General features: G+C 37.8%; 5 protein-coding genes across 6 annotated transcripts; 3 read left to right on the top strand and 2 right to left on the bottom strand.

Moving 5' to 3' along the window:
• Nucleotides 1-24,013: 24,013 nt before the first annotated feature.
• Nucleotides 24,014-37,622, bottom strand: LOC129360767 (apolipoprotein A-I-like). Of its 2 annotated transcripts, none has more exons than XM_055031167.1 (8): nucleotides 37,263-37,622; nucleotides 35,626-35,780; nucleotides 34,559-34,761; nucleotides 32,433-32,520; nucleotides 31,133-31,245; nucleotides 29,704-29,856; nucleotides 29,526-29,613; nucleotides 24,014-25,593 (listed from the first exon to the last, which is right to left on the bottom strand). In XM_055031167.1, exons 1-8 carry the CDS (start codon nucleotides 37,351-37,353, stop codon nucleotides 25,555-25,557), a joined length of 930 nt encoding a protein of 309 aa, XP_054887142.1. In that variant the 5' UTR covers nucleotides 37,354-37,622; the 3' UTR covers nucleotides 24,014-25,554. The 2 variants fall into 2 exon arrangements, with proteins under 2 accessions (XP_054887142.1, XP_054887141.1); XM_055031166.1 differs by having other exon boundaries at nucleotides 35,626-35,783; nucleotides 37,263-37,621.
• A 1,977-nt stretch (nucleotides 37,623-39,599) lies between these two features.
• Nucleotides 39,600-46,961, bottom strand: LOC129360717 (leptin receptor overlapping transcript-like 1). Its single transcript, XM_055031096.1, has 4 exons — nucleotides 46,843-46,961; nucleotides 46,307-46,382; nucleotides 44,229-44,415; nucleotides 39,600-43,193 (listed from the first exon to the last, which is right to left on the bottom strand). The coding sequence occupies exons 1-4, from the start codon at nucleotides 46,856-46,858 to the stop codon at nucleotides 43,077-43,079; spliced, it is 396 nt and encodes a 131-aa protein (XP_054887071.1). The 5' UTR covers nucleotides 46,859-46,961; the 3' UTR covers nucleotides 39,600-43,076.
• A 915-nt stretch (nucleotides 46,962-47,876) lies between these two features.
• LOC129360776 (signal recognition particle subunit SRP72-like) lies at nucleotides 47,877-57,585 on the top strand. The gene is made up of 19 exons (XM_055031177.1): nucleotides 47,877-47,992; nucleotides 48,629-48,749; nucleotides 49,517-49,637; nucleotides 49,922-50,065; nucleotides 50,910-51,021; nucleotides 51,127-51,158; nucleotides 52,158-52,282; nucleotides 52,752-52,809; nucleotides 52,890-53,021; nucleotides 53,112-53,240; nucleotides 53,907-53,979; nucleotides 54,129-54,193; nucleotides 54,308-54,403; nucleotides 55,155-55,258; nucleotides 55,335-55,412; nucleotides 55,769-55,906; nucleotides 55,982-56,019; nucleotides 56,103-56,262; nucleotides 56,708-57,585. The coding sequence occupies exons 1-19, from the start codon at nucleotides 47,893-47,895 to the stop codon at nucleotides 56,889-56,891; spliced, it is 2,010 nt and encodes a 669-aa protein (XP_054887152.1). The 5' UTR covers nucleotides 47,877-47,892; the 3' UTR covers nucleotides 56,892-57,585.
• Nucleotides 57,586-58,357: 772 nt separating this feature from the next.
• LOC129360677 (snRNA-activating protein complex subunit 1-like) lies at nucleotides 58,358-59,431 on the top strand. The gene has a single exon (XM_055031007.1). The coding sequence runs from the start codon at nucleotides 58,358-58,360 to the stop codon at nucleotides 59,429-59,431; it is 1,074 nt and encodes a 357-aa protein (XP_054886982.1).
• Nucleotides 59,432-59,905: 474 nt separating this feature from the next.
• Nucleotides 59,906-64,583, top strand: LOC129360531 (ADP-ribosylation factor-like protein 9). The gene is made up of 4 exons (XM_055030834.1): nucleotides 59,906-60,364; nucleotides 62,164-62,341; nucleotides 62,466-62,641; nucleotides 63,654-64,583. The coding sequence occupies exons 1-4, from the start codon at nucleotides 60,134-60,136 to the stop codon at nucleotides 63,825-63,827; spliced, it is 759 nt and encodes a 252-aa protein (XP_054886809.1). The 5' UTR covers nucleotides 59,906-60,133; the 3' UTR covers nucleotides 63,828-64,583.
• Nucleotides 64,584-70,801: the final 6,218 nt, after the last annotated feature.

Genomic DNA, 70,801 nt, shown 5'->3' with positions numbered 1-70,801 from the left:
CATATTTTCCTTCATTAAGTTTTCTTTTCTTTCTGTGATGCATTTACTGTCTTGTTATGAAAATGTAACCATCGACCGCTGTTTGGAGAGAAACACAAGTGTAAAAGTTGAAGGAAACCAGGACCAGATCTGAAAATAGTCTCAGTGGGATCTGCTTGTAAATGAAGATTTCTAAAGCTATTTAAAATAAAACAGCCTATTATGCCTTTTGTTCTTTGGCGCTGGAAGAACTTAGGTGTCAGTAGTCAGTAATTATTGTTTTGGTTGTTGAATTGTTTCCACACTGCCACAATGAATTATTTACTTGCATATTTCTGTAAACTTATTGCATTTTCTTACTCTCGTAGATGTTTTTCTATTTTTAGGGTTGATAACCCAAAGCTAAGATTTCATTTGACGACATAATCATTTGATTCCATCAATTTTTCTATAATACTAAGGAAACTTAATTCTTTACCTTTTTTTCTTTTATTGGTTTAATAACAAACTAAAGCTACAGGAGTTTTATTAAATGAATTTAATAGTCTGTGATCTGTAAATGATTGTAAGAGAAGCATACACATTTATCTGGATTGGTTGTTTTTTGGTCTGGACGAATATTTTAGCAACAAGAAAAAGAAGTTGCTCTTTCTTCTGGTGTGGTTGTTGTATTAATCCGTGGGCAATAACAGCTAATTCTGCTTTTGAGCAAATGTTTATGCTTTTTTTTACTACAAAAGAAAGCAGAAATCATGAAACTGCAATAAATGATGAATACATTTTGTTGTACCTCTAACATGGAAGAAAATGTGTTCTAATGGATGAACACGCCTGACTTGACATGAAACCCAAATGTCCAATAAAAGCAAATTTATCTAGATTTCATTAAAAAAATTGTTTTTTTCCTGAAGTTAGGTGTATTGCTGCCTAACATATTATTGAATAACATGAAATAACATAAAATCTTACAAAGATTTTTATGCATGTTATCTTTTAACTTGAGAAAACATTAATTGAAGTTACAGCACATAAATTAGCAATCCATCAGAGGTGAAGGGAAAGATGAATTCCTTTAAACACCTACATCTCACGGTGAGGGAAACATTTAGCTCTGGTTATGAATGTGTTGGAATTTCAATCTGGATCAACTCACACAGAGAAAAATAAGCAGTTAGGAGATTTTAATGAACAAATCTTTGGCGCTCGAACCGGCGGAAGACTAGTGAGCGTAGATCGCCGGGGGAAGATGCTGAGTCCGGCGAAGCTCACTAGTCTTACCCCCCCGGTCCGAATACTGATGATGGAGCAGAGCCTTGGATGGAGGAGCGCGTAAGGCGCCTGGAGAATGGTCATCGGGCTGAAGGTGGAGATGGGGAGGAGGTGGGCGAAGCACAGCTGACGAGCAGGCAGATCCCCGGAAGCTCGTCTTCTTGAATGGACCAGCTTGACGTTGATTGGCTGGGACGCGCAAGGGCGCCGATCCTGATTGGCCGCAGCAGGGTGTGACGTGATTGAAGAGGATCAGCTGTGATGTGGATCAGCTGTGTTCTGTCTCCCAGCTTAAATTTACGCCTTAGCTCCATTTCAATCTGGATCAACTCACACAGAGAAAAATAAGCAGTTAGGAGATTTTAATGAAAAATCTTTGGCGCTCGAACCGGCGGAAGACTAGTGAGCGTAGATCGCCGGGGGGAAGATGCTGAGTCCGGCGAAGCTCACTAGTCTTACCCCCCAAAAAGAGGGTGCCGGCCGAGGCCTAGCTGCCTGCAGTCCGATGGACTGAATGCAGGCTCTGAAGCGGGGCCTGCAGTCTGATAGACTTGTTAGGCGCGAGCCGCATCGTTGGCGGGGGCCACTAGGCACGAGCCGCATCGTTGGCGGGGGCCACTAGGCACGAGCCGCATCGTTGGCGGGGGCCACTAGGCACGAGCCGCATCGTTGGCGGCGGCCACTAGGCACGAGCCGCATCGTTGGCGGGGGCAGCTAGGCACGAGCCGCATCGTTGGCGGGGGCCACTAGGCACGAGCCGCATCGTTGGCGGGGGCCGCTAGGCACGAGCCGCATCGTTGGCGGGGGCCACTAGGCACGAGCCGCATCGTTGGCGGGGGCCACTAGGCACGAGCCGCATCGTTGGCGGGGGCCTGCAGTCTGAAAGACTTGATAAGCGCGAGCCGCATCGTTGGCGGGGGCCTGCAGTCTGATAGACTTGTTAGGCACGAGCCGCATCGTTGGCGGGGGCCACTGGGCAGGAGCCGCATCGTTGGCGGGGGCCACTGGGCAGGAGCCGCATCGTTGGCGGGGGCCACTGGGCAGGAGCCGCATCGTTGGCGGGGGCCACTAGGCAGGAGTCGCATCGTTGGCGGGGGCCTGCAGTCTGATAGACTTGATAAGCGCGAGCCGCATCGTTGGCGGGGGCCACTAGGCACGAGCCGCATCGTTGGCGGGGACTGACAGACGTATTCAGGCCTGATGAGCACGATGTGCTATGAGGAGCGGAGAGGGGACTGGTTGCTGCCGGGCTGAAGGCTGAGGATCTCTGGTCTGGCCGGTTCCCCTTGAAATTTAATGGTTAAAAATGGCCCAAAAGAAAAAAAACTACATCGCCATGCTGACTGCTCACCTGATGACCTGGAGCGTTGGGCTTCGAGCACGGTTTCGAGATTGGGGCTGATGTAGGAAGTGAAGGCCGAAGATGACCTGCGGCCAAGCTGGAGGAGGGAAGCGATGGGGACGCCTTGAGCTGGGGCGGACGTAGCAGCACCTATTCTAAATGGATGTCCTGAATAATGATCGGGGAGAAGGCCGCCTTCTCGTAAAATAGGGCGGAGGTGGCGGATAAACCAGTCTGCGGTCGTGGGGAAGCCTACGGGAGCTATATAAACCGGGGTTTAGCTTCCTGATAAATTTGATGCCTTTTGCACACGAATTTGAGTGTGGCACGGAAGGGGCAAGATGGACCGTCTATGCGTGCGATAGAAAACTTTAATTTTGGAGTGCGTGATAAGGAGAGGTGTAATGGTCGGGGAAGAACTTGATATTGGAGATTGATAAATCTTTTGAAGGGTTGAAGACTGGAGAAGCTGAGGCGAACTCGCCCGACCTGAGGAAACGATACAATGCTTGGAGAAGAGCGCAGGAGAGGAGCGCTTTAACATAGGGGGAGAAAGTACAAGCTCGGAGCATGGTGATGAGCTTTATGAGTAGAGGGAGAGTGATAGGCTTCAGCGGTTGGGATACCTGGTGGAATGCTTAGAGGTCAAAGAGTAGAAGTTTCGCGGCTGGGTTCGAAAGGAGACTGGGTGCTGTGCTTGGTTGCGAAAGTTTTGCGTGAAGATTGATTCCTGCGAACGACAGAATATAGGGGATTTGACTGACGAAGGTTGACAGTGGGTGATGAAGGCGAGGACGTTGGACACGGTGACAGAGTATGAGGTAGAATTAATATCTCCTGGCTGAGGATCGCCGAGTAGGTGGTTGGTACGGCGAAGCTTAGGCAAGAGGGCTTGGTCGACCTAGCTGACCTGTTGTCTGCAATATTGAGGCGCAGCAATATTGCGGGGCGATGTTGTACAAGTACTACACTCTGGTGAAAGAATAGGGACCTCTCCGAAAAGTGACTTTTGTAGAGTCGAAGTCACTGACCGAATGTTACTTGGGTTAAATTCTTAAAGTATCTGAAATGCCCTGTACTTCGAAACACTTAAGTAGTGAAGTATATAAATACTTATTTTTATTTTTTTTTTTTTATTATTATTATTATTAATACAACGCTGCTGTAGCGGGGCCCTTCAAGGGGCGCGAGCCACATTGTTGGAGGGTGCCCTCCGAGGGGCTGGAGGGGGCCCTCCGAGGGGCGCGAGCCGCGTCGTTGGCGGGGGCCCTCCGAGGGGCGCGAGCCGCGTTTTGAGCTGTGAATGATGTGTCAGCGCTAACTAAAGGCCGAAGGCCGCTGGTCTGCCGGATTACTAGGTAAGAATGTGTTAAAGACTGTCAGTGCTCCATCGCCAGGCATTTGAAAGATACTCACGTTGCAGATAAGAACGTTGAGCTTCACGCACAGCTGAAGTTCAGTCCGACATGAAATGGAAGGCTGAGGATGGCCGATGGCCGAGCGATAGATAGAAGCTGTAGGAACACTTGGACAATGGTTATGCTGAACCGGCTGTGGGTGCAGAATAGATAGTAGTGCCTTTCGTTTGGGAAGCTTATGAGGAGGTTGTAGTGGTCAGGGAAGGATTGGGAACGGACTAAGAAATTTGAAGGATGCTAGGAAGGAAGCGCGTGATAGGGCGCTTGGTGAAAGAAGACCCTTTGTAACGGAGATACCTTGACTAAGGATCGAGGAGAGACTAGATGATGTGCTAGATCGCTGAAGCGCTACACGGAAAATAATTCCGACAGGCAGAACTGGACGTGACAAGTTTGGATCAACAATCATCAAGACGGTGAGTGATGAAGGTGAGAACTGGACGTCTTAAAGTATCTGAGAGAACTGGAGGAGTAAGGGAGACGGATTCATAACTGAGCAGGACTTGGTGACTGATTGCCGGACGACGTAAACGAGGAAGGAGTAGAAGGGCAAAACCCGATTTTGTGCCATTACGTGCTGAACACAGGAAGGGATATAGAGTGTCATTTAGTCGAGCGTTGGTTCTAAGAAGGATGGATCAGCTCAGGGAGAGTAATGGCCGTGAGTGACAGGCAGCAAAGACCTGGCTTCTTTCATAGGCTGAGCGAGTTTACGGGGAATGCAGAAGAGGAAATGAATGAAAGGTATAAATCTTGGTTGACATGAGCGTCACTTCTAAATTTGTCCAGCAGATGGTAGCAGGAGACCATGAGAAAGCCATGAACTGCGTTATCATGAGCTTGAGACTTAAATTCCCATAATACATTCGAATTGCACGAATATACAAAAACTACTGAAATACTGGTGAGACTTATATTAATTTTCGGACTAGGCGATTATGCTAAATGCTTGTTTAGCGATGAGCGTGGGCTCTTAACGCCAGAGGTTGTTGGCAACTTGAGTTTAAGACAAACCGGTTCGCGCTGAATTCGGGAAGTAGAATAGCAGATGCGTACCCGACGCCTTAGAAAACATGTATTGCCTTAAGCGCCGCTCTCTGGTGGCCAGCGAGAGCCGCACAAGAGATCGACCAACTACGCGTATTTAAATGAAAAATAGGCAGAATTACGGGAGCTAAACAAGATACTCAGACAGCACAACCCCTAAATATAAAAGAAGCAACAAAGAAACAAACCCTTATCGAACCAGACTTAACACCCGGACTCGTCCGTGACTTTAAAGAATCACATCCTGTTTAAATAAGCTGAAGCTGTGGCAGACAGCCTGCGGGCCTCTGGGATTAGAGGGCAGGGTGTGCGAGGAGCGACTGGGCTCCTGGCGGAATGGAGCGATCTAAGCCAGCAACTGAGGCGAGGGCTTCGGGGCCCGGGCGGGGAATGCCAGAACGAAATGCTGAATTGAGAGCCGATTAGGCTGAGATGAGGTGAACCCAGCTCGCTGACTGCACTAAGCGTTCGGTTGTCCCTGAGACGTACAGATTGACCCGCCCAGGGGCGACATGAACATGCATTGAAGTGCTGGTGCACTGACTGAGAGCTGAGCGAACGGCTGATGAACGGACAGGAGCGGGTACGTCTTACCTGGCAACGCCCTCGATGGGCGGGAGAGGTTATGGTATGATGAGACTGAAGAGCCGGCTGGGAGCCGAGACACGGAAGTGAGCGCAGTGGTCCGGAGGCAGCGTACGCCCGGAGATGAACAGGAGACCGTCCAGCTAATGGAGCCAGTTCATGATGAGACAGCAGAAACAGCAGGAGGAACCAAAGCAGGTCTTGGGGACAACCTGCGCACGACTGCGGGCAGCGTCGGAGAGCCGCAGCAATTGAACGATCGTGAGCCGGAGCAGGGAACCAGGCGGATGACGGAATGTGACCACGACATGAAAAGGGAAGATGTCCCGCTTCGACGCCGCCGATGGAGGCCGAAGGAAGGCTAGGAGCGGCAGTAGGATCTGTGAGGAGCCACTGGAAGATTAACGAAGTGCAGCCGGCGGCCAAGGGATGATTCCTGGACCTGAGCGGTGAAAGAAGGGAAGGACATCTACGGTGCTCTGCAGACCAAAGACGAAGCACAGCTGACGAGCAGGCAGATCCCCGGAAGCTCGTCTTCTTGAATGGACCAGCTTGACGTTGATTGGCTGGGACGCGCAAGGGCGCCGATCCTGATTGGCCGCAGCAGGGTGTGACGTGATTGAAGAGGATCAGCTGTGATGTGGATCAGCTGTGTTCTGTCTCCCAGCTTGAATTTACGCCTTAGCTCCATTACATCCACTTGCAAGTATTTTCTTTGTTTCTTCATTCAGTCTATTCATTCATAGCTTTAACAGGAACAGGAAGCATCAGAGTGTGAAAATCCTCTATAATCAAAATTTAATTTGAGCATCTTTTAGGAAAGCTATTTACAAAACTTAAAACAGATTGGTGAGCAATCGGTGCCTGTATCAAACTACAGTTTTTATTTTTTAAATCAAACTTGTTGAAAGCTGGGGCTTTTTTTAATGTTCTCTTCGTTATGGTCTTTACTGCATGACTTCTTTATGGTTTGGAAGCTTTTACGTGGCAATTTAGTCAATAATAGTTGTGGAATTCATCTGCTTTCTTGTTCAGATCCAGAGGTCATAAAATGTTTGGAAAGTTTTCTGCTGGTTTCACACATTGTCTCTGATGGAAACTGTTAAAGAGGGAAGAAAACGGCCACCATGGATGACTTCTTCCTCTTTTTCTCCTGAATACATACCATAGCTTGCTTTATCCTGCATATAGCTTTGACACTTTATGCCAGAAAAACAGTAGAGGTTATGTTCACCACAGCAATTACACTCACCAGCAGGTTTACAGCACAGCTGAGTGAGTCCCTGGGTTAGATACTGAGCTGCTTTTCTCATTAGGACGTTCTGGCTCTGTTCATTTCATTGTTTCATGACTTCGGCTTTTTGCCCAGAGAATGTTCTGTAAGTAGTTTTGCATTTGTATCACTTATGTTTTTAATTGCACACCTTTGCAGAAACATTAAATATGTTAAATAGGTTAAGGTTTTGCTAAAGCCTTGATCTTTATTTATTCAGTTTGAGCTAACGTAGATGAATACATGCGGGTTTTATACTGTAACATGAAGGACCTAAAACATTGTTTTGAAGAAAGAATAATTATTGTTGCAATATTTTTATATATGTATTGTGTGTTTTCTTAGTATTTACTTTTAAACTGAATACTTTGTTTCCATTTTTTGGGAATCCATTTGCAAGTTTCTCACAGTAGTTTGCTGGAATCAGGAATTCACGTGACTGTAGCTACCTGACTTTGGTTTTAAAAATAAAATATCTGGATGCAACTTGAACTTCGCTGAACATTTTAAAAACCTCTCAGCACCAGTTTCTGTCTATTTCAATCACCAAAAATGGAGACTTTGCCAAAAAGATTGGTTTCATCATGCTAAGTCTTTGAAAACGTCTTTCTTCACTTGTTGGCTGTGGAGCCATGAAAAGTTGATCAACCAATAGAAAACAGAAGTTGTTGTGTGTAAAGTAAACTTCCCAAGCTGCATTTTCTTTCAAATATTTTGGCTGTGTGCTACAAAAACATGTGAATGATTTGGAGTATGATTTCACAGGGAAATCTGGTGTTCAAATGCAAGCCCATTTTTCAGATTTATATTGTGAAAAATTTTGAAAACTCATGATCATTTCCACTTCTTAGCAGCATACAAAAATGTGTTTTTCATAAAATACCATTAAAATAAACTTAAGGTTGTGACTGAAAACTACTCTGAAAATGATTAGATCCAAATACTTTTATCAGCTCTTAAACTCTTGTGTTGATTTTTTTAAAGGTATTTTTGTCTTTAGTGGTCTTCATTTGAAAGTGCTAGGACAGGAAAGCAGGTAATGAGAGAAAGGGAAGACATGCAGCAAAGATCATGAGGCCGGAAATCAAATCTGTGACAGGCATGGCAAGGACGAACTTCTCCTTACATGGGTTGTGCTTAAACCCCTGCACCATCACAGCACCACAAGTCTTGTGTTAATTTATAACACAAGACTTGTGTTATAAATGAAAATGCACTGGATGCATTTTCATGCATCCAGTGCAAGCAGACTAGAAAAATTAAAACTTGCTGTGTGTCAGCCAGTTTCCCCTGAAAAATAAGTCAATAATTTCTGTTAAAGCAAGCAAAACAAAGAGGGGAGTAAAATGCATATCTATTTATTTCAAAATGTAACATTGTATATGACATCCAGCTGGAATTTCCTGATTCCTCCCGTAACCCTATATCTGCTTTTGAATGTGTTCCCATATTAAAACATACACGTCCCACTCACTTTCTGGCTCATTCTTTAAAAGTTTGCATTTCAGTTCCTTTGTTACAAAAAACTGTCTTCTGAAATTTGGAAGGTGATCATTTTAAATATTTCTTCTGGTTCTGTGTTACTTTACAACTTTGGAACAATGCGCTCTATAGATCATTGTAAGTTGTTTTGGAGAAAAGAGGCTAAAAAAGTGACGACGTTATAATAAATCACTTAGCAGTCATGCTTATTGTCCATTATCATCTCACATGTTTTTACTTCAAAAACAAATATTAATCTTTTTTCTTTATTTATTTTTTTGTTGAGGTTTGAGTTCATTACTTATTCAAAATTAGCAGATTTTATACATTTCCTGTGAAAATACATGGTAGAAAAACCAGGAGAGGCAATGAAGAGCGCTGTCACACACACTGATTGATGTAGGTGCCAATATACATGTTTGATTACTCATGCCCTACTTTTGTCAACATTCCGCTTAATATATTTAATGAATGTGTTTGACATATTTAGTCTGTCTGACCCTCCAGAAATGCATGATGAAAATACACAGGCTAAGGCAGAAAGTACTGCGCTCCACTGATATATATATGAAAGATACAGAAGATGTCAAGTCACTTGCTGCTTGTGCAGGAGATTTCACTTCTGCTTTTTAAAGTTGTATAATTGTTCATCTTTTTGCAGCTATTTTCAGGAACCAGTGTAAATGTTGAGTTTCGGGACGTGGCTAGTTAAAGCTTATTTGGATTTAAAGTGAAAAGATGCCCTGAAACAGTTCATTCTGAAACAAACTCAAAATAGGCAGAAGTGAGCAAACTAAAATCATCTAAAATTATCTTAGAATGATTTTGTGCAAAAAATGTGATAGAGCTATCCTAACCTGTTCAATGAAGCATAACAGGACATGAGAGATGGACTATTGTTTATCCTGCTATCATATTGAACAGTATGGAACTGACTGACATAATTAAAGGCCTTTAAAACAATAAATGCTTCAGTTTATGTCAAAATTGAAACATAAGTGTGCGATGCAGAAAAGACAGAAGTGAAATTCAGAAAAATAAAAGCTGAAAAGTGGAAGATGGAGGGAAACAAAATAAAAGCAAATTTGGAGAATATAAAATGGATTGCTAAGGGCCTTTTATTTTGTGTTTTATATATTTGTACATGAATGAGTTGAGAACTCTAACACATATCACTGCTTTGCACCTGCAACATGGTGACTTCAACTTTTCTAGCTAATTTATGTGGGTCAAACTTTTGTCCTTTCAAAGTAAAATAAAAATGATCTTATGACTTTCCAGCTACTTATTTACCTTGACCTTGACATCCAAAAAGCTCTTCAAACAGCTTCTGGTTGAAATACAGATCTAAGATTCCCTTTTCCTAGTGAAATAATCAGCATGGGGCGCATTTGGGTACTTCCAAGAGCAGATTAAAAACCCGTTTCGGGCGAGTTCATTATAGAGGTCACATCATAAGTTAGGCAGGCGGCCATGTTTCATCAAAGCAGCGACCTCTACACCTCACCAGTGTGCTGCATGAACTGGCATCTGTTCAAGCCTCTCCTTTTGCCCCACAGGCTCAGTTGTGATGGTCATTTGGTTCTCGGATAACGAAGCACATGACTATGTTTGGTGTGCCTAAAAATGCACCACATGCCCCCCAGACAGAGGAACAACTGGAGATTAGAGATGGCTAAAGAGATTGGGGAAATTACATTCTGTCCACATGCTTTTGGAATCTGATTTCCGTTCATGTTTTCTCAGCAAAATATGCTTTTGAAGAGTTTTGGAAAGAGTTCAAATATGAGGCATTTAGACTTTAGGGCTGAAACTGGATTCCCCTGCATTTAGCTTCATCAACAGTCCCTCTATCTGTGTCTCTAATGAAGAAAAAGATTGCCACAGCATGATACTGCTACCACCGTGCTTAATCATTAAGATAAATGATAGATTTCTTCTTTTTGACACATTTAAATGTTCAAGATTATCAAAGAAATGTTAACATTAAACAAATATAACCTGATTAAATATGAAATCCTACTATGGAGTCGTACTAGTATAACAATCCTCATTTACCGCAGTTGTAAGACTATTATCTTGGACTTTCATAAACTTAAATTTATTCTGGTAAATTTATGTGACCTCACTCTTACATTCTTACAACTTTATTCTGGTAATATATCTTTATTTCCATATACATTTATTATCGCAATATTATTACTTTATTCTCATATTATTTGACCCTATTCTCATACTATTATGATTTTATTCTCCTGTGATTGTGTTCTTGATAAGTTTATTCACACACTATACAAACTTTTTCTCCCAATATTATGACCTTTTTTGTAATTTTGTTTTTCTCATCTTGGGTCTAGCACTCCGTTGTAAAATCCAATTATAAAATAATGATTAAATTTATTCATGCTAAAAAGGAATCCAAAATATGTGACACATGTTTTGAGCAATGGGAACGTTTGACTTCTTCTCTGGTCTCCTTATTCATTGCTCCACAACTTTTCCCCAACCTGTTCATGAGTCTCCTACTTTATAATGTTCGTTTTAAACTCTGCATATGTCTATGTCTGTTGTGTTTAAATGCAGCCTGCAGCTCCCCCATTAGATGACAAACTGAAGATTAGAGATGGCTGAAGAGATTTGGGAAATTATATTCTCTGCACACAGCTTTGTAATCTGATTTCAGTTCATGTTTTCTCAACAAAAATTTTCATGAAGTTTTGGACAGAGTCCAACTGTGGTACAGTCAGACTTCATGTCTGAAAGTAGCTTTTTTTCTTTTCTTGTACATTTCTCTCAGGAATTTAAGATAAAGAAAAGGTTTTAATGTTTGCATCTTGATGTTTTGTGTAACCCCACAAGCATCAAAGTGGAACCATTTGCGACAATTATGGGCAAACTGGTTTCCAAAAGTACAGAAAAGAGGACAAAATCCTTTGATTTATTTTATAAAAACCAACTTCATGCATGGTAAAGCTTAACCTCCAGATTTCCAGCTGCCACCTTCACACCCAGAAGCCTCTTCTTCTGTTTTCCAGCCAGGCATTTTCCAACTTGTCTGGGGATCACGAGTCAATTGCCACTCCTTGACACCAATCCATGAGGGTAAATCGACAATGGAAACACCTGGAGGAAAAATATCTACTTTTAAAAGTTGAGACCATGTCGGATTAATGAAAAGGGAGGAAAAAAGCAGCGAGCGTGACACCAGAAATGTCTTGGCATGCAGATGAATAGATATTCCTTCTCTCAGGGCTGTTTTTCTTCGAGGCGCTTGCGGTCCTGAAGTGCTTTGGACCAGAGCTTGAAGGCAATTTAATGGATACACAGCAGCCATGCTAAAAAATATTAAAATATGTTCCTTATGTTTGGAAATTCATGCTTGAGCCGTCAGCGGCCGATCACTTGCCTGCGGCAGGGACACGTGGATCGACGTTTTGTGGCCACGGCGAAGGCGCGACAGCGTCCAAGCACTTTCAATCGCTTAGGAACATCTTGTAGCCAGGAAACATTTCAGCAGATTTATTATGGTGTAGCTACGCTTGCTGCCTGGTTCTGAAAATGTTCTTCATTCCTGCATTAACGTTTTGTGTCAAGCGTTACCACACTGAAGATTCATCTTATGGAATAAATTTACAGCCCGATTACAAAGCAAAGACACACACAGAGAATGTTGTTTACGAGACAGTTGGATGCTCATGTCCTCATCCAGGCCACTTACTTCTGGGGGGATGAATAAATAAAATCTAAACATGCATCCTGGAGCTTATAATATGTAGCATTTAGCTTTTGTCTTCATTTAGTCAGACAGATGAAGAATTAGCACCAGGCTAGGAACAAAAAATTATAAATCGATAAAGTAAATAAGATAAATATTACAACTTTTTTCTTATATTATTTGGACTTCATTCTAGTAATATTTCAACTTTTTTCTCATATTATTTTGACTTTATTCTCATAATGCTATGAATTTAAATCTCTTATTATTATGATTTTTTTCTCCTATTATTCCAACTTTATACTTTTACGACGTCTCATAATATAATAACTTTATTTTCATAATATTGTGCCTTCATTCTCATATTATTCCCACTTCTTGTATAACTTCTCTTAATATAATTACTTTATTGTCATAATACTATGATTTTTATGCTCTCATTATTATTTCCTCTTTATTCTTTTAAGACTTTTCATAATATAATGAGTTTATTTTGATAATATTTCAACTTTTTTTCTTTTTTCGACTTGTACATTTTTATTCTCATATTATGACTATTCTCGTAATTTTATAATTTTTCTTGGTATGGGCCGAAACTGTCACACAAACCAGCACTAAATAACTCATAGCTACCATATAATTATGACGAAGCATCATGACAATGTTTAGATGTAAACTGTAATAGATGCTGTCCAGCACCATGCAGGTTTTTCTTACCATAACAATCCCTCATACATTCGTTTCTCGGTCGCTGTATTCAGGGGTTTACTCACAGCTGCTTGTTTTGACAGCCTTGCATCAACTGTTTTCACAGCATCTCCGCTTCCCTGAACTCTGCTGTCCCGCTTTTCTTTTCCTGTGCTCTGTTCATCCAGCTGCAGCAGCTTGTGGGTTGTTTCTCATCTTTTTGTGCCAATAATAAAAGATAAGTTCAGCTTATTTAGAGGCTTCAGTGTTCAAAGTAAAAAAAATAAAAATAAAAAAAAACTGAAGACAGTTGCATTCTGAACTGCCAGCAGGACTTTTGCTCACTTCGTTGTGTTTTAATGGGATTTTATGTGTTAAGTAGTGCACACTTTTGAAGAGGAAAGAAGAGGATGCAGTGTTTAGGATGAATTTTTATTAAATCCTGCTGAGTCAATAACATTTAGACCCACTCTCTGCCAGGGTTACAGCTTTCAGGCTTAGTCTCAATTAGCTTTGCACATCTATATAGCAACTTAAAAGTTTTCTTATTCTGCAGAGATGAATGCACAAATACCTAATTTCAATTAATTTAAAACATCTCCCTGACCAGTCTGCTGTTACTCTGAATCTTTATGAAGCTTTTTGTTCGTCAATGTTCTCTGAAACCTCTGAGGTATTCACAGAATATCTTTATCTATACTTTATTTTGCTAAATGCTTAACTTAAAGAATTATTTGTTCTGGATTTTGTTAAGTGGGTATCAAAGTAATAGGAGTTTAATCCAAATGCACACCACACCTTTCAGATTTTTATTTGTAAATGATTCAGAAAATCATATTTCACAGCTGCATACTAGTTTTTGTTGGAGTATCATATTAAATTTGCAATGAAAACCATTTAAATCTATAGTGTGAGGTGGAAAAGGTTTTTCCAATGACATCTAATGGAGAAATGTGTCAGTAAATATCATCGTAAAGGATCAAAACTTGTATTATTACCAGGAATCAACATGTTTCAGGTCTACGATGAAGAGTTTTTGCTCTGCTGACAAAGAAAGGAATATTTAAATCCTTTTTGTCCCTCTATGCTCATGCAAATCACTGCTGCTGAAACAATGACATGATTTTTCTCAATTTTATGGCCTTTATCTCATCTCACTCATCATTTCTCCTAGTTATTGTGAGCCTGCTGTGTTTCTGACAGTCATGACACGGAGAACACAGGTCAGACCTGCCATTCAGCCTTTGGTGGAGTTATGTTTTCTCTGGTCAGCTCTTGCCAGTTTGTGATTCAGTGAAAGGAGGTTAAATGGGCAGCTTGGAGAAAGTCTCGCATCTGCCTCGTCTCATGTCACTCTTGTTTTTTTTCCGGGTCCTTCGTTCTTTTGTACTGCGGTTGCCATTCGTTTTGGAACGCCTCGGGATCTTCTTTTCCAATCCCAAGCAGCTGGAGTGAGTTACTGGCTGCTTGACGATCGGTCCAGCGGGAGAAAAGAAGCAGATGGTTCAATTCCCATGTCACCCTGTCTGCTTGGCAGAGATGTCAGGGAGCAAGTGGAAAAGGATTTACTCACACACAATGAAAATATATTGCATATACATGCACATGCAGATGCATTCACAACTGGGATCGAGTGCACACACAGTCACGCATATAAATGCAGGAAGCTTCAACACAGATTTTTTCCATTTACATTGGAGGCCTTCAGTTGGCGCTCCTGTCCAGAAACATCTGAGTACGGCAGGAAAACAAGCTTCAGCGCAGCAACCCAAAATAAGGAATGAAGAAAACATCAGCCAGAGAGTCCATGCAGAGAAACATCTAGAGATGCACCAATCTACGTTTTTCACTTCCGATACCTACACCCATATCTGTAGTGTTGGACAATACAGAAAAACAGTGCTGAATTGACTTAAAACATTTCTGTTTTTAAACATACACTGCAAAAATACAAAGTCTTACCAACTAATTTTGGTCTAGTTTCTTAGTACACTTGAAATAATACAAAACTAACTTACAAGTAACTTTTAAGTAAGATATGGGCAGTTGTTCCAAATCAATAATTCCTTGCTACTGGTGAAAAAGTTTTTTTACAAGTGAAATAACTTGCCAGTGTACTTTTTCGTTACTGTTAAAGAATTATTGAGTTAAAGCAAACTCTTATATCTTGCTTAAAAGTTATTTGTATGTTAGTTTCATCTTATTTCAAGTGAACTGAGATATTTGAAGTAGAAAGTAAACCAAAAATACTTGGTAAGATTTTGTGTTTTTACAGTGCAGACACACAAATGTATTAAATTAATAATGTATTTGATAACTCTGCACAAGTACAGGGCTTCACATGATCAAACATGTAAAAGCATCTTGAATCGGTTCTGTCACTGCAATCAGAAAACGTTAAATAATTAATAGAGAACAATAGGCCGACTATTTTGGTCAAACTTGTCCAAAATAAACTGCGACAAATCTTCTCTCAGAAAGTACAATTAGGAATTCTAAATAAAGCATGACTCCGTTTCACAACACCAAGCATAGAATTAGACTGACTAGATCTTTCATTACCCAGAATGCTTGGTGCTTTAGACAGCTTCCTGCTTTTGGAGAAGTATATGTGGATTTTTATCGGGGGAAACTCCAAATTATTCACAGAAAATTAGCATATTTTCACATTTTTCATAGCGCATGTCTAAAATGATAAAAAGAAAATTTAGCTTGGTAAGCTGATATGCGACGCTACACTGAAGGGAAATAAACTTACAATGGATGCAGTTGTAAAATCATGCATGTTTTAATCAGGCAGACCACAGGCTTCCACAAGTAGTTAAAACTTTAAGCTGGTGTTTTTGCAAGACTCCCAACACGAGAAATAGGCACAGAACAAGAAAATAACTGATTGGCTGCTTTATGTGATAATTAAAGTTTGAAATGAAATTAAGCCTATTTAAAATGAATGTCTTTTGCATTTTTTTAAACATATGTATAAAAAGTTTCTTTTCACACTTTTTTTTGTTCCCTGTAAAACTAATAAGTCTTTGATCTTTTTAAAAGATTTGTTGAAGATAAATTGAGAAACAACAAGAATAATTAGAATAGCAATAATGGCAATAATAACCTAAATAATAAAAAATTATATTCGGCGCAATTAGCCTGCATCTTATTTAATGGGGGACGGTAAAGAATCTGGCCCACAAATGGTTTAAAAACACTAATTTGGTCCATTAAAATAACAGAGGAATGTTATTATTCTGCTGTTATTACACTTGTTTAAAAATGTACTCCAGTTGTTTAATTGATCAATTTTCGGCTTGCATCAACTTTTTCACTGCCTCAGTGTCTGTAGTGATCTCTAGTTTAATCATTTGCTTGTTTGAACCTTTAGCTATTGTGGTAAATCCAATGTCAATTTTATTTTTTAAACTACAAAGATGTTCTATGGCTTGAAAGTGTATTTAACACACATTTTCCCAGCCAGCTTGCATTATTATTTGCTGAAAGTCGTAAGGTTTGTCTGCTTTCCTGCGCTGCATGACTCGGTCATCATGCTCCTGATCATGGAGGCCCCTGCTACCGTTTCTGTGTGTGTATGGGGGGGGGGGGGGGGGGGGGGGGGGGGGGGGGGGGGGGGGGTGGGGGGTGGGGGGGGGGGGGGGGGGGGGAGTGGGGGTGTGTGTGTGTGTGTGTGTGTGTGTGCGCGCTAACAGAGGACACATGGCAGTGGGAGTAGCTATAGTAGAAACACCCTGCTGACAGCTGCAGACAGGTGGGAAACTTTACAATAACATTGCATTGGAGTTCAGGAAGGAGGTGTGTAAGATGGGAAGAGTGTGTTCCTGTTGCTTGTGCATTTATAAGTTCAGTGTATCACAGCCAGCATACCATGTCGGTACAGATAACTATGTTTTCATAAAACAAACATAGTTGTGTGTTTGTGGTTTTTTTGATGTACTCCCTGTTCTTTATTTTTGGCTAATAAGCTCTTGTTTGGTTTCCATTGTAGGCTGTCTTCAAATTTTTGTTGCTTAGCTTCTCATTTTGTTTTCCAGTGTTTGTTCTTCATTCAGGTTTAATATGTTTTGTTACCTGGATTCAGTTTTTTTTTTCTTTGACCTTTAACTCTATTTTGTTCATTGTTGTTTGTTTCTGCTTTTTCAGCACTTTTTTTAACTCTCCTGGTTGTTATTCTGATTTCAGTAGGTATGTTTATAATGTTATTCACACATCAAAAACATTCTTGGACTGTTGCTTTGATTCTTTCATGCATGTGCCAAGCTCCTCCTCTGAGCTGCAGTTTACAAGTTTCTGAGCTTCCACATTCCTGCGACTCCCCCCTTCAGCACCTTCAGACTAGCAAGCAGAAATTAGCAAACACCTGGTGGAACTGCTCATCTGCTGAGTCGCAATAGGAGCTTCTTCTTTGTACATCGCTGGTAAAAATATTGTTAAAGGGTCAACAGAGGAGAGATGTGATGATAACTTCCTGAAGGCAGAGTTTCAGAAAACCTGGACTTTTTAAAGAGACATGGTGTTAAAGCAAAATGTAAAATTTCTTGAAGAAGAAATTGAAAAAAGATTATACACTAAACCTAAATAAGCCAGAGGTATTGCATTTGATCTGAAAACTTCAGATTCTTGCAAATATTATACTTTACATGGTGCTTAACTTCAGGATGCATTATGTAACTCTTCAATACCAAACTGGTCAGTAAGTGACATGTTATTTGCTCCCTGCTGCTGTAAAATCTTCACCTGCCCACTTTCCTCCAAGATAGCTGCCTGTGTATCTACTACAGCATTGAAACAAGAAACTTCCCTTGCAAAACTGCTCAATCAAACCCCAATGATTCACATCCAAACTAAAGTGAAAACTGAAACGCATATCTCATTAGTGGCCTTTTTTGCTATCTCTAACTTTGAATCTGCTCAGCAAATGTGAGCGGGACGTATACAACCCGGCACTGTCGCTCACTGGGGGTTTTATGGCGAGATAAAAGAAAAACCAAGGAGGTTATCTTCCATTCAGCTGACATTCCAAGTCAGACTATGGTGTTGACTGCAGCCCACTAATTGAAGACACATTTGAAAGACGTACCACTGCGTGCCAAATGGGCTTTCACCGACCGCCAATCCTGGTGCAAGAGAGACCTCCAGTGGCAGGGTGTTCTTCAGAAATACAGGCAGGAAAGAGAAATAAAAAGCACAAGACTTAGCAGAAATATTAGATTTGGAAATTCTTTGGCCGAAACCTGAAAGTTTCAGATTTATCAAGCTCCCTAATTTGAGCATTTCACATAATTTTGGAGGATTGCAGAGCAATTGCTTATGTATACAAAGTTTTTAGTAAACATAAGGAGAAAATTAAACCACAAATTGGCTTCCTTGGTTCAGTGAAGTTTAATTCTGAGACTATTAAACGTGGATTCACATGGTGACATGATCACATGCAGGCAGTCACAGTTTAGCTGCTGCTTTAAAGATTAATCCAGGGAAAACTGAAGAAAGGTACTAATGATGTCTGAAAAAAACCTCAGAAATTCTTCCTGGGATCCTCTGTGGCCTGTCTTCTCTTACCTTTCAAGTTGCCAAATAAAAAGCTGGATGCCTGACACAGAGGAAGTTAACATTAAAAAAAGAAGCAGAGATGGAAAATGGAGGAAAAAAAAACACCTTGGCACAGAAAAGGCATTTCAGGTCTGAGAGAAAATAGATTGCAGCTGCTCCAGACAAAACCTGAAGAGGAAATGTTTACAACCCTGTACACCCTGCATAGTCAGCTGGTGCCAGCAGCACAACCTGAAATCTTACTGGTTTTTATAACTAGGGAAAATATAACTTTGACCATGACAAATGCAATCAGAAACAATTGCAAACTGAAACAAAACAAACTGTCATAATATCGGATCTGAATCTCCTTCGTCAGTGTGAGAGGAATATTTAGGAAATGTACTTTTATGTAAAAATAAAAGTTGTTTTTAATGGAAGACTGTTGGGGTTTTAAACAATGACTGGAAATGCAATGATCTGATTCAGAGACTCTCAGTTACTCCAAGTGACTAACATTCAGAAACCGCAAGATGAAAAGGAAAACAGAAAACAGAACTTTATATCACTCGATTAGTTTTTAATGAAACAAGAAGAAAAAGTACATAACTCATCCATTTATCGCCAATTTTTCCATCCTTCCTTCCATTAATCTATTTATTTATCAAATCGTCCATCAGTCCATCCATCCATCTTTTTTATTGTCTGTTTTCAGGTTTTCTATTTATAATCTGGTTGCTGCAGAAACTAACTAACAGAGAAGTTTTGTTGGGTTTTTTTGTTTCATTTTTGTTTTTTTGTTTTTTTTTTACCAATCAGCTTAAAAAGGACTGATACCTGAGAAAGTTGGTTCTGGAGCAACTTTTAAAATGTGTTGGTTCCTCAAAATTACACACACCTGATATAATTATATTTATATTTTTTACCAACATGTTTTGAAACACTTTTCCGGGTTCTTGGAGAAGACGAAAAACACTGAAATGACTTTTCTGATGAGAAATGTCATATTTTGGTGAGAGGGAAACATTGAGTTATGATTTTCTAATTTTATATTTGTCTGTTTAATTCATCAGATATCTGGAAGAAAATGAATATAAATAGGAAAAGCTGAAAGGACCTGGACTTGCCACATCTACTGTCAGAGAAGTTATAGATTTATATTGAAAATAAGATATTTTGAATTGAACCTCAATTAAACTGGATGTTAAATTGTTGCCTTCAACATTGCATGAATAACAGGTTTTCACAGAAATCTGAAACTGTTGCGGTTCCTCTGGGTTTGCACCTAATGGGAATCCTTCAATCATCACCTGGACTGAAAAGCTGAACTTTTATCCTTGTTTTTGTAATTTATGATATGGTTGAAAGAAGAAAAAAGCTAATCTCAAAGACTCCTTTTAAAAGCTGAAACCAAATTACAGCTTTCACCCGAATCCATCAGGTCAGTTATTTCTCAAAATTTAGCATGAAAACTGGCAAAGCTGTGTAAGTAAAAAAAAAGGGAACTGTCCGCCTTGATGTCACTCAACATAGCCGTCCAGTGTAAACACTGAAAGTGGGAAGAATATTGCTCAGTGTAAAACACATCTGTCTTTCAGGCTGTTGGTATCAGGCTTCACGCAGCAGTAAAAACAGGCTGTTTTCAGATGCACAAACGACCTGGTCTCTGCGCTTCACCTGTGCGCTTGACGGTCCGAGCGGCTTCAGTAGCCGTCTGGGACTCATCCCTCCTACCACACACCATGAATCACCCCTCAGTGACCCCCGCGGGCTGTAAAATAAGCTGCCACCACATGCCAGGCAGGGGTCAGCCATGTGTCAGCGTCTTGCCTCCGTCAGGACTCAAATACACACTTGTTTGCATTTCTGAACCACTGTCAGACCAGTTTCCTTCCAGCTCTATGTGCTGAACCGCATCTTTTGCAGTGCCTGTCAAAATTATTCACACTCCTTGAACTTCTCCAGATTTTTTCACATTGCAACCACAAAGTTTAATGTATTTCTTTTAGGATTTTAAGTGATACGGCAATACAAAGCAGTGCAAAACAGCAACTAATTTTAAAGGTGACCTATAATTCTTCTTTGAACAGGTCTATGTTCTAAACAAAACGTTCATTACCCTTTTTGCAAAAAATCAGTCTTAGGTATTTGCGTATATTGAGTTTCTTTCAGAGTTAGTTGCTTTATGGCCTCTTGTTACTTTAAATCCAAATAAGTTGCTGCTAGTCGCATCCCCTAGCTCATTAACAACATATTTAAAAATGGTTGTGAACAGATGTGCAATTATAAAGCCGTTTAAAATCTTTGAATAGCAAAAGTGGAGTCTCCTGAACAACCAACAAGAATGCAGCAAGTGATTTTGGAAAGGTAACCACTTGTCTTTTCCATCTGCGATTGTGCAGCACATGGAGCGGTAAAATTAACTGGCCAAATGTGCTGGAGCTCAGCTCTTCACATATTAAACATGAATATTTATTGTCACAATAGAAAGAGCAAAGAGGAGATGTTAAACCAGCAGCAAAAATATATATATATTTATTGAAAAGGGTGCCTCAAAATCAATACTTTTAGGCCATAACAATAACAAAAAAACATTACAACATCCTGGAGGGAATGCTAGATGCTTCAAAAGACTTGAGATAGGATGGATAAACGTAGGGAATGCCTTTACAAGGCCCTAAACCACATGAAGCTAAACCCAAGTCCAAAACCATAAAAGGCTCTTGAGGAGTCAAACAGAGGCTGGAGCTGCTGCTGTTATGAGTCTGCTGAGAGATGCTACAAATAAGAAGCAAATATATTTACAAACTATTGGTTGATAAAGAAACTAAAGTGTAGCTGGAGTTTGACATGTTTTTTGCTATGGTTATTTGTCAATAATGCTGTTAAGCTGCTGATTAATTATTTAAAATCTCTTTGTTTAATGAATAAAGTCTTACTGAGTGAAAAATCAATTTTTTTCCCAAAAATGACAGGAATATTTGTTTCCTTTCTAGCAAAATGAAACCGAATGAGAAATGATATCAGATTTTAAAACAGCACTGTTAGCAACAGCACGGAGAAATAGAAACACATTGCTCCAAAACATTTCTAATAATTTATTCAACAACTTTTCTGTGCAGCTGCCTTTTGCTTTGTTGATTATTTTTTTAAGCACATTACAAAACTGACTTTCACACTTCATTTTAGAAACTTTGACTTTAGTTTGTGTTTAATAAATGTATATTTCAGATACTCATTCATGGTGTGTGTGTGTGTGTGTGTGTGTTGTGGTGTGTGTGTGGTGTGTGTGTGTGTGTGTGTGTGTGTGTGTGTGTGTGTGTAGGGGTGTGTGTGTGTGTGTGTGTGTGTGTGTGTGTGTAGCTGGGTTACATTAGCAACACCCAGTATAAAAACTATAATCCCTTTATGGGTTCAGTGAGGGAATTTCTGCTCCCCATCCCAGTCACAATATTTTCAGTCATACACATGATTTCATTCAACATTAATTGACGGCCACACCTAATGGCTTTATTTCCTGGGATTTTATTCTCCTACATATTTAGCTAGGAAGGTCACAATAAGATATAGATGGATTTTTTTTCTTTCTAGTGAGTTTATTGAGTCAAGATGAGGACATGGATGCAGGTGGGAGAAAATTTTGATATTTATTTTCAGTACATAAATCTGGTAAAATGTGCAATACATGATGAAGAATAAGCATTGCTGGTTTCTCACTAATGAAAACCCATTAAATCTGGCCTGACAGATGAGTTATTGCCAAACAACAATAGCTTGCTAAAAGTAGCTTCTTTTTTTCAGAATATTCTGGGCTAAAATGTGTATATAGATAAAATGTAAACTAATCTCCCTGAGATTACGTCCAGTTTTATGTTGTGAGGATATTTGCAGTTTCTTTTGAGTGTCCACAGTTCAGAACCTCTTCCTTCTAAACTTCAACACCTAACTCTTGGGTTTACTCACGACACTGTTAAACATGTGTACACCGATCCAAACAGTCTCAAAGGGAAAACTGAATCCTGTCCTGTTGTTTTGCAAAATCATTTAGCCAAGTAGTTTACCTTTTTGAGTAGCAGAGATTAAAGAAAATGATAAATCTGAATCAAACTGATGTACACAGAAATGACATGAAATAAGCACGTTTTAACTGAACTGGATTGGTGTTTCATCTCTGTGAACATTTAGTCTGTTGATTCAACCTCCAAGCAAACAACTTTTGTAAAAGAGAAGGAGATTTTTTCTAAATGTTCACACAAATGTTTCATAAACAGTTTTTATTCGCAGTAAGTGAAACCTTGACAAACTCATTTGGTGCTCTTACAGTGAGTATACAGTAATATCTGGAGTGCCTAAACTGGCACCACATAATCCATGTTTATACAAGCAAGTGCACAGATGTGTCTGCTAGTCTCCACTTTAACAAGTCTCACTTTTTAATGGGTATATCCTGGTGTTAAATGTCGGTAACGTGTTTTCCCTGGCTGTGACGAAGCCGGGATATAAACATGCTATTCTGGCTGTACCTATAATCGTTCTATTAATAACACCTATAACGTCTGAGTCTCGTTCTGCGGCAGAAGGGTGAAAGAGTATTTACTGTGTGCAAATACAAACCGTTTCCAGCCACCACACGTTGTTAATCTCCTACTACACCTCAGACCTTCACAGCCCATTTGGGTCAGACTGTTTTAGCGCTTCGCAGTCAGAGGGCACGCTGCTGCCGGTGCCACCGGTGTCCCCTGTGGTCCGGGGCGCCACCGCATATCCGGGGACACACCTTTCTGACCAGACGAACTGTAAAGTCTGCCAACCGTGAGCACCAATGTGCAGACTCCTGTTTTCTTTTCTTCAGTGCTATCAAGCCCTAAAGCCCCTTAAAGCTGATGTTGATTTTTAGGGATATTTATTCTCCTGATGATGCACAATATGCTGCCAGAAGTTGACAGTTACAGTAGCTGTGATTCCACTAGCCATAAAATAGCACAAATTGAAATTATGAAAATAAATTTGCTTGAAGGAAAAACACCAGTTCTGAAAAAAACTCAAGTTTTTTGATGAAATGTTGTTGCTGTTGCTTGAGATGGTTTTTTGGCCGTATCCAAATGGGTGTATTTGGAAAAACTGCAATAGAAAAATTTTTTTGCATCACAAGTCAGGTGACCAACAACCGGATGTTGCTTCTGGCGAAAACGACACAATATGACAGGAAGTGGTATGAGGACGATGGTTAGTTTTGGGGGTTTTTTAGATAACGTGCAGCTCACAACATCCCACAGTTCATAAAAAGTTGTGTGTCATTGGAAAGTGTTGAATCCACAGCTCTTCTGTAAAATCACAATTACAATTTCCCCAAAACATTGCATACATAGCCGCTCCCACGTATTAGGGTCTTGTCACTCCAATGCCTGAATAAGTCAAAAACAATTTTGCATATGTGGTGCCTCCATTAAATAAGGAATGAAATTAAAGTTGTGTCTTAATACGTTTGTCCACACAAGTCATTAAAAATAATGCTGCCCCATCCTACCATTTCCTGTTGTCTTCTTCATGGTCTGCGCCAGTGGAAACATTTAGTTGTGGATCATTGGACCAGTGGTCCAATTTTGATATGGACAAAAAAAAAATCTCATCCCAGTGCCAAATCTTTTATAAAAAAAACTAGAATCCTTTCAAAATGACCATGTTTCCATAAAGCAAATTTATTTTTGAAAATGTCAGGTTATTTTGTGTTCAAAGTCAGAGGTCATGCTTAGTGGAAACATACAATTTGATGTTTAATATGGTCAATAATTGTGCTAAATGTAGCATAGCTGGATTCCAAAAATGTGCAAATACAGAAGTTTCATTTCATTCAATCCATTTTGACTGTGGCAATAAAATCAGTAAGCTTTGATACATTTTTAAATCTTCATAGAAACAGAGAACAAGGTGAACTCTCTGTTCCAGGCAGATTATATTTTCTTTATAGTCCAGGTTTCAAAACATCTTTCATATTTGACCTTTTCCACAGAATATATTTTTAAAAACTGTCTTGACAGCCTTTATTCTGCTAAAAGTTGTGAAATAAAATATATTTGATGGAGAAACAGGGCACCAAAATAGATAGTTGGCTTTGCTTGAATAAATAGATTATTAGCCTTATTAATAGTAAATTAGTTCCTATCGGTATCTTCAGATTGTTTTTTTCTCTAAATTCTTTGGTAATGTATTACCCAGGGGTCAATATAGTTGATTGACCCCTGAGATTTTTAATGTATAGAAAATTATAGATTAATGGACAAACAAAAGATATTTAGATTGTTGACTTAACCATTCAAATATAAAGTAGACAGTTATGATTTCACCTTTTTCAAAAACAGCAAAAAATAAATATTTGTTTAATTTTAACTTCAGTCATCTTAATCTTGTCAACCGTAGATGACGTTTTAGTTCATATTTATAAAAAAATGTCAAAAATCAACAGACGTTCAGAGAACCATGCGAAGGACTTGATGACTTTCTCTATGATGAATCAGAAATATTGTTTTTCTCTTGCCCAGTTTTATTGTTCCTTTTCAACAATGTGAAAAGGAACAATAAAAGCCTCCTGCGCAGCCAACATGAAGGCAGCAAGTGGTTTCTGGATGGTAAATCAACAACAAAAAACTTCTCTTTTCCAGCAGCCATTGTACAGCAGTAAAATAAGCTGATTAAATGTGCTGGAGCGCAGCTTTGGTTGCTAGGCGATGGGCTGTGCTTCACTTGGGTTGCTGCTGATCCGAACCAAATTACAATACAGATATTTTGATAATTGCTCACAAGGGAAAGCGAGTGACAAGGAAACAGAAACCCAGTGATGGCGCTTTGTTTCGGTAAAAAAAGTGTGTTTGTTTGTGTCCTCTGTGCGCCAGCTGAGGATTTACGAGCCAAACAACAAAAGAGAACATTCTCAGGTGCTCCTATTAGCAGTGTTGATTACAAGGTTTTGAAAAATGGACAATTACTGGAAAAATGTGACCTAACAAATTTAAGCACATATGATGCACATATGGGACAGGAGTAAGTACAAAAGGGGGGAAGGGACCAGAGCTTAATGAATGGGTTTTAATGAACAATACTGGAAGGAAAACAATGCAGGTTTGGTTTCTGTAAAACAAAGACTGGAAGGCAATCCACACACATCTAGTAGTTAAAACCTCTGAGTTGAGAAAAATGGGAGAAGATGGGATGGCTTTAGTCTTCAAGGAGGTTCCTGGTATCTGCTGATAGGACTCCCCGCCTACAGGCAGAAAAATAAACTCTGAGTTAGGATGAGAGCAGAAGACTTTCCTCCACAGATAAAAATCCTCCAGGAAAAATGTTTGGGCTAGATAAATCCACTAAAATGATGTATGCAGTGTCAGTGTTTGAACTGGAAATTAAGACAAATGTAATTCGTTTTAATCTGGTGTTTAAAGTGATATCTCAGAAAGACTGCATAGATGTAGATAAATGGAAGTGAAAATGGTGGACATGAATGTTTTGGGTCATATGAACTGGTGATGCAACAGAAACTCCCAATAAATAATAATTATTTAAGAAAATTGATTAATTGTGGGTTATCCATTGAAAGCACCCCATAAAATTCACATTAAACAGCAACAACTTTCAAAATATTCTACATTTTGACACATGACTACAAACTACAATGTATTTTATGGAGATTTTATGAGACAGTCAATTTTTTCCGCATAATTATGTAGAAGTAAAATAATGAGTTATTTTAATTTTTAACTAATATAAATCTGGACAATGTTGCATGCATTATAGTCTCCTGATTCATTTGGCTGCAAACAGATGCACATTTATGCAATTGTACATTTTTGAAAAGGAGAAGTAGAGCCTCCTGCGCAGCCAACATGAAGGCAGCAAGTGGTTTCTGGATGGTAAATCAACAACAAAAAACTTCTCTTTTCCAGCAGCCATTGTACAGCAGTAAAATAAGCTGATTAAATGTGCTGGAGCGCAGCTTTGGTTGCTAGGCGATGGGCTGTGCTTCACTTGGGTTGCTAGGTAATGGGGCTGGGCTCAGGTGAGGTTGCTAGGTAACAGGACAGTGACATAACAATTCTCAACGCCAGAAAACATAATAAAACCAATTAGTTTGGGTGGGTTTTTAAGTACCTGAGCTGGTTTTAGACACAGTAAAAACCCAAATGGAAGAGTAAAAATGTCCAAAATGTGATGTTTGCATAATAGTTCCTCTTTAAGGCTCTTCTCAAGGAGGAAGGGGGTCTGCAAATGAGTATGTGCTTTCAAAGAACATGTCTCGACTGCACCTCTTAACCTTAAAATATATATTAAGCTAAATCTGAGGCTGTTCTTGGAAAAGTGACTCAGTCTAATCCAAACAGCACAGTTACTACTAAAAACAAATCTGTCTGCCTGACAATTCTCAGACACAGTTGAGCTCCATGCATGCCAGACCAGGACTTATTGTGACAGTGGACCTCAAAGATAGCATTGCACAATCTGGCACTGGTAACCAAAACCATCAGGACTCACATAACTGTCACAGTCAGAGTCAGCAAAATTCTTCAGCCTGGTTGGAGTTTTTAAAAATATTCACTTTCAGGAGCCAAAAAAGTGTGATTGCATGTGGAGGACATCTTATGGAAAAGCACCAGAGGGTAATTCAAACATGACCCCAACAAGTTCAGTTTAATATAAAGCAGCAAATGTCTGAAAGGAGCTTCTGTCATGTCCAGACAATGTGAATCTGCGGTTTCCATAAATCATGTCGGAGCTGGTAATGTGTTTTATCGAGGCTGTTTCCTCCGTGTTTCTGTCAGTCGCTGCTCCTCCAGAGAAATTTCCGCCCTCGCTCAGCTCTGCAGGAATCGAAAGGGGGGAAAAACAGTCTGCATCATCTGCTCTCGATCAGAATAATTATCCTAAGAAATGCTATACAGAGTCTGAGCGAGGTGAGGGGAATGAAGCACAGAGGCTCTTGGCGAGCGCCTCCTCCAGTCATTATTAGTCATTTCTTTGCTGTTTTGGAAGTGGATTGGGCAGCGCATCCAGCAGTGCATCCAGCAGTGCATCCAGCAGTGCATCCAGCAGTGCATCCAGCAGACAGACAAGGAAAAAGCACGATGAGACTGTGATGCTAAGAGAAGATCAGCCATCTCTGACGTCTCTGGAAGCCATGAGCATTAGCGTTATGTGTTATGTTATGTTAACATTAGCATTATGTGAGGGACCATTTGCTGGAGACTTTAGATCAAAGTACCCTGCTCCCCTCCCCCCACTCCATTAAAATATGATTCTATTCTCTTTCCTATGAATATTTTATTTTGCTTTGTTATTAAAAATCACTGTATTTCATTGTCCATGTTAAGCTGGACATTGATATATATGTTGGTAACTATTCTGGCTGAGAATGAAATGAATTTAGTAAGGGTTCGGTTACTAAACAGGCACTTAGGTGCAACACGCCTGTAACTCAAAATAACCGAATAAGCTATGTAACTTGGACCGCCCCAAGGAAATAAAAAGAAAAGGTGCAGCAGAGCGTGCTTTAGAACAGGTAGGAGATTGTAACTAAAGCGCGCTCCTGTCCGTTAGTAAATCTAAAAACTCACTTGTCTCTCTCTTCTTTTTGTAGGTGCTTGGGTTCTTTGAACCTGACATATTGTAACTTTAGTTTCAGATTATTTTTAACTTTTTTTCATATTTTCAAAATATAGATTTTATTCTCATATTGTTATGACTTTATTCCTCATTATTTTTGTCTTTATTTAATTTTCTTTTGGATCACTAAAGTATTTTTGCATTAGTTTTTTTATTTCATATGACTTTATTCTCGTATGATTTTATTTGTGTAATTTTATCACTTTATTTTATAATACGCCGTCATAAGGAAGATATGAAGGCTTTTCCCATCGCGGTCAGAAAACTCCTTTGAACATCAAACCCTGCAGGGGGATGAAGTGCTGAGATCCTGTCAGGATTTGTGGAAACTTCCTGCAAGAATTTCTTGGACTTTATTTTTTCCAGCTAAATTGCAAAACAGCTTTTAAGCTGAACCCTCAAATATTTTACAGTGAATAACAGACAAATAAAAAACTGAAACAATTATGTGACTCTGTTATCCATTAAGTTTTCATTTTAAGAGCACTTTGGCAGAAATACAAGTCCACAGGGGACTGGAAGTCACCCTGAGTGAAAAATGATGTTCTGAATTTTTGGTTCAACCCTGAAATTTCAACCAATCTGAAAGATCTGGAACAATTAGACTGGCCTGTGTACAATAGCTGCTGCAAATTCTCCATACACATTGATAGTTGGAAATGATGTGGAAATATGATGCGTTTTAGTTTGTTTTTACATAAAGGTCATTCAAGTTCAGTTTGCTCACTTTTAGAATAACTAAAACATCTGTCAGAATGAACTCACTATTCTGATGGTTGAGTTTATTGATTTGATTTAAATCATCTTTTGAGAACTTGGTTCACACCAGGTTATTCTAATTAGGTCCAGATATGACAAACTACCATCAGTCCAAAGTTAAATGAGGTCATAGGCTGAATTTGTTTTTAATCGAATTCAAACATGACTGCAACTGTTAACCAGAAGTTAAGGAGCAAAGTTGAAGCAACCACAGAAAAAAGGCTAATACTCAATTTATTACTTGAATATTACTCAATGTATTTACAGGTACAACATGCTTTAACTATTTTATAAGCTCAGAAAATGATTCAAATAAGTAAATTAGCTTCAACTTGTGTCTCTGTTAAGATAACATTTAAGCTAGGAAAACATGTTATCGTTTTCTGACCGTTTGTGATAAAAAATAAACTAGTAAAGTAAATATTACATTATGAATACGTCAGCTTCATTGTATTTGTTTCAGTGGTAAATATGACTTATTCCATTTTATCAGTGAACTTCACAGGCTGTAATTGAGAGAAGAAAGATACAACATTGTCTATATAAACTGTTGTGTCAGCTATTCATTTCTTCCTCAAATTCTGGCTTTTTGAAGATGATTTTACTTTAACTCTAAAAAAATCCATGAAACTGCAGCTGAGTTCTGTTTTGTGTCACTTAAGAAAAATTGTTTAGCTTATGAAAAGAATAAAAATCTCTCCCAAAAAATAACAACACTTTAACTGAACAAGATCAGTCCCTGAAATGATATAGAGAAACACTGTATGATCTTCAGGTCACCTGTGTAATGAGCTCCTCATACATCATGTTCGAGTTTCCCGCCTGGGAATCCAGATCTGTCACCGCGTCTGTATCCAATGATGTTACACTGCATACAAAAACGGGTTTTAGATGTGGCTAAAGGGAAACAAATGACTGCATTTTTTCTTAACAGCTTAGTGGATTTATATCCACCCACCTGCCAGGTCTCTCTGCTTCCTCTAGAGGGCGCAGGAGACTCTGTGCTGGACTGCCATCATCTGAGCTCTTCTTCTGTTCCCCAATTTTCTTCTCCAAAGTGCTGAGCTGATGCAGGAGAGTTTGTCTCTCATCCATCAGATAGTCTTTGAATCTGTGGAAGACAAAAAATAAATAAATCCACCAATCTTTGATCACTGACCAGATTAATTGTATTTGCACATACTTTCCAGAAAGTAAAAGGTCAATTTTCTCGAATGCATAGATAACTTTTTTTATTTATTTATTTCCATGTAGATTTGCTTTTGGTGAAACAAGCAGTGATGTGCAGTCAAGGGAGATGAGGCACCTGTAATCCTGATAAGTAAAAATAAGACCATTCAAAAACAGATGCCAGCAATGATGAGACATAAAAGTAACATCACACACAATTTTAAATTTTAATCAGAAAAGTGAGAAATCTGCCAAAAGTAACATTAAAATGTGACCTTATTTAATATTATTTTATATTTTCTTGCTGATATAATTAGTTATGGTTAAAATGTAGCTTCTATATTGAATTTTGGATTTGAACATCCGACTTTGGTGGAGTCTGTGCCTCACCAGTTATGCACGTCACCGTATGTTACTGGAAACAAGTCACTCAATGGAGTACCAGTAAAGTAGGATATTATAAGTCAATTCATAATAAAGCCCAATCCTTCAGATTTTATCTGGAATTTTCTACAAAATTCTAGAAAAATGTTCTGTAAGTTCTGCAAAGTTATATGTACCAGGAAAGTTTTGAGAAGCAAAATTTGAAAGAGCGCTTTTAGTCCCATGAAAGTTCTAGCGTTCTTGTTTTTCTCTAACTTGCAATAAACCAAAGATTGTATCGTGTCACAGAAATTTATGGGAGCTCTTAATATTTATGAAACATGTTTGACAAATTACATGAAAAGCTTTATCTGTGCTTCACATATTCCAATTTTTTAAATGTGCCTTTAAAGCCCAGGAACTTGACTTTGTTTCTCTCCGGCTCCTTCATTGTTGCGGTTTGCCCTCTCCGCTGTCATTAATTTTGTTTACAGGCAGCAGGTTTCTGCTTTTATTAGCCAGGAGAGCGCTGCCCAACTCCCAGCTCAGAGGAATGGATTTATTTTCAGAGGTTTGGGAAAGTTAAGAAGGAACACAGTGAAATTAATAACAATCTGAAGGAAATAGGAGGATTTAGTCAGTAATGTTTCTCTAAATCTGCACATTGTTAGCATGTGTTTTTGCAGCATAATGTGTTGTCAAGACCTTTAGTCTTTAAACAAACTAAACCATGTGTTTGCCCAACAGATGTTTTTTACTTTATATACAAATAATATAACGTGTGAACTGATATTGGAAATAATCATGTTTTAACTGTGTTGCCTTGTTTGTTTTATTCATGTAAACAATCCCACCTTTTCACACAACGCATCCAGTACTTCTGTTGCTGACAGAGCCACTCGAACTGCTCTGCCGTCTCCTGCAACTTACTCAGGCTCCCTTTATTCTCCTGCTGCAGTTCCTTCACCTTTAAAATACATTTTAAATAAATAAATGTGATCATTTTTATTTCCCCCTGATACCAGCATGTGATAAAAACAATAAACTCAGGAAGCAGTGATTATTGCAAACTGCAAATATAGATTAGAATAACGACTTGTCATGCAGAAAAATGAGTGAGAGCGGCAGAGTCTGACATAATCTCCAATTCCCAGGGCTTTTGCAATATTTCCCTCTCTGGATCCCTTGCTAATAAATGATCTCATTAAGTTTTCACTGACTCTGCGGTCTGCTCCGCTGTTCTCCTGGCCATCTGCAGATGTCTCAAAGAAAGTTAATTACATAACCGGATTGTTTGCTGCTTGATGGACTGGTGGAAACCGAGGCCAACACGGGGGCCGGTCTTTGAAGCTCACAGTAAATAAGAAAAACCATAAATCTCTGTGATCCACAAATGTACAGATGCGCTAGAACAAACCCAACACCAGTAAAGTCTGGTAAGTTGACATAAAAAATATATATTTATGTCTGTGGTATAAATTTGAGTCCTAAGCATACAGGTTTCATTATAATTACTTCCTCCATAAAAAAGTCTAAATAAACTGTAAAACTGTTAAAGTTCTGCTAATTACTGATTGTTTCATGTTGAACAACGTGTCCCTATTGTGACATCTGGTGGACAAGAATGGCATTGCAACTCTTTTTTCACAAAAAGTGGTTTTGTTCATACAGTAAACTATTGAATCTCAATGCACTGCAAAAATACAAAATCTTAGTTTAGTTTACTGTTTAGTTTCTAGTGAGAATATTGGTGCACTTGAAGACAAAACTAAATTGCAAGTGACTTTTAAGATACATCAGGTAGTTTTAAGTTAAAAATTTCTTAGTATTAATTTTTAAAAGTATTTGTTCCATTGACAGATCATTTCACTTATGACATGGGGAAAATCTTGTTATAAGTGAAATATTTGACAGTTTTAAGAAATTGTTAACTTTGTCACTTGTAAACTAGTTTAGTCCTATTTCAAGTGTATTAAAATGTCTGCACTAGAAATTATATTAAAAATACTTGGTAGGATTTCATGGTTTTGCGGTGTGTAAAGACTCCTAGTCTTCCTCTAAGAATCATTTCTTCAGATTTTGTTGTCAAAGACAAAGACTTGTTTGGGGGGAAGCTTCACTGTTATTTAGAAAGATGTGCAGAAAGGATCTCACCTCCTCCAGATGAGTTTTACGGAGATCCTTCAGCTCTTCTGTCAGACCGTTGTTGGTTTCCTGCATTTCTTTCAGCTGCACCAGCTTACTGTTCATAGCAACCACAAAACACAGATACGTTTGTTTTTCAGCTGTGGTACCCACGCTTCTTGTTTTCATTTGAATACAAAGAAAAAATAAATTACATTTAACATGCACATGTAAATGTTTTTCTTAGGGCTGGATAATTTGGCTGCAAAACGTATTATAATAAAATTGTCTCATATCAGTCGACATTGATAATTATTTATTTGCTTTTTGTTTGAAATATCTGAAATACTGTGAAACGTATTTGGTGTAACCTCTTCTGATTCATCCAGAGTTTTCATTCCATGCCGTTGGTTTTTTTAGTTTTTAAGCAGGTATGAGGCGCATGTTACTCAACAGGTTATTGACCAGGTATTGCAGCTACAGCCTGTCCTCTGCCAACATCTCCCAGAATGCTGTGCAATTCTTGATCACTGTTCATTGAAATAATTGAATATAATATGAAATGTGTTACTTTTTGATATCGATCACATATATACTGTGACTTATGTAGTTGTTGATTTATTTTCCAAAGTATCAGTATAAGCAAAGAAGCTGCAATCAGAGCAACATGAGGTCGAATTAAAAAAAAAGAAAACAAAAAACCCTGAAGTCGAAATAAAGCCTCAACATCTTGACATCAATCAAGGTTTTTAATTAATGTTTTGTTGTGTTTTTAATCAAATTACTTGTACATTAAATTCTTAACCAGAACTTCGTGGCAGGAGAGATACTGCACCTCAACTTTTCTGGTTAAATAAAATTAAAAAAAAGGCAAAAAAGACAAGTCAGAAACTGCAAAGTGTTACAAACACATTTCTGACAGTGCACCTGTAACACACACAGTCTGGGAATAACACGCTCCAGCTAGGGATTTAAGAATCACAATGCATAATTAAAAGCAAAAATAAATCTAAACATTAAACCTTTTGCAGATGATAGTGTCTCTTTCATCTGTAATCCCAAAAATATCATGCTATTAAAAAAATGTGATACAAACTGCAGGATTTAATTAGACAAAGCAAATGACAGCTATGTTTTCTTACATTTCTTACATTTTATAGTTTGTTTTAATTCATTTGAAAATTAAAGAGTGTTTTGAAGCCTGTCGTTTTTCAGGGTAGCTGATTTACAGCTTGATTCAGTTTCAGTTTTCACTAAACTGATGTTTTTTTTTCTCCAGCTGTTTGATCTTGTTTAGTTAAAACAGCTGGAGAGACACACAGGAATGTGCTGGAATCGAGCTGTAGAATTTCAATATTTGGATGAACAGTAATGAAATGATTGAAGTACTGTAGAATATATAAAAGAGGGCCAAATGTACTTTTCTAAAAACAAAATAGCAGCTTTCTCTATCTTAGCTCTCCTGTAATAAACTCTGGTGTAAAAGTGATTATAAATTAGAACAAAGGTGATTAAGGGTGTTTTCATCATCCCTTAATCCAGAAGACTCGGTTCAACTGGGGACGTTTGAACCAGATGCTGTGGTTCACTTTCACACTGCACTGTCAAACCAACCAAACCCCTTGAAAAACCTGTTCATCTCCTCGCCTGTGGGGGCGCTGCACCAACAACCTCTGAAGGAAACAACACATAAACATCAGAAGGAGACATGAGAATGTCTTCTTTCTTTGTGAAATGTAAATGGAGTAGTGTCAGATTATAGAGACTGTAGGATTTCTCTGTTGTCTTTGGCAGAAGACCACTAGTCATTACTCTCGACTTGGTTGTATTTACACAGAATGCCCTGCGATGTGTCCATTTCCTGCTTTTGGAGAGGTCTCCAGCCTGATTGGTGTTCACACATGAATTTGAACCGCACCAGATTTTACTTCAACATAGAACATAGAGCTCAGTTTTTAGGCGGACCAAAGTTCGCTTTTTTAGTCCTCATCAGAGTTTGGTTGTGCGTTGACACTTCCCCAAACAATCTGGTATTTCTAAACAAAGGAACCAGAGTTTGGTTAAAGCAGACTAAACAAGCCTGGTGTGAATGCACCCTAAGTTTATCTGTGCTTACAATCAAATTTCAGAAGCAAATGGAGCTGAAATGCATCTACCTGCACAACTCTGCATGCAGTCTGTCTGTCAGAGCTGCTCGACGCTGGGCCTCAGCATGCAGCTCCTCCACCAGGCCCTCCAGCTGCACCTCGGAGCTTTGCAGACACACCAACTCTGAGTTGACCTGCTGCAGCAGCTCCACATCCCGACGACTCTCCTCTGCAAGCAATTCCATCCGTTGCTGCAGGACGTCCACCAAGTTCTGCAGGAGACACTGAAGGACATGAGCAACACTCATTCCTGCTGCGTATTCAGCAGATTTAATTCTGATTCAGTGGAGACTGAGATTTGACTAAAATATCATCACAACCAATCAAATAAGTGGCATAAAAGAGCCTTAAAGTCTAACTGAATGGGACAAGCCTCAACCTGATGTAGAGTTTGTTTAGAAGGTTATAGTCACTTGTCAAGGTACAAGGTTCGAAAAGTTTTGTATTCAGTGCAAACTTTGATGCTTGGTAGAATGTTACTGATATTTGAAATAACGAGACCGAAATTGTAAGATCTTACTGCATGAACATTCTAATCTATTGTGATAAAATGAAATAGAAATTTCATAAAATTCAAAGAAAGATTTATGCTTAAACAGTGAGAAATTTTCTTTCAAAGGAACTTTTAATTAACTTTGTAGTTAATTTCATTGAAAAACAGCAGATTTCTTCAGTTTCATCTTTTTTTTGTCATACTTATATGTTTTAGATCATAAGATTATCTTTAATATGAGACACAAATAACCTAATTGAACTCAAAAGGAAGTTTTCAGATGATCTATTCACATATTGAAGAAAAACAGCAACGTGGTTCTTTAATTTCTTACCAGGGATGCCAACAAGTGTGAAGGGGACTAAATATCTCTGCAACCACATGTAGAGTGAATGTTTTTCTCAAAGTTTTTCTTAGTTCATCTAGACTTTTATTGTATCTTGGTCACACGTTTGAGTTTCAATAACAGAAAAGACCTCCCAAACAAACCTAAAAAACAGGGCAATATTCGGTATGAAGTTTTAAAATGAATGCTGTATCATCTAATAATGATTCTCCATCAGGGAGAACTTCATGAGTCCACCTGCTGCTGACGGATCCTGCAGATGAGCCTGTCCTGGTTTATCCTGAGCTCCAGGTTCAGCTGCTCTTGCTGCAGGAGACGAGAGGTCACAGCTTCCAGTTCATTCTGCAGCTTCCTCTCCTTCTCTCTGGACACCAGAAATTCTCTTTCCAGCACTGCTGCAGCCAACGAAAGACAACACCACAGTCAGTTTAACACACTGAAAGGTCGTGCAAGTAAGCAGCTCTATTGTTCTTAAAAAGGAGCTCAAGACAAGACCCGGCAAGTTTGTTTTCAAGGCATTTTACAAAGACACTGACATTTTATGATGATAAAATGAGATGTTGATGTAAATGTGAAAAAATAAGGTGCTTGCCTCACTGTTGCCACATTCTTATTGAGGAAGAGGGATTCCCTGAAAAGTTAGCAATTTCTTTAGACTGATGACTTTTTTTACAATTTGCATTGAATTGAATTTGCCACCATAATTTTTCACCTTGTTTGGATCGGTTAAATGCTAAATGGATTAATTTTAGCTAACTGTTATGGTCCATTTATGTGGCACCATGACGGTGTGAAACAGTGTCAAAGGCAAAACAATGGGTCAATTACATGATATTGGAATAAATGTAACTTCATTTGAATCTTTCTGTATAACAGGATTGAATTAATTATATATTTCTGAATTTAAACTATTTTTTCTCTTGTGAAGTGTGTTGAGAGGACATTTGTTGTGAAATGGCACTAAATGAATCAACTAAATGAAACTGAATTTGACACATAAGTAACTTATTGATTGCTTTCCCAATGTTAAGAATGAAAAAAAAAGTTTTGTCAATGATTTAGATGTAAAAGGGAATTTGAACATGGAGTGATTGAAAGCTATAAAGGGGCTTGAATATTTAAAATCTGATTAAAACTTTTGTGATGGCAATTTACCTACTTCTGTGTTTTGTTTGGATTTAATTGCTGATTTTCTGTGTTTTGTTAATATTTGCTATACTATAGCTATAAAAAGTGGAAATGTTTTATTTTTGTAAAGGTAGACACTTATAAGATTAATAACTCACACACCTAATAGTTTAGAAAAATAAGCACTGCAAAAAACACAAAATATTACCAGATATTTTTGTCCCGTTTCTAGAGTAAATATATTAGTACACTTGAATTCAGACAGAAAAACTTTTTACAGGTAAACATTTCATTTAAAACTGTTTTGTAATTTGTTTTAAAATTCTTAATTTGTGTAATCAGGTTATAGTGTGTTGCAAATTTCGGAAAATGAGATCTGGACCTCAGCGGGGGTTTACTTGGTTTAAATAAAGAAAAGGAAAAACCAGCTTCTCAGCTATATATATGTTTTAAGTAAATAATCTCTTACTATTGATGACAAAGTACAGATTATCTCGCTTTGTCAAAAAAAATGTACAAATGTTTTCCCACCAATATTAAGAAATTATTGAGTTCAAACACTCAATAATTTGCTGCTGAAAGTTACTTGTAAGTTTGTGTGATTTATTTCAAGTGTACTAAGATATTTGCAATAGAAACTCGACCAAAAATACTTGGTAAGATTTTGTATTTTTGCAGTTTACACTTTACATCCAGTAAACTAAGCAGGCAGTTTTCATCTGAAAGTCCCAACCTGCATGACTTACCCCTTTCATGAGCCAGGCGGGTGCATTTGGCGGTCAGGTACTGGATCTGACTGTAGTCCTCGTCCCTCTGGGCTCTGAAAAACCTCTTCATTGCTTGTCTGTCCGTTCCCGACTGCTCCAGATCTAAAACTCTCCCATTCTGATCCTTTCGGGTTGCAAGATGTGGGTGTGCCGCGTGGTAAGGAAGGACATGGTGTGCACATTTCCAGCAGTGTTTAGCTCCCTCACAGCGATGAGCTCAAAGGTAACTCATACATGCAATGGGAGAGTTGCTGCAAACGCTGTGTTTTGTCTCCGTTAATGCTGGAATCATAAGAAAGCCACACCGTCACTTGTTCCAATCTTACAATTATAGATGTGATTTGAAGCTATATGCAAATCTGTGGAGAAACTGTTGCCCCGGGCTGAGAAAGGGCTGAAAGAGTGGGGCAAGTTGTGACTAGCAGCAGGTTTGAAAGCTGCAGCCTCAGGTCAGAGCTTCATATGGGATTGAACAAAAAAAAACTAAACCTATCCTTAAAAAAAGATTAAAAATGTATCATTGTTGTGTAACATTGTAGAAAAACTTGAGATTTGGTTATTTTTTTCACCATTTTAGCAGCAGATGTTTTGCTATATTTCAAGCCCTGATGTAAATATTTCATACCTTACTGCCACTAAAATATGTCTCCGTTACAAAAATTCATGTTATCTGCAGTCGGGGAGAACATTTCTTGGAATGGTTTAACCTTCTGGCACTTACTCACTTCAATACCTGGTCTTTACAATGAGAAAATGTGGAGATTTTGGATTTTTCTGAGAAAACATAGAGAAAATCCTGATCAGTCAATTAATAAATAAGTTCAAAATGAGAGAAATGTTTCATTTTTCTATACTTTTTTGTAGTCTATGGACAAAAAATTCATTTTTATTCAGGATTAATGGTCGTCATTTGACTGAATACTGAATCGCATTGAAAACTATTTTTCTCAGTAATTAAGAGAAACTCATAAATCACAAAGAATAATTGCATCCTCATAGTTAAATTCTCAAAGTGGTTATTTATGTTCATTTTGATGATTTATTGCTTAAGGATAAGAAAAACTTAACATTTAAATTTCCTGAAAAATGTAACATAATATAAAAGCAATAAATTAAACCTGCAATAAAGTAATGCCTCCATGCATAATTATTTAAAGGTGTATTATTTTTTATAAAACATAATTTTGAGGGGAAACAGAAAATATTAATAAAACAAATACTGAAATAATGCATGATTTTAACATAAGAAGATCACATATTACATATACTTTTTACATCCAGGTGTTTAACAGATTATGGACATATTTATAGATTTTTTTTTATTTATTTCAACATTTTAACATAAAACATAAATATTTATTAGAAAACTTATTTATTTGTTTGAATGTGATGCTTTAGGTCCCTACATTTCTTAATTTTCTTTTGTGAAGTTCACAAACTTTGCAATATATTTATCTATATTTATTGATAAAGCTACATAACTGAATCTCTGCATATAGGCTGTGGCATATTCACAGAAAAACTACATTTACCAGCATAAAAAGTTCATTATTTCAATTTACATGAGTAGTTAGGTTTTAGATTTGTAGTCATAATTTAGTTTTGGTTTGATAAAGTTTAACAAATTCATGAAATCACAATAACTTAAAATTTAAAGTGTCTGGAAAGGATTTGACGCTGAATGCCTTGTGTAATTCCTACTTTCTGCAGGCAGAGGAAGACAAAACTCATTCAATGAGAAACTTAACTTCATTACTATTGCTTACGTTTCACTGTCATGTACCTTTTTGGGTGAAATTAATAGGCTTTTTAATATAATTGCCACTTGACTCTTGCAATGTAAAGTTTAATATCACTCATCTAAAGGCTCCAACACACCTGTCTCAAATGTGAATGGGTGCCTCAGCTGCAAAGTATCTGTAGCGATTTAGAAATTATTTTTGATGACAAGCTTTGAAACAATAAGAAATCTAAAATCTATCCCTCTAAACGAAGTAATGAACTTTGGTAAAATATGGCAAGCAGTCTGTGGTTAGAGCATGAAAACTAGGCAGCTATCCAGTTTCTGTGTCTATATCAGTAAACTAATGACTTTTTCCTTTAAGATTCCATTAAAGAATGAGCAAATCAAAATTGTTGATCAGTCTTTTCCTAAATCCTTTCAGAAAATGCTTATAGCCTTCTGTGTCACAAAATGTGATTGAATGTAGCGCATCTGAAATCTTGTGTGATGGAGGGTATATTTAGTCGGATTTTCAGATTTCTTAGTAATAAATGCTGCAAAGTTGGACGCATTATTAGTCATTCAACAGAACGGATGTTCAAAAATGGCATTTATTAAAAATAAAAAAGGAGAAAAGGAAATCACCATGCTGACCGTCGTTCTTTCAACACAAGCGTTGTAGATAAAAAAAAGGAACCAAACGTTGACTCGACAAAATAAATAAATACAATATCCTCTCATCATTATGAGCAACAGAAACAAACAGAGAAACACAGAAACCCATCCCAGAACTTCACACCAGCCTCTGTCACATCAAAGGGCTTTCACAGCAGACTATGAAACAAAATAAACTTGAGAACATTTAACTTATTGAGCTTAAAACTGGAAACACACAGATGTTCACACCTCTGGAGGTCGCCCAGCAGATGGACTTGCATACAACCAAACATTGTTATAGTCACATAAAAGTCAGTAGCAGCTTTTTTTTTTTATTGAATGTTTTTAAGAGAAACTATTAAGATTGTGTGAAGTGAAGCTTTTAATATGACCAATTCCTTTGAAAAAAGCAATACATTTTAATTAGCAGTTCTGAAAATGAAGCCTAAATGTTTTTGGTCAATCATATTTTGATTTCTGTAAAAACTAGTTTTGACTGAAACTGGTTGATTCATCCTGGCCTTCTTCACTGAATGAATCAAAAATCCCAATTTTATGGATCTGTAAATGCATCAGTGAACATTGATGCGCTTTGTTTTTAATTTAGTCAAAAGTTTATCAATGAAAGCTTTTCATTATAAAATAAAAACTTACACATTTGAGGTTTTACAGTACAAAAATTTGAATTGGCAGTTTGGAACAAAAGAAAACAAAAACTGTTATCAGTCAATAAAATCCTGATCAGTGCATTTCTGATAAAAAAAAATTAAGAAAAAAACTATGTAAAACAAACTCATGTTCTCCTTAATTTGATCTGAGAAAAGTGGATTGGTTGCTAAAATTTACTTTAACTCAATGATTAAAGATTTAACCTCAAGGAAAATTTTAACCCTGTTGTTTTAGAACGCAAATAAAACCCCGAAGAGAGAGACAGTGGAACGATGCAGCAACAGTTTTTTATCTACTGACAAGAAGAGACGATCTAAAAACCAATACATTCTCTGCAAGAATAGAGGAATTTGTTATTTTACTTGAGGCTGAAAGAATAGGAATAAAGATATTTTATACTTCTGCAGCACATCCATCTCATATTTTTCAGACAGTATGCATAAAAAAACATTCTGCACAGAATAAGAAACAAAAGCTATAATTTTATTCCCTCAGCCTACTGAGGAAGGCATTGGCCTTAAGAATTAAATGACAGAAGTCCGAATGTTTGGTGAATTTGTGATTATTGGAGGTTGACTTTTAGGGAGTCATCTTTAAAACTTTCAGTCAACATTTTAATATATTTTAATGACAGCCAATTAAAAATTAGACAGTTTTCCTGTGATAGATTTTCTATGTAAAACTAAGAACTTTGACCATTTTTGTTAAATAAATGCATCAATCACCACCATGAAATTTGATGCAGTTATCTTACTTTAAGAAATAAAAAAAAAAACATCAGATGAATGTTAGGAACATACGATTCAATCCACAACCAGAAATTACTTTGAAAACATCAACTATGATGTTTTCAAAATGATTATCGACCAAACTGCAGCACACCTTTTCTCTTTGATGTGTTTTAGGAAACAAAATCTGAATTGACAGATTCGAGCTCAAAGAACAATTAACACTGATATTTATCTTTACAGTTTTTAGATTTTGTGCTGTTTTAACTAGTTCTATATAAATCTCTAAGTCTGATAACTATTTCAGAATTTCTGATCGTTTAGAATTTTTAGAAAGAATAATTAAAATCTGCTGACAGATCTATTATGTTGGCGACCACTAAAATCATTCAGCACATTTTAAATCTATTTAATCTGAACACACTTTATGAAGTGTCAAGTTGGGGTCAGAGGAATTAAAAATTTTATTATTTAACAGAAACTCCTCCATACATTGTCTGACTTTTGTGGTAATTTTGTGATTTTGAGTTGCTACGAAGAACATTGTGTACATTTTTAGAAAAAATTGTATTAAGTCTGAAGCACAATCTGTGATTGTGAGACAAAAAGTCTGGGAATCTGCCAGAGGAAGAGGCATCATCAGGGCTCGACACAAAATGAGGAACGGTAAATAATCGATGCAACTTGAAGATCTAAACCTTCCCCTCAGAGAAAAGCTGTGTTCAGGCTGCAGCTTAACTCCATGTTTAGATCCGAAAGCAGTTTAACAGCCGCAAGCTGCATGCTAGAGCAAAATGTCATAAACCTCAGAGACAACCTTCAGAGTTAAAGCAGTGAATGTGCTGGAGTTTTTATCATGGAAACGAAGCAAATATACTAAATTAACACATATGCTGGTTCATTGATACGATCAAGGAGTCGGATTGCAAAGTTTAAAGACTGTTGGTCTTTCTAACAGTGCTGCTGTCCTGAAGCCAAGCTAGCTGCTGAAAAAGCAAGCCTTTCTTGCTTTCTGGGCATTACAGTGCAGATGTCCCACACAGAGTATAATCAGAGCAAATTGATGCTAAGATGGTAATAAAATCTGATGTCTGGGTGCATGCCAGCCTGCTGTTCTTTCTCCTGGTGCTATTTGCTAATCAAAAAAGGTTTAAATGTCATATGTCGTCATGTTTTAGAGGCAGAATAAATTAATATCTAAAAAGTATGAAATGTAAAATTTCTGTTGACTTTCAAAACATGTGGCAGATTTCAAAAGTAATGAGTGTGTTTGCGAGCATAATGTTCAGCAGGTAGGGAAATGAATTGTTAGTCATTATTTTATCTTTAATGCCATTACTGAATATCTGCTGATTCCTGCATATTGCATTAAAACAATCCTCTGAAATGTTTTTCCATGACAATTAGAAAAAAGAGTATTGTTTTCTTTTTCCTTGGTGTCTGAGCCAAATGAAGGAGAGAACATTTGTGCAGATACAAGCCTGAACCCAAGAGAAAAGGATAAGCAACATATAACTTCTTCAAAAGACGCTGATTATTAATTCCTGCCCTGACAGTCAGGTTCTCACCAAGTGTCGAAGCGTAATGTAGGTCACTTTACATTTACAGAAGATGTCAAAATCTGCGCTATTTTAGCAAAATGTCACCCATTAATACCAATGGCAATACCAATGGCAACTTGCCATGTTGCTCTTTATGACTCAAGCAGTAGGTCAAATAACGACATGAAGAAATCTTGTCGTTATTTGAGAGCAAAATCTAAAAAAAAAATTTTATAAATAAAATCATAGTACAAGTCAGTATTTTCCATCTTCTTGTGTCAGTTCAACATAGAGCAGGTAGTTTAAAAAAAAAGTATTGCACTGGTCTGGTGTAAGTCTATGGATGGGTGGTCATCATATGAATAACAACAACAACCAAACAGTAATACTTTAATAATAATAATAATTGTAATACTAATAAAAACAGTTCAGACTAAGGTCCCCCTTCCCTGCCGCTCTCCTTCATTTGGCCGTTTTACCACTGCTGCCAACTGAAGTCGTCGTTGGAGCCGAAGACCAGGAAGAAGCCCAGGATGGTCCCGAAGATGACTACATTACCTGTTGACACGAGCGCGCACGCCCCCCAGGCGATCTGCAAAAAACCAGCGCATTCACAATTCAGGACATACCAGCAGAGCATCTAAACAGAAGTATCAACAAAAACATTTTAGGGATTTACGATGCAAAATTCACCCTTTGAACATTTTTGTACTTCCAATACTTTAATGTGAGGAGTGCCTACCTGAACTAAATGCAAATTTGACATTTTGGAGAGTTTATGGTTCCATTTGGTTTCCACTGCTTCTATAAACATTTCAAGAACTTAAATGACACCCAGATGGTTTTTGTTTTTGGCAATAAGTTGCTGTTTTTTGGTGTCTGGAAAATGAGCCGTGTAAAAAACCTTCAGAATGTAAGGTCACAAATCAGCAGGTACTGCACAGTTACTCAGAAGCCTCATCAAAGCCCAGTGGGTTACCTTGAAACCCAAGGTGAGCTCCAGCACATTTGGTCAGCTACTTTAACCGCTGTATGGTCTGTACAACCAAGTGATTTGTTGTTGACTTACCATGCAAAAACAACTTGTTGCGTTCATATTGGTTGCGCAGGAGGCTCTACTTCTGCTTTTCTACTTCTGCATGGTTGTATAATTGCATATCTGCTAGGATCCATTTTTATGTGCAAGTGTAAATGTTGAGTTGGGGGCGTGGCCAGCAGCAGCTTATTGGATTTCAAAGTGACAAGATGCCATTTATAGATCCTTCTGAAAGGAACTAGAACTGATTTAATCATTAAAATTAATGAACATGCTTTTATAGCCCATAGACTAATCCTAACCTGTTTAAGAAAGCATAATAGGTCATCTTTAAAATTATGTTGAGAACCATTTTCTTTCCACTTTACTATTTGTACTTTGTATCGCTGTATCAACTAAAATCCTTAAAAAATAGACAGAAGTGAACAGACAAAAATCTCACTGTCAAAGACTTATTTTGTACAAAAAATGTAATGAACATGTTTTGTGTAGCCCATTATCAAATAAGCACAACAGGTCACCTGTAAGGTTTATCTCTGGAAGAAAACCAACATAAAAACATTTAGTAACAACTAAGTCTTCATGACTTACCACTTCAGCTCTAGCAAAAACAATGGGCAGGCCAAAGGCTGAGATGACGATGCCCGTCGTGAGGAAGATGGCCAGCTCTTTGCAGGCGTTGCTGGCAGAGTCTGTGTCATCAACCACCCGCCGCGAGATGCAGTAAGGGATGGGCGAGAGGATGTAGAAGAAGAGGAGGAACAAAGGCCAGTATTTGCTGCATAAAAAAAGGAAGCGGGACAAATGAAGGAGACATAAATACACACGTTGTGGTGATGCAGGTCAGAGATTGAATTACCAGGATTTTGCCCTCATTAGTATATTTTAACTTCCTCTGTTAAGAAATGGAGTGTTGATAAGAGTTTCATCAGTACATGTTTTGTGTAACTATTTCTCAGAATCAGACGTCAAGTTTGGTTTGCTATCCAGATCATGTCGGGACAGCTTGCTGAAAATCCTCAAGTCGGGGTGTGCTGTGGTGGCGCAGGGGGTTAGCACTTCCCACGCTTGGAGGCCCCTGTCTTCGACGCGGACATTGCGGGTTCAACTCCCGGTGCTGGTGACCCTTGCTGCATGTCTTCCCCCTCTCCTCGCCCTCTTTCCTGTCTGCCTTCTATCAAAAATACGACCCACTAGCACCGCAAAAACTCTTCAGAAAAAAAAAAAAAGAAAATCCTCAAGTCCACCCTTCTACTACTGCTAGATGAAAAGAGAAAGGCTTTTTCTTATTATTCTCTAGCAAACAGCAAACAGATTGAATTACTGAGATGTGCGTCTATTTATAATATTGCACAGATCTGCAGTAAATGCTTTATTGCAGGAACATCTTTAAAAATGTGTTCTGTGATCTGTCCTTGGAACTGCAACCTCCAGGGCTTCTGCCCATTTTTCCTGTAAACTCAATTTTCGAGACTTTTTAGTCCTTTATGATCACTTTAAAATATGAAATACCAACATTCATAATTAGTTTGTGGCACATGTTTTCAGAGTGTGCAGATTTTGCATATAGCACAGCAAAAACCAGAATGAAAGAAGAGATGATTAGCAAAAAAGACAAAAGGAAGGGAAGGACTGATAGACAGAAGGAAGGAAATATAAAAGGACAGAAAAAAGGGAAGCAGAACAAGAAAGGATAAAGGTAGAAACAATGGAAAAACAAATATCAGAACAAAGAGAATCAGAAAGGAGAAAGAAATTAAGGAAAGAATGAAGAACACAAGTAAGATATGGAAAAGACAAAAAAGAAACAACGGCAGACAGGATAGAAGAGAGATTGAAAGAATGTACAAAGGAAAGAAAGAAGAAAGACTGAAAACTAATGGAAAAACAAAAGGAGGGACAGAAGCAAAGCGATGAGGAAGAGAGACAGGAAAGAGAAAATGCAATGAGGGAGTGAAGAACAGAGACATGAGAAAGGAAGAATTAAGAGGACACAAAGAAGGAAGAAAGGTAGGATTATAGGAAGGAAACAAAGAAGGCTTTAATGGAGGAAGAATTGCATAAAGGAAGGACAAAACTTTTAGACAATGGAATAGTGAATAGTCTGGACATAAATATATTTGTCCATTCAGACATGGAAAATGTGAAATCAAAATTTTGAGACTAAATGTCCTCTAAATGCATCCGGAGGACATTTCCACAAAAACTATAAAACAATTGCGTGAGAGTTCATCTATTGAACTGATTGATTGACTGTGTGATATCATATTATTACAGATAATTTTTTGTGCGTAAATTTTGTTGCGTATGACTGAAAAAGTTACCTATTGTTACATATTACTTTTCTAATGCATTATTTCTATTATCATTTATATCAAGATATCTTATAGTGATTTTTTGACTTGTGAAATGTATTTAAGTATTTTTTCTAACCACATACAGAAGGAACACTTTAAATATGCAACAATCAAAAGTCTAATTAAGTAAACAGAGTAGGATTGAAGTGTTTTCAGGACTGTTGCTACTTCACTTGGAAATCAAAATCTGGTCACCCTAACAAAATCAATACTTTTCCAGGCTGCGTATGAACCCTGACCCTCGTTAAAGGCTGCACTGGGATCACACATTGATTTCAATGCATCCTAACAGTGTGTGATGGTTGTACTCACTCATATACTGGTAGGGCACATCCAAGCATGAGGAACATGAGGCCGATGGCCCCTCCGAAAGAGAGGCTGATGAGAGCTGTAAGAGAGGCAGAGAATTTCAGACTCAGTTAGCGTCACAGTACCACCACAGAACCGGCTGAGGACCGAGGCTTATCATGTGATGGTCCGGCTGATTTCACGTGGAGCGGCTTGCCTTGCTATTAGGAGCTGCTGGCTAACAACAGCCGTTAATCCGAGCAACGAAATTAGCAACAAGAGCAGCTCAGGGAAAAACACGGGGCTAACAAGAGCGACATTAACTGCGATGTTACACGTTATTTACTATATATTAACAACCATGGAAGCTGAAAAACAGACGCTTAAAAGCACTGCGGGTGATTCAGCTAGATTCAGTGAACGGCGGGACCGTTGCTAATATTCACCCTCTGTTAGCTGGATGGCTGTTTTAAACGCATCACTCTTCTCCTGCGCATTTTAAAGCCGCTTCCATTTAAATAAAAAAGAATCGTCAAGGAAAGCTGGGACGTTTTTTATACCTTTGATCCCGGCCATTTCTCCTGGACAAAAGCTCGACACACTGCCCTGACGGATGACAACAGTACCCCCTCTTCTTCACCTCCCTCTCCTCCCCTCCTCTACGGATGAGGAGTTCCGAATATGGGGCTTTCGCGTGTTACTGTTACAATCGGAATTTTCCATTTTCACATAATTTTATTTTCACTCTAGCGGATCGACCTCTTCATTCGTAAATGTAACTACACTTTTTAAAGAAATATTCAGTCTAACAAGGTCCAGTAGCACACTTAAGTCCACAATTACACATTTGTCTTATGTATCTCACGCATATTAAATTTAATTTAAATACAAATATATTATTACACATAGGTAGTAACTTTGGGGAGAAAATACTTGTAGCAGTAGTTAAACTGCACTGTACTTTTTTAATTTTGCTTGAGTAGCTTCACTGAGTTACTGTAATTTTTTAAAGTAATTTAAAAGTGCAAACACCTGCACCTGACTGGAATTCACTAATTATACAATGTGTTGAAAAACTATTTACCTTTTGTTCTTATTCATATATTTTTTCTACATTGTGACTACAAACTTTAATGTGATATGATATGCCAGCTCTACGTAGTTAGCTTTTGTTGTGAATAAGACTGTCATGACACAGTGTAATGTTATCTCATGTTTATGACAGTGTTTAAACTCAAAGGCTCGTTGTTTAAACAAGCCTTTTTGTTCTGCCTCTTGAGTCAAGAGCTGAACATTAAAAGTTCACATTTGGAACTCCCTGTTTGAAAGACAGCTCGGCCTGCTGTCTGTTTTCACATTCTGAAATGTGTAATCCCATTTTAATCGGTGGCTATGAAGGCGTCAGGTGACTGCGACAATTTCAAATAAAAAATGTTGAAGAAAAATGCTATTTGCTTCACCAAAATGAACCTGCTTCAAATATCAGGGATGTATTATGTTCGTTCTTTAATGTGTAAATGTAATTTTATTTATTTTTTTTAAATACTTGCTTTCTAGCCCGGAAGCAACACATTATACTTCCGCCTACCTTGTCGGTCCATTCAGCAAAGATGGCGAGTGGAGGGGTGTCCGTGGCTTCGCTGTGGACCGAAGTGAACCGCTGCGGACAGAATGGCGACTACACGCGAGCTCTGAAGGCGCTTTCTAAGAGTAAGTGTCGATTCCTGACAGGGCCGTCTTTAAAACCCGAGCCGCGGTCGCTGTTAGCGACATACTGTACTGGGGATCATTGTTCCTTATTAGCATGTTGCTAAGCTAAATCTGTCAACTCTGTAAAGAGAGACACAGCTTTTTATTTTTTGTTGTTTGATAACCTCAGTGTGTTAGTTTATAAAACAGACGAGGAAGGTGTGTTGTGTATCATGTCAGGTCACTGGTGAGTTCAATTTTCTCACTAGATTTTGCACCGGTGTATTCTGACCAATGACGTGTCCCTACCCTGACCTGCTGTGGAGCTAAGAGTTCATTACCACGTCAACTTTGATTTCAAGTCAAAGTCGGATCTGTAAAAACTAAAATAATAAACACACATATGCATATTCAACACTGACATTTTGTTGTTTTGAATAAGTAGCAAAAAACAAGTGATACTGCATTGCATCAATATAATACATACTTCTTATATCACGTAATAGTAAATAAATTGAAAAATAGAAAGATTAGTGCACTTATAATTATTAATCAGGTCTTCAGAATAGTAATATTATGTTGTTGTGATGTAATGTTCGTAGCTGTCCATCACTAGTTATTTAATAACTTATTTTCTTTTCTCTGCCTCTGCTATAGTTCTGCATGAGAACAGGGACGATGTGACAGCCCTTCACTGTAAAATTGTTTGCCTTGTTCAGAATGGGAGCTTCAAGGAGGCTCTGAACGTCATGAACACTCACACCAAAGTGCTTGGGAGGTAAACAACTAACAAAATATTAAATTGTTTTTGTTTCACATGGGGCTGCAACTAACAATTGTTTTAGTGTTCTATTGATTTAAAAATGTATTGGCACATCCTGCAGATTTTTCATCTAAACACTTAAGCCTGTTTTATACAATATTAGAAATACAATAAAAAATGCAAATAAATATTATATTAATTTAAACGGAATAAAAATTTGTTTTTTTCCACACTTGTCCTTTTATAGCTCCAGTTAAAAATACTTCAACATGAAACGCTCATCCCACTGTTCTCAACATCAGTACAGTGTAGGACTAATCTGTGGAATATATTTTCAATTAACTGATTAATAATTTGATAGCAAAAGGTACTTAATCTGAGATCTTTCTCATGCATAATTTGAACCATGTCACTTGAGGAGCATAATATATTTACAGACAGGGTTTGTTTTATATCTTAAGAGCAAAATATAAATATATTTTGTACAGTTTTGGCTTAATTATTGCTCTGATAATGTAATTTCAGCAAATTTACTTTTCTGAGTCTGGGTGCTCCATTTAATGATTAATTAATTACTGCATTTGTTGGCGATTATTTCAATAATCGGTTCATAGCAATTAATAAAAAGAATTGTTTTGTGATACTTAAAAAAAATAATCACTAAAACCTTCAGTTTGTGGAACAAAAAAAGAAACTGTTTGATTAAAATGGGTATTTAAATTGAGATTTTGAATCTGGGAAGTGTAATTGTCTCCCTTTTTTCTTTTTCTTTTATATATCAGTGAGGTTGTATTTGAGAAGGCGTACTGTGAGTATCGGCTGAACAGAGTGGAAAGTGCATTGAAGACCATTGAAAATGCTCCTGACCAGACAGACAAGCTGAAGGAACTTTATGGTCAAGTGGTGAGACTGTTTAATATTTCTACTGTTGTCTTTTTAGGAGAAAATTGTACTTATTATTGTTCATGTAGTTTGTATTTCTGATATGCATCATTATAAATACACAAAATTACACTCACTAATGTTCTGGTTTGACTTTCTACTAAATCTCAGTAATGGTGTCCTGGAGACAGAGAGTAAGCTTTTATTGTTGAGTGTAATGACTTTTCCTGGTACACTGTGGCTTCATTTTTCCTGTTCAGATGCTATTAGTGTGTCAGATGATCTGAGCTCTTCTCTTTGTGTAGCTGTACAGACTGGAGCGCTACGATGAGTGCAAGACTATCTACACAAACCTGATCAGAAACTCTCAGGATGAATATGAGGAGGAGAGAAAGACCAACCTGGCTGCAGTCGTGGCTGCGATGAGTCAGTGGGAGAAGGCGCCGATGGTAATGCTCAAACACATACAAAGATCACATTTTTGATGGGTTCAATATTTTTAGAAACTTTTTTTCATATTTGATTAGTTCAGCTTTCTTTTCTCAGTTTATATTTTATTTATGTTTTATTGTGTTTGTGACACAAGACAAAGCTATGAGAATGCTATATAAAGTGAATAATGGAGAACATATCTGTTGTTTATTCAATCAAATATCTTGAAACTAAGAGATTTGGTTAAAGAGATTGTTGCCAATTCATTTACAGAAGTTATTTGTCTTAAACTCAAATGACAGAAATAAGAGGAGGTATGATTTGAAAAATAAAACTGTGTGTACTACCTTAAAACAATTATGTAGTGGAGTGAAATTATGGAATAGTTTGAATGAGAAGTTGAACAAATGCTGTACTATGAGCCAATTCAAAACACTTTATAAGAAAAAATAATAAGGTCTTATAAACTTTTGAGTCAACAATGGAGGGAATGATATACGGTTTGCAACTTATATTGTTAACTTAATGTGAAATTTTATTTTGTAAATATTGAGAAAGGGCTCATGCAAAACTTTTCTTTTTTCTGCTCACTGGAGCATTGTTGTAAGATAGTGAATTTGTAAATTATTTATGAAATTTGTAAAATTGAGTGAATAAACTTATTATTTGTTTTATATTCATTTATCTGTGATAAAAGCTGAACACTAAATGCTCATCAATGGTCAGAACTAAATTAAACACCCAAAAATTCACAATAAACTGAGTGTTGTTGCTGAGATCAGAACTTTAAATTGCATGAGTGTGATTTTTATTATTGTTCTTTTTAAAAAACTGATCTAGTCAATCTTTTTTTCTTTGTAGGAGGATCTGGGACTTTCTGAGTCGACATATGAGCTCTGTTACAACACTGCCTGCACTCTGATTGGTCAAGGACAGCTGACGGAGGCCTTCAACACACTACGGCAAGCAGAAGGTCAGCATGTTTATCATTACTCACCTTGTCGAACTTCTACGTTTTCATTCATCTTTAAATCAAGTGTTTGATATTAACACGTTAATATTTTTCTGATTTTGGCAGAACTTTGTAGGGTCTCATTGGCAGAGGATTCTGTAAGTTATTGCTTTTATTTTGTTTACAAAAAAAATAATTCTAGATGCTATAAATGCCTGTTATCCTGTAAGTTTGTAAAGTTGTGAATTATTGAGAAAATAACAGGTTTGAGAAGGTTATGAGCGCTATTGCTCATTTTTCTGGAAGAGTTTATTATACCAAAAGTACATAAGAGGGCATATCATGTATTGTAAATTAATAATGTTTGTTTTTGCAAATATATAAAATATTTTTCAGATAATTGCACAGAGAAACTATTTGCTCAAATAAAAGATGTCCAGACTTTAATTCCTTATTGGAGATTTTTACCCAATTAATTCCTTTCAGTACAGATCATGTGACCAAACATTTGATTTTGATATAGAAATTTATCAAAACAAAAGCAAATGTCAATCGTTGCAAACAATATTTCCATTAATTAGAAATCATTTGCCAATGTGGACAAATTTGCTTCAACCAGCTTTATTCCTTCATTTCTGTTATTAATTCATTGTTTCATGTAATTTTAAATCAGATTCCTCCAAGAAGCTCATTCATATATATTTGTATATATTTTCTTACACTGAAGTTTTGTATTTATTCCACAATCACAAAATAAGTTGCACACAAAGATTTGTTCTATCAAACTATAAATTAATTATATTTAAAGTGTTCCATATCCAACAGGACAGAAATAAGTAAAATAAAATTAAGCTTTTTTTTACAGGTGTTTAGAATGTGAAACGCGAGTTTAAACTGGAAGTTAATAAAATAAACCTCTCTCTAATCATTTTACAGCCTCAGAATGTTATAACTAAAACTTTTTGAGCTAACTTTAAAACCTTGTTCTGTTTAATAACTGTACAATCAGGACTACTACAATATTTATATTATTTGTAAAATTTAGAATTCATTTGATCATTTGCTTTCGAGGCATTTGACTTAAAATCAGCTATTGTTTTTGTGTTTAGATCATTTAATTTGCCAACGGACAGCTGTCATTTGTCTGTCTATTTCAGGACGTGACTGAGGAAGACATCGAGTCAGAGCTGGCGGTAATCCATTCTCAGATGGCATACATCATGCAGCTGCAGGGACGAACAGATGAGGCTTTGCAGCTCTACAACCAGGTCATCAAGCTCAAGTGAGTCCAGACTTTGCTCAAGACATGTTAAGGAAATGATAACAGGGTGAAAAATATTTTAACTTGGGATATTTATTTGATTAAATTTAGTTCCAGTCAATTATACCTTATTTCAGTGTTGTAGTTTGGCCGCCATCCAGCAGAGGGCACCGCTGGTCATCCTTAAGCGGCCCCAGAAACAAGGTGGCATCCCCAACAGAATGAAAGAGAAATGGTCAAAACGGAGTCTGATGTGGGTTTAAAAACTCACTTTATGCGGTTCTGTTTAGAAACATAAAAGCTCAACAGCTAATTAAGTTTTATCCTAATGGCGTTCATTCAGCCGACCTGAATCAGCAACTTGTCAATAAAAATGACTAATATGAAGATGATTTTTCAGAACATGACCACTTCAGATCAGCTCATTTTAAAGTATTTCTCGTTTTAACTTCTTGAATGGCTGATCCGCGGTAATCTGATCTGGTTCCAGACCTTCTGATGTCGGGCTTCTGGCTGTGACGGCCAACAACATCATCACAATCAATAAGGTAGGGATAGTGCTCGCCTCCTAAAGTGAAACCTCCTCAACTAAAAACGCCTGATAATGACTCCCTTTCTGTTCTTTCAGGACCAAAACGTGTTCGACTCAAAGAAAAAAGTGAAGCTCACAAACGCAGAAGGTGTGGAATACAAATTGGCAAAGAAGCAGCTGCAGGCCATCGAGTTCAACAAAGCGCTGCTGGCCATGTACACTAATCAGGTGAGAAAAATGCTCTGATTTTATCCATTTCTTCTGCATTTTATGGATCTGTTGTAATCCGGTTTGGCTTTGTGGTCTGGATGCAAACAGGCCGACCAGTGCAGGAAACTCTCATCCAGTCTTCAGTCTCAGAACCCAGGCCACCCTCGACCCGTCCTCATCCAGGCGGCTCAGCTGTGTAGGGAGAAGCAGCACAGCAGGGCGGTGGAGCTCTTGCAGGTGAGCATCCTGATTCACATCCGTCACGTCTGGATGAAATGTTGCAACATGAAATGCTGCCTACTATTCTGATCAATGGTAAGCCTGAAACGATTAATGATGAATCAGTTATTGAAATAATTGTAAACTAATTTAGTATATAGACTCAAAGAAGGAAGTTTGCTGAAAAAACACCACTGTCAGAGCAGAAATTAAGTCAAAACAAGATAAAATATGTATTTTTATATTTAAGATAATGAAAAAAACTTCTTTGTTTGTAAATATGTTCAACCCCAAACGGCATAAAAATACTCGTTTCCACTGTTTTCTCTGGACAGGTTGATGCAACAAAGTATCATTTAACAGATCATTAGTTGATGAAAATCCTGTATAATAATGAATTGAATACATGTCTGATAATTCATTATTCAGATCCCACTAAAATCAAGCAACTACAGACATTTCATAAAACTACTTTTTTTTTTGCCTTCATTAATGATGAGTATAAATCTTATTTATTTTTGCTAAATGTGGAAATAATTTAGCACTAGAACATGTGATAATCTCATGTGGAAACATTAAGATGACTGCAATTCTTTTTCTACTTTTTCTACTGTTCCTGGAAATATCTACTCTGGTTTGAGGATCACTGATTTAAATCTTTATTGTTTGTTTGTTTTTTTGCAGCAATTCTCAGAGCAAAACCCAGAAAGCGCATCTGGCATTAAACTAACAATGGCACAACTGTATTTAGTACAAGGTACTGACCCGCTCCAGACAAAATTTCCTTTTATTTTACATTTATGAGTTAAACAAAGGTATGGTAGTCATTCAGCTTTAATGTATTTAACTCACAGCAAGAACACAAACCACCAAAGTAAACCCGTTTTTAATGTTTTTACTGTTCAGGTCACGTTACAAAAGCCTGTGACGTCCTCAGATCCATTGAAGAGTTCAAGCACAAAGCAGGAATGGTGAGAATATTAAATACTTACTCTTTTTGGGGCTGCTAGATTATTAAAGGTTTCTGTAAAATCAAAGTGATCTGGTAGTTTTGTATTTTACTTGAAATGTGTTTATTGTTGTAGGTTTCAGCTCTTGTAACCATGTACTCCCATGAAGAGGATATCGACAGCGCTATCGACGTTTTCAAGCAAGCTATAGAGTATTATCAAGCTGAACAGGTTAGTAGGGCTTTTAGCTTTGTTTCCTTAATGTTGCCTGGAAACAACACCAAAAACACAACCTTACTAAGTATTTTCATCTAGTCTCTAATACAGATACCCTACTACTCTTTAAATGGGAAAAAATTACATTTCAGCAACATATAGGAGCTTGTTTTAAGTAATTAATAATTCCTTAATATTGATTAAAAAAGTATGATAAGAAGATATATCCCTCATGTTGTAAGTGGAAAAATTTCCCAGTGGAACTAATACTTTTTTTAATCAAAACACTGTTAAGTATGAACAGTAGGAGTACCACTAATAATGGTGTCTTTGGTATTTCTAAAACATTTATTCCATAAAATTTGAATTTATTCAATGTAAAAAATATTAAAGGTTGAATTTCTGTCCTGTTTTCAGGGTGATTTTATGCCTCTGCAATACACAATAAAATTGTTTGAGGCTTTTCCACATTTTTCCCAGTATTTTTCTCCCTTAATGTCCCAGTTGTTTCTGTGTGTTACCACTATACTTTTTATATTTTGAGATATATTTATTTATAGTTATTTTATTCAATTATTTAATTTGCCTTTGAGAGTTGCTGTTTTTTAAATTTCACGGTACTTTCCTTCGTGCCCAATGTAATAAAATAAATTCTGATTGTGAGCCGATAATGTTGAAGGAGGCTGTAGATATTTGATGTTTGAGTTGGTTTACAGTAAAGTGGCTTTATAGAAGTCTCAGCAGACTTTCTTCTTCTTCTTCGCAGCCCGGATCTGCTGCACATCTGGCTCTGGTGCGAGAAGCTGCAAACTTCAAACTGAAGCACGGACGTAAAAAAGAAGCCATCAGTGACCTGGAGCAACTGTGGAAGTGAGTCCTGCAGAAACACTTCCAGATGTAAGTTTTTTACAGCTACAAAACTTACAGTTTCTTCTTTTCAACACAGGCAAAACACAAACGACGTTCACACGCTGGCACAACTGATCTCTGCTTATTCTCTGGTGGATACGGACAAAGCCAAATCGTATCCTTTGAAAGTTATTTCACTCGTGTTTACTGATGTTGTAAACAACAAAAATCAAGCATTCATGGGTTTTTGCTGCTTAAGATAATAATTTTCTGTTTTTTCTGTCAGTACTAAATTTTTTCTAGCTGTAGAGAAGTATAAAGAAACAAGTTATTAAAACATTGGAATGATGATTACAGTAGAAGATTTGTACCAGTGCTTGAAATCCTTGAAATTAAACTCGCCATTTTCAAGTTTTGGAAAGTGCTTGAATTTTACTGGTTACAAGTCAAACAAGCTGAAGGTTTTTGTTGAGGTTTGCAGTGAGCCACTGCAGCACAGGTTTGTTGAGCGTCTTTAACGTTTGTCTCCAGTCTGAGCAAGCACCTGCCATCTGCAGACACCATGTCCTTCAACGTGGACGTGGACGAACTGGAGAACTCTCACGGCGCCACTTACGTCAGGAAAAAAGCTGGCAAAGTGGTCGGAGAAAGCCTTCCCAAGGAAATTGGGTAAAGTTTTTACATCAAAGAGTAATTCTTGATTTGTAATAATCTGTAAATACTGATCATTTATTTTTCTTTCAGCCAAGGTGAGGTCAAAAAGAAGAAGAAAAAGAAGAAAGGTATGCTGATATCCATGTTTCCCACTTCTTTTGAAGACAGAACCGATCCCACATTATTTTTTTTTGTTTTTGTTTTCTTTTAGGCAAACTTCCAAAAAATTACGATCCCAAAGCGACGGCAGACCCGGAGAGGTGGCTTCCGATGAGGGAGCGCTCCTACTACAGAGGCAAGAAGAAGGGGAAGAAGAAGGAGGCGATAGGAAAAGGCACACAGGGAACGACAGCAGCAGCTTCAGCCGAGCTGTGAGTGAATGAACCTGCATACCGTTTTATAAAACAGAAGCAGAACTCCTGGAGGTTCTGTCTGCTGTTTAGACCTTTTATAATGTAGCTCTGGTCTGAATCTTCTTACACTAAATAAGAAATTATCATTAAATAAATCATTTCAGGTAAGTTAATCTAGAAGTTATCCACACCTTAAAACTTATATAAACAAAAAAATCGAAAATATTTTTACTTTTACCCTCCTGTCTGCATGTTCAGTGTCTTTTTGATTTGCTTTGTTTTGGAACATTTAAGGGCTTTTGGTGCTTTTCATTAAAAGGTTACCTAAAGCAGAACTAATCTGAGGTGCTGAACCTTAGATTACAGTGCAAAGCCACTAATCCTGTTGGCCGTCTGGAGGTCAGACCTTTCAGTCTGTGTGACCTCTGTCTGACCACAGTGCGGATCTTCTTTTTTTTTCCAGTGATGCCAGTAAAACCGCCACTAGCCCCCCGACATCTCCCAGACCCGGGTCGGCGACCGGCTCGTCCACAGCCCCCAGCGGCAGCGGCGTGGTCCCTCCACGACAGCAGAAGCCTTCATCTGGAGCCACACGCAAAAAGGCACCACAGAAGAAGAAGAAGGGCGGCAAAGGAGGCTGGTATTGATGTTTGCGAACAACAGAGAGATGTCTGGAGGTTTTCATTTCAAGCTATTTAGTTTTTTTTCCCCTCTTTTCTGGTAATTTATCCAGATGTGCAACCAAAACTTGCTCTTTGCTCTCCTGCAGCTGTATCTTATTTTGATGATAGATGATGAAATTACAGTGAGTAATTAAAGGACACTCAGTAAAAATGCTTTTTATTGTTTGGAAACAGTGTTTATGCTTTTGTTTAGCTCAGAACAAGTAAACTACAAACAGCAGAACTGTATATTTGCATTGACTGCAATGGATGGTATTTTTCTAACCCTGTAAGAAAGATGAACTGTATTTTACAGCTTCAGAAAAAGTCAGAATGGACCTTAACTGTCACTTTGATAACCGTAAAATTGTTTTTGCTGTTTTTTTGTTTGTTTTTAACTATTACTAAGAGCCATTTAATGTCTGGAAGCTCAAAGAAAGATTTATTTCCACACAAAAAGCTGTGGTTTTTATTTCACTGTTATTCTTAGCGATTTCACACACACAATTTGTTTCTTCATGTATCTCTTCAAATTCACTCTGCTGCAGGGAAGCATGTTTTGTTTTTTTAAAGTGTTGCAGTGGATAATAACTAATCATTCACTTGCATGCTAAAACATGACTATTTTGGCCCAACAGGCGTCCATTTTGTTAAGTCTTAATAAATCTCTGAACGAAGAGTCTGTTTGCTTTTGTTTTAAACATTTTTGTTTTCCTCCAGAAATGCATTCATATACAACTTTATATTTTTAAAAAACATGAAAAAAGTTACAATTTTCTCACTTTAAAACGTGAAACTAAATTTATTTTACATAGTGAAATACTTTTATGACTATGGCTAACAGAGAAGGGGAACCCTGAGCTCTGTCTCAGATCATACATATTACATCAAATTGATTTTGAAAAACTTATCAGGTTCAATCAACCTAAACACTTCCAAATAGAGACAATGAAGAAAACTATAGCTTTACCTCTTTGTGCAACTTCAAATGCCGCCCAGTTGGAAGTTGATCTGAGATCCTGGTCTTGCAGGTTTTGCATGTTTCACTCCGTGTTTAGTTGGATATTTCATGATTGACAGACCAAAAAGAAATTACTCAACAGTAGCATATCTGCTTTGATTTTTCGTCTGGTTATTTTTAAATCCTGTTAATTTGATTGGTTATGCTGCAGATGACGTACACAGAAAAAACAGGGACGGTCTGCGCTTGTTGACGCGGAATGAGTGGAATTGATTAATGGGGCCACTTTAAAAATAATGTGTTTTAAATTGTAAGACTTTGAGTAAAATATCAAGTCTTTTCAAGTAAACAGCTTCAAGTCAAGTCTTGATTTTAATGAGTCGAGTCCAAGTCATGTGACTCCTTTCCTCTCCTCTAATAAGAAACACCTGCCTCATTAGTTGGACCAGGTGACTGGTTTGACTTGTGTCGTGGAGTTTCTCTGGACACGATGCCATCTTTCTACACGGATTTCTTCCACGAACCGCTGACCGAGGACGTGGAGGAGCTGCTGTCCCGCTTCCAGTGCACGGGCTCGGTCAGGTATGGCGTTTTCTCGGCCATCTGGAGGGACATGAAGTTTTCCGACGTCTTCCTCGGTACCACCAAAAACTCTGAGATGAAGAGGTTCTGCCGGGTCGCTCTGGCCACAGCTGTGAAGTACTTCTTGCCTCCACACAGCTTCCATATCCGGGTGGGAGGTTTGTATCTGATGTTCTCCTTCTACCACACGCAGCCGGCCTCCTCACCCGCCCAGATCAGGCTGGCTCTGAAGGATTGGATCCACGTTCAGAGGTTTCTCACGGAGTCTGAGGAGGCAGAGCATCATGATGTTCTCTACATCTATCACAAGCTTGCTGCGACTCAAGCTTTCCACTACACGGCCATGCCGCATTTTCTGACCTTCCAGAAGCAGAAGACTAAACCGGAAGTTCAATGCAAGGAGTTCCTCTGCAAAGCGTCGGCCTTGCAGGAGCTCCGCTCGGCAGAGATCTGGGAAGAAATGGCCGAGATCCAGAGTCACTATGAGAAGCTGAAGGAGGCCATGCAAGTCCGTGTTGATGTCAGTATGACTCATCCGGACTTCACTTCCCGCCTAAAACAGTGTATGAATGAGTTCTTCTCCTGGCAGCAGCAGAGTGCTTCACCCAAAGAGAAAAATGTTGGAGGTGAAGTCCATAAAGATCCGGAGGAAGACTGCAGCAGCAGAGCCAGGCTTCTCTCCTCTATCAAGCAGAAGAGCTACAGCCATGTCCATGCCACATCCAAGTCCAGGAGACACAGAGAAGTGGAGAAGGTGGACTCTTCCAGTTCAGATGGGGAGCAGGTCCAGAAACCTCCAAGCAGAAAGACGCATACCTCTCTGAGGGCCCGAACCTGGCAGAACCTGGGAAGGACGGACGAGAAAAGCAACACAAAGATCTGGCTGCTGAGCACCCCTGAGCAGCAACATGGGGTTCCTCTGAGGAAGATGAGCCAGGCTGCAGTGGGCACAGAGTACAAAGTGAAGGAGGAGGCGGGATAACCCTGAACTCTAAAACTGTTCTGTTAGTTTTCAAGGAATACTTTAAGAAAGTTTGTAGCACTTTGATTTTTTTTTTGTTGCTAAATACTATTAAGAATTGTTGATGAAACATTGAGTGACAAGTTAAAGGCTTTGCGTTGATTTTTATAAGTAAATAAAAACAAGGTTAATAAGTTGCAAATCTATGAACCAAGCTGTTTACTCTTCAGAAAATTGGCTGCAAAAAAATGGATCAATGGGGAAAATGACTGTTAAAAAAAACATTTAAGAACTTGATGGCTAGATGTTAAACTAAAAAATTCTGAGTCACAGGATTATGAATCTTATCTGGATTTTTTTAAACGCCAGAAATGTATTAACGGATTTATTACAAGCTTATGCACTGTTTCAACATAATTGTATCTCAAATCAGGAACAGCAGCAGCGGCCTCTGTTGTTTTACTTCATCTGTAAACACATTTGCTCCACCTGGCGGTCACATCTTGAAACTGCATCAACAAGCCGTTTCACCCGGATATATGGCATGGAGAAGTTCATCCGGAGCTTCCTGTGACTTAATCCACTTGTTGAAGAGAAGTGTCGCATTGAGTAGCACAGACCAACTCCGTTTTTTTTTTTTTTTTTTTTTGTTATTTAGATAATGTCTTCTTCTCACGGTAACCGGCGCCCACTCCGCAGCGGTTAAGCCGACAGTTGAGCGTCATGCCCGGTCTGAGGAACGCCGGAATCCTCGGCGCCTCCGCCGTTCTTGCAGGCGGAGTCGCTTATTTCATCTGGAGCTGCGGTTCATCCCGCAAGCAGACCAAGCTCGACTCTCTACCGGGAGAGGATGGCAGCAGCGGCAGGGAAAAGGTGAAAGTGGAAAAGGAGACGGAAGCTCCAGCTAAAGAAATTGTTGTTCCCGCTCAAGCGGCGACAACAGCAACGGCAAAAGTGAGTTTTTCTAACTGTTGAGGGTTAAGGAGTTAGAAATACTTATTCCAGATAACTTGAGAAATATTTCTACTTGGTAATACGACCTCCAAGATCATAGCGCAGTTTTAGTTTTTAATTTTAAACCTCCATATTGTAACGACATGCTGGAGCACGTTCTCTGGAAGTTGAGGTGAGTTGTATTCTGGGAAATGTATTTCATTATTTATCAATGGTTTGTTAACTAGTTACTAAATGCATATCCATCTATTAAAATGTAATATTTATCGGGTAATGTTGGCAGCCTGTTGGAGAAATTAGTTTTATAATCTTTGTTAATATTTTTTGTTTTTATTACTTGGAGCATCTACTCTAAAATAAATTTGAACTATGACCCCAAATTCCAAAGAAGTGTAAAAAAAAAAAAAGCTTTATGGATGCTGAGATAGGAGGAAATTCAGATCATCTCTTCCATCGCTCATTGATCATATCCTCTACTCCAACATCTATCTGCCCAACCTTCTAACAATACAACCAGGAAGAGATTTAATGGAGCGGCAAAGGCAAATGAGTGGGATTAGCAGAACTTGTCAACAACTGAAAGTGTTTCCTGCTGAAATTCACTGTACATGACCCACATGAATTTAAATTGCTGTAGGGAGGAGTAAATACTTTTGGGAACATGGTCAGAAGAAGTAAAACAAAATCCTTTTGAAGAATGAAGATTTTTGCCTTTGTTGGGACAATTTTGATTTATATTTACTTCATTATGCATGTTTTTCAAACAATTTAAAAATTACTGTTTTTTTTTTTTGTTTCAAATGAGAGTTCATTCAAAAATGTCAAGAGGAAGTCAGTAAAAATAATTAAGCATAAAAAGAAAAATGATCAATTCAGGGGTCCTGGAGTGGAGGGCCCGTCAGATAGTCGAACCTCGGATTCAGGAAGAGCAGTGTGTTTTTCGTCCTGGTCGTGGAACACTGGACCAGCTCTACACCCTCCTGGAGGGTGCATGGGAGTTCGCCCAACCGGTCTACATGTGTTTTGTGGACGTGGAGAAGGCATTTGACCCTCGGGGAGCCCTGTGGGAGAGAGCTGAGCCAAAAATCCAAGTTCTTGATTTACTGGTCGATCTACACTCATCTAAGGCGGATACAAGCTGCCGAAGTGGGTTTTCTCTGTAGAGGGTCTGCGCTCTCCTTTAGAGAGAGAATGGGGGACTCTGAGTAGAGCCGCTGCTCCTTCACATCAAAAGGAGCCAGTTGAAGTTGCTTGGGCATCTGGTCAGGATGCATCCTGGACGCCTCCCTTGAGAGGCACATCCCACCGGTAAGAGACTCCGGAGAAGACCCAGGACACGCTGGAGGGACTATGTTTCTGGGCTGGCCTGGGAACGCCTTGCGATTCCCCCTGAGGAGCTGGAAGAAGTGGCTGGGGAGAGGGAAGTCTGGGCCTCCCTTCTGAAGTTGTTACCCCCGAGATCCGACCCCAGATAAAGCAGAAGAAAATGGATGGATGAAAAAAAGAAACAAATATTGTCAGTGTTTACAAGACAACTTCAACCAAAATGTAACAAATAAAAATAATTATTCTGACTCCTCACTCTAATTATAAGATCCATAATTCTTCAATTAACAATAATTGTTCAAAATCTTAAACATCTGTTTTAATTTTTCTGCCACACATCCTCCATCCTTCAGCTCATTTTCTCTCCCCACTTGTACAGATTTGATTTCTTTAATAATGCAGGACTCAGTCATGCTTAAACTCGTCTTTTGCATTCCTTCAAAGTGTTGCTACAGCTGTGTTTTGTGTTCCAGACCCATCCAGTGCAGTCAGAGCGAACCCAGGTTCTGGTCCTGGGTCTGGACGGAGCCGGAAAATCGAGCCTCCTGCACTGTTTTTCCAGCGGCAGTCTGGAGCAGGACGTGGAGCCGACGCAGGGCCTGAACGCCATCTCCATCAGCAAAGATGACATGGACATCGAGTTTCTAGAAAGTGAGTCTGAACTTATCGGCTTTTCCTCGACGCAGAGATTTAAAATGCCCCGAGACGTTTTCACTGATTTATTTTTCTTTTCTGAATTTTCTTTTGAATTAAGCTCGGTTTGTGTCTGTTTCAGTCGGTGGTGGGGAGAATCTGCGGCCGTACTGGGGGAAGTACATGCCCAAAGCTCTGCTGCTGGTGTTTGTGGTCGACTCCGCCAACCCGGAGCTTTTTCCAGTCACCAAGACACATTTACACGATCTGCTGGCCCTTCACCCCCGCCTGCCTTTAATGGTGCTGGCCAACAAACAGGTGAGAAGAAAAGGCGATCCTGGATGTCACAGATTTTAAAGGTGACCTCCTATATTAGCTTGAACAGGTTAGAATAGATCTGTGAGCGATACAAAACATGTTTGTTAAATTTTTTGCACAAAATTATTTGATGATCAGATTTTAGTTAAGTCAGTTCTGCCTATTTTGAACTCCTGCTTTAGTACGTCTGCATATCAGGGCCATTGTAGATGGATAAAGGGAGCAAATGTCTACCAAAAAAAAGAAAACTTGAGGTTAATCTCAGAATTGTTTTGGAAACAAGTTCTGAGTTCTGATAGTCGAACATTTGCAAAGGGAAAAACTAAAAATTTTAATTTTCAACTTCTTCAGTTTTTGACTTTAACAAGCTCAGAAAATTCCCAAGTATTTTTGAGAAGATTTCTCATATTAATCTCAATTTATATAATTTTTGGCGAAATTTACAATGGCCCTAATATGATGTTGCCGTTTTAGGGCCTCTTGTCACTTTAAATCCAGATAAGCTGCTTCTGGGTACGCCCCCTAACATTTGCATGTGAAAATAGCTGCAAACAGTTGCATAATTATAGAACCTTACATCTTTGAAAAGCAGAAGGGGAGCCTCCCGTACAACCAATAAGAAAGCTACAAGTGGTTTCTGGATTGTAAGTCAGCAACAAAACTGTTGGCTTTTCCAGCAGCCATTGCACAGCTCATATGCTTACAGCCAGATGAACAAACGGACTGGAGCTCAGCTTGAGTTACTAGGTAACTGGCGGTGCCTGCTGATTTGTTACATTCTGAAGGTTTCTGAAACAAGTTGTTTTCAACTTATTGTCCAAAAACGACTAGGTATTTTTGTTTTTAGAAGCTTTAGAAATCCAAATGGAATTACAAACATGTGGAACCGCTGCATAAAAGGTCCTCTTTTAATAAAAATTAAAAGCTAACTATGAGTTTTACTGCTAATGAAATCAAAAAAGCTGCTTCATTTATTTGGAGCCATGTGTCATTATTTTTTTTCTGATTCCAGGATCTTCCCACATCCTGCAACATCACTGATCTCCATGACGCTCTGTCCCTGTCTGAAGCCGGGGACCGCCGGCTGTACCTCATCGGTACCTATGTGAGGAAGGGCGACTCGGAGCTCAGCTCAGGGGTCCATGATGCTCGGGACCTGATCTTCCAGGTGGTTTCTGGTTGCTGATCCAATGCAACAAATCCTTTATTTATTTTTTTCATTTGCATTCTTATTTAAAGAAGAGTGGGGACATCAAAGGTTTTAAGTTCATGGCGACTTTGGTACATGCTTTAGTTGTTTTAAAGCTTTAAAACATTTATTTTTCTTAATTAATGTGCTTTAAGAAAAGAATAAATGACAGACAGGAAAATAAACACATTAAACTCTTGGAGGGAAACAGTAAATCTGCACTTTTTGTTTTACTCATGTGACCAAAATAATATTTGGTTACTGTTCAAATATTGGTATTTACGTTTTTCAGCCACTTGGAGCCGCCAATGAGTCGATTCATTTATATTTAAACTTTTCTGTTGATTTCAAATTAAAACCCTGCAGCAGAAACACTACACACCACTATTCTATTTTACTGTGTAAAAACTGTGTTCTGTTTGAAATGTTTATTTTGACCATAAGTTGATGGGATTTGTTTTTCTAAGCTCTTAAGCAGGTGGATGTTTCTATTTTACCCATTTTATTTTCTGTTTCTTTTCCTTTTTTATTAATTCTGTGGAAATCTGTTTAGTTCTCTTGGTTTACCAATGTTTCATAAAGCTGAGGTATACTGAAAGGTTCAATTAAAAAAATACATATTTGTTCAATACTCTTCTTTTTTGCACTTAAAATACATTTTTTGCAAAACTTTCTGGTTTATTTTTGGATGACATATGAGTAATGTAAAAATTACCCACATGGAAAATAAAGCTGAATAATTCCTGGCTTCTACCTTCAGTGTGAAAAAACTAATAAAATAACTAACTTTTTCCTTTCAGCAGGACACATTTATAGATTACTATGACATCCTGACATTTCATAATGGGAATATTGCAACCTCATTTTGTGATAAATTGGGAATACATTTTTATTTTCAGCTTACAAAGAGAAGCAAACATTTTGCATTTATGGTCAAAAGTTTCACACAAGACAACATTTTATTGTTCATTACATAAAATGGAAATTTTCAGCAGGTAGCAAGAAAAGATGAAACACGAGAGAAAGTTTGTTGTACCCACATAGCTTAATTTCTTGAATTTTTATTGGTTTAAAAACTGACCCTTTTGTAAAATCTAATAACTACCTTCAATCGAACATAACACACGTTTGATATTGTTCTAATAATGCTCAGTTTCTGAAATGATTTACATCAAATTTAACAAGTCACACAATTTTTAGAAAGTTTCACTTTTGCCAAAAGTCTTCAGGATCATCATGTTCCTTATTAATAACTTTGTTGAATGATAGATGCTAAAGACTTTTACATCTGTTTATTTTTTATTTGGATCTTTTCTTGACTTCATGTTTAATAGGTTTCTTAATTCTACAGTTATGGTAAAATCAGATCTGGATGTTAATCAGGCTTCTAGTTAATTAATGTGAGTTATGATTTTTTTTTTTTTTTTTTGCGATTACAACCAGGTTGGTTTGGCTAGCTTTTTTTTTCCTTCAGTAAATTAAATCATTTAAAAACTACATTTTGTATTTATTCAAAGTTATCAGACAAGGTGCTGAAAGTATGTATTTTTTATTTGGCATCTTAGAATGGATGCAAACTTTAGGTACAGATGTTCAGTCATGTTAAAATGAAGTCTTGAGTCAGTAAGAGAAGATCATCCTTCTTTGCTCGCTGACCCATTTGTATCACTTTCAACATCCTGAGACGGTAACAAAGCAGACTCCAGTTTCAAGGACTCATCAGCTGGTTGCTGGGGACTCATGGCTCCATAGCAGCAGCAGCAGATTATTGTGACATGTCCACCAGAGACGGTGAAAATGGTGTCCGGAAAACAAGGTAAGTTTACGGATTCCCCGTTGCATCTTCAAATCAATTCAGTTTGATAATTCTGATGCATTGAAATCTCCAGGTGTCCAGCCAAGATTTGGTCCGGCAAAGAGGTGCTGCTGTTTTATCGTTCATGTGTCTGAGTTTCTCATGAGTTTTAATATCGGCTGTAGTTATGGTGGTGATTGCATGTTGAATCTGATCCTAGATTCCCTTGAATTCCCCTCATATTTAACGTGAATGCATGTCTTGTGGATTGTGTGTGATTTGGCAGAATCTTGGAGCTGGCGCAGCATAAAACCTCAAAAACAGTCTGGGAGACGACTCCTTGGTGAGCAGCTCGAGCTTTTCTTTCCTGAAACCACAGAAAGCCCCACACTGACCTCTGCAGAAATGGTTAAGAGCTTAAAAATGTTCGGCTTTGAGACATTCAGTCTAATCCAACCTGAAACTGAATCCAGAAAAAAACTAAACTCAGTCTGGTCATTGATAGAAACTAACTTAACCATTCTTTTAGATTTAAAATGTAAAATGTCTTCCTCCTGTAGTTTATATTAACTTTATAGCTGTGTTTCATTGCAAAAATTCTAAATCTTAAGTATTTTTGGTCTACTTCTGAGTACACTAGAAATAAGACAAAACTAACTTTTCCACTTTTCATCAATAAAATGATTCTGAGTAAGATTTTAGTCTTCTCAGTTCTGCTTATTTTGAGCTCCTTTCTTAATGAGCTGTTTTAGAGCCTCTGTTGCTTTAAATTCAAATAATCAGCTGATAATCACAAACCTATGACTCAACATTTACATTCATCTGTGAAAATGCGCACCTGTAAACAGGTACGCATTTTACAACTACACATATTTGAAAAGCATAAATTCAGCCTCCTGCACAACCAACAAGACTGCAGCAAGAGGCTTCTGGATGTTGAGTCAACAACAAAACACCTACAGTGGCAAAACCAGTTTAAAAAAAATGTGCTGGATCTTTGCTGGGGTTGCAAGGAAACAGCGCTCTGACTCCACAATCAGGAGGATTTTGAAAATTGTTTTCAAGAGACCAAAAATTATCAATGGGTTGCCAAAATTCAACAGTGATTTTTTTTTAATGCGCTTATACTTTTTTGAGGAATATAAATGGAAGTATAAAAGTGTATGAAATGTGATTTTTGATGACAGGTGCATTTTGAAAACTTTATAGCTGTGTTGGAAACTTTGTCCCTCTATTGATTAGTGAAGTGAGCTGGGGCAACCAGGAACTGATACGGCCCATCTCCACTGCCGCGCTCAAAGCTACTCCGACTGCAAGAATTCAATACCTGGCCCAACACAAAAGAGACTTCTCAGCAAGGGAGAACCCCCGGAGGCAAGCATGGCACCTGCAGCATTATTGATGACTGTCTGGAAAGCGATAGAAAGGAAAGACTGCGTGTGTTTTGCTGACAGGCTTTCAATGTCACGGTAAATCAACATATTTGTGTGGGGAGTTTTTCACAAAGTGGATGTAAGAGGCTGCAAAGTGATGTTCAGGACCGACGCCAGGTTGGAGGTAAACTCCCCGGAGAGCTGTCAGGCTAAACCAGACAGTGATAAGTGAGGATTGTAGGTAGAGTTTGTTGTTTCTCTGCCTCAGTGATATTCAGCATAATTTAATCAGAGGCCCACACAGGAAGGACCCCTGATAATGATAATTATACTGGAGCAGAAGATAATAGGAGAGTTCAGCTGGTTTGGCGTGGAGATGAAAACATTTAGAGGGTTTTTTTTCTGCTGAGACTTATTTATAAAGCTCTGTTTGCTAAAAGTCGGAGATGCATCACATTTTCCCTGTGTTATAAGTGAAATAATTAGTTTTTTATGAATATTAACAAAATATTTACTGAAAACAAGCTCATGTTTCTTGCTGAAAGTTTATTTGTAAGTTATTTTTCTCTTATTTTAAGTGTACTAAGATATTTACACTGCAAACTACAAATAAATTACTTGGTATAATTTATGTCTTTGAGGAGTTGTAGCTGTTCTATATAGATTTTGCATTAAAACATACATAACAATTGTTTTGTAAAGGCTTTATGATTAAAATAAGTTCTTATTTGAGTTAATGAGAATTTTCACATCATGTGCCATGATGTAGTTCTTGCTGTTTATGAAAATGTCAATATTTCCTGCCTTCAGGTGGTTTTCCACTCATGCATCCAACATTAAACCAGGAGTTACATTCCACCATTGTTCTGTCTGCCTCCACCTTCTTCCTTCTCGTTCTTTTGTCTGAGATGTACAACATATAATGGCTTCCATTTTCCTACAGGAAACATGAGGAGGAAGAGGCGAGCGTCTTCAGGAAGACCAGGCATCCTTCCTCCAAGACGTCTCAGTACGAAAACACTCTGCGATTGTCAGCGCCCAGAACGAGGAGCCGCGGCCCTCAGGAGCCGGGGTAAAAACTCAAACACAAACATGGAGGAATGTTTTTACGATTCAAGGTCATGTGAATGTCACTGATCTGGTTTACATGATGTGATTTGAGGAGCTTTAAAGTAACGGAGAGAGTAAATTAAATAATTGTTTTGTTTTTTTTAATCTTTATTAAAATATAACATATGAACTTTAAAAACCACCAAACTTTGACATAAAAGATTTTTTTACAGAATTAACGTGTTAGAGGATTAGTAGAAATGTTGTTGATGTTTTGAGAGACTCCAAGGAAGGAAATATTCTCTTACAAAAAGAGAATATATTTACCAATGACTTACTGGAAATGTAATGAAATATATTCTGATATATTATTTTCTCTATAATTTTTTTTACATACAAAATATGTATTAAAATTTATGTATCTATATAATCAAGTGATATATTAAAATATAGACAAAAATGAACTGCTGCTTTCCATACTTTGTAATATATCGTATAATAAATCCCAAAATATATGTACCTTTATTTTTAGAAATATCCACTATCATGTATAACAAATTATATGGGAAAATGTATTGGTAATGATTAAGAATTTGAAGTTTATCAAATAAACTTGATAAATATGATTAATATATGCAAAGATGTAGTATTATTCAATGTATGGCAAACGTACTTCACTTGAAAATTATTTTGAAATGTATATGTTTATATTTTCCAAAAAATCTATCTAGCACTTTTTTACAACAGATATTGATGAAACTGTTCCTTTTCCATGCCGTTTCTTTCATTCAGTCAAGTTTGTTGTATTTTAGTCCTGTGTTTCGCCTGTGTTTGTTCTTCGTTATCTTTCTTCTTTTATTAATAATAATGTATTTTAATTGGGCTTTGCGATTTGTAGTTGTTGGTGTGTTGCTGCCAGTCTTACCCAGGTCTCTCTTGAATATGACATTTTTAATCTCAGTGAGACATTCCTGGTTAAATAAATGTTACATAGATAATCTTAACAGTACATTTAAGCAAAGAGCCAGTTCAAAGTATTTTACATCATAAAAACACAAAACTAAAAACGATCAAAAACATAATACAGTCTCCAATTGAGAGTCCAATTTTATTGACAAAATTTACAATAAAATTGCAAAAGAATATGAACCCTGATTGCTTATAAAAGAAGTTTGAATTAGGTCGTATTGAAGGCATTTTGACTGGAGCTGTAGAAAAAAAAACTAATCTATAGGTGAAAGGTCAAATTTGCATTTTCTGTTGACTAATGAGCAACGCAGAAGGACATATTTACGATGTTTTCTGTTTTAACTTTATATATCATGTTCCCATCAGAGCTCATGTGCATCCAAAGCGTGGCGGCCACAATCCAAACCAAAGTCTTGATTTTAATCGCTGTCAAAGCAGCAGATCATATTGTTTAAACATGAAAAGTCGAAGAAAAGGCTCGGGTCCGACACCAGCATTCGGACATCTGTTATTTCAGTGTCAGGCTGTGGGAGATGAGACAATGGAGCTTATTGTACACAGTTCAGACCCCCGGGATGTTTGTGGAACAACCACGGAAATCTTTTTATAAATCACAAACTCTGTGTTGCTGGATTTGGAGACTGCGTTCATATTTTCAGTTGCAAAAATTCCAGAGGCTCAAATTTAAATGTGATGGGAATGAAAACCCTTAGTTATAATTTAGTCATCCCCAGTGGAGAGATAAATAAAGCAAAAAAAAATATAACTCTGTGGAGAACAGAAATATATGCTACAGCCTTAAAGGGAAATATGACTGGAGAAAAGCATATAAAGTTTAAATTGTTATAAATAAACTGGATATCATAAACTGCCAGGAGAAAAGTCACCGACACTGCAGAGAAGTGTGTCATACACATATTTATGAGAATGAAAAGAAAAATCCATTTGAGAAATTACTCAAGTAAAAGAGTATTTGACACAAAAAAAATTCTAAGTTCTGAGTCATGTCAGATTTAATGTTTTCAAATGATGTAATCAGACAGACAAAAGCATAAAGTTAGGTTTTAAGTATCTAAATGTCCATAATGAAAGTAATTATGCAAACAGATGACAGAATTACAAAATACAATTCAAGAAGAAGAAACCCTTTTTAAATGTAGCTTTTGTTACTCCAGGTAAACAGGCCCTGTACTTTCAAATTAAAAGTTCACAGAGACAGACCGCTGCTAAAAAGTAACATTACAAATTAAAAGAAAATCACTACGGTAAGAACTAGTTAAGTGCTGCCTGATTGAACGTAATTTCAAATTATGGTATTTTAATTTGGAACTGCTCAAATTGGTCAAAGAGGAAGATTACAAACAGCTTACACTTCAAAAACAGAAAATCTCACCAACTAATTTTGGTTGAGTTTCTAGTGAACATATCTCAGTACATTTCAAACAACATAAGTAACTTTTCAGTAAGAACAGGAATTGAATAATTCCGTAATATTGATGAAAAAGTACTAGTTCCATTGCCAGACTATTTAACTTATAACAAGTATTAAATCTGCCAGCAGAACTAATAATTTGTAATTAATATTATGAAAGTTGTGACTTGAAACAATCTCCCATTTCTTTCTGAAAAGTTACTTATAAATTAGTCTTATTTTATTTCAAGTGTACTGCAATATTTACACTAAAACTAAACCAAAATTACTTGGTAAGATTTTGTGTTTTTGCAGTGTAGATGATCCCCGGGTAAAAGTGTCCCTTCATTGTCCCACAGGTCCCTTCACACAC

The sequence above is a fragment of the Poeciliopsis prolifica genome, unplaced genomic scaffold (genome assembly GCF_027474105.1).
Source record: "Poeciliopsis prolifica strain line A6 unplaced genomic scaffold, Auburn_PproV2 SCAFFOLD006, whole genome shotgun sequence".
Taxonomy (NCBI): Eukaryota; Metazoa; Chordata; class Actinopteri; order Cyprinodontiformes; family Poeciliidae; genus Poeciliopsis; species Poeciliopsis prolifica.
Note: the sequence above shows the minus strand (reverse complement) of the source record. Positions and strands in the feature narration are given on the sequence as shown.

What these genes read in the sequence shown, in the direction of transcription:
- LOC129360767 (XM_055031166.1), bottom strand. Translation starts at nt 37,353, where the DNA reads ATGAAGAGGTTTTTCAGAGCCCAGAGGGACGAGGACTACAGTCAGATC. An exon ending in CCGCCTGGCTCATGAAAGGG is followed by an intron (nt 35,784 to 37,262) that starts GTAAGTCATGCA and finishes CGTTGGCTGCAG; the next exon opens with CAGTGCTGGAAAGAGAATTT. An exon ending in GAAGCAGAGAGACCTGGCAG is followed by an intron (nt 29,614 to 29,703) that starts GTGGGTGGATAT and finishes TTTTGTATGCAG; the next exon opens with TGTAACATCATTGGATACAG.
- LOC129360717 (XM_055031096.1), bottom strand. An exon ending in TGTGCCCTACCAGTATATGA is followed by an intron (nt 44,416 to 46,306) that starts GTGAGTACAACC and finishes TTTTTTATGCAG; the next exon opens with CAAATACTGGCCTTTGTTCC. An exon ending in TTTTTGCTAGAGCTGAAGTG is followed by an intron (nt 43,194 to 44,228) that starts GTAAGTCATGAA and finishes GGTTTTTTGCAG; the next exon opens with ATCGCCTGGGGGGCGTGCGC.
- LOC129360776 (XM_055031177.1), top strand. Translation starts at nt 47,893, where the DNA reads ATGGCGAGTGGAGGGGTGTCCGTGGCTTCGCTGTGGACCGAAGTGAAC. An exon ending in ACAACTGTATTTAGTACAAG is followed by an intron (nt 53,980 to 54,128) that starts GTACTGACCCGC and finishes TTTACTGTTCAG; the next exon opens with GTCACGTTACAAAAGCCTGT. An exon ending in TCAAGCACAAAGCAGGAATG is followed by an intron (nt 54,194 to 54,307) that starts GTGAGAATATTA and finishes TTATTGTTGTAG; the next exon opens with GTTTCAGCTCTTGTAACCAT.
- LOC129360677 (XM_055031007.1), top strand. Translation starts at nt 58,358, where the DNA reads ATGCCATCTTTCTACACGGATTTCTTCCACGAACCGCTGACCGAGGAC.
- LOC129360531 (XM_055030834.1), top strand. Translation starts at nt 60,134, where the DNA reads ATGCCCGGTCTGAGGAACGCCGGAATCCTCGGCGCCTCCGCCGTTCTT. An exon ending in CGACAACAGCAACGGCAAAA is followed by an intron (nt 60,365 to 62,163) that starts GTGAGTTTTTCT and finishes TTTGTGTTCCAG; the next exon opens with ACCCATCCAGTGCAGTCAGA. An exon ending in TGGTGCTGGCCAACAAACAG is followed by an intron (nt 62,642 to 63,653) that starts GTGAGAAGAAAA and finishes TTCTGATTCCAG; the next exon opens with GATCTTCCCACATCCTGCAA.